Below are 72,089 nucleotides of genomic sequence, written 5' to 3'. Positions count from 1 at the left end.
CATCTACAGATCAAATAAAAAAGAGTTGACTTTTTATTTCTCTCATCACCCGATAAATGCCCAAGAAGTTCTTTAAAAATTTATCGATGGGGGTCATAAAGCCCCGCAAATTATGAGTGTATTAAAGATAGATCTGAGCCATGCACTTCTATATACTCTTAGTATATCAATAGAGAAATCAGCGACACTAGTTTAGGAGATTGTTGCACTAGCACCAACTTCATCATATATGCTCACTCAAGTTAACTGTTGATTCAACATATTGGTGATGTGAATCTGTAGATAGATGAGGTTTATGAGACAGGGGTATTTTTTAGGCCAGTAATGATTGGAGATGAGGATGATTTTTTCTAGAGGTTCACTAAGATGAAGTCTATGTGGTTCTATACTACTAAGTCTAAGGATACTTACGAATTCAATAACACGTTAGCTTAACTATTTATTATTCATATCTTAATACATAATCTTAATATTGAGATGTAAATTTAAAGAATTTATTGCACATGTTATCATTAGATATGCATTAAGATTTAGACATCTTAAAATCTTAAAAGCACAAATGAAGTCTTAGACTAGTTAGATAACTTTATCTTTCTTCCATAAGAGAACTAACATTAAAAAAGTTATTCCAAAATGCATCAAAAGATTTATCTAAATGTCTTAAAAGGAACAAAATTAAGCACTTTAAAATATTTATGCTAAACAATGAAGGAAAGTTTAAAAGTTTACCTATAAAACATCAGGTTGAGGTGCAATACAAGATATCAAAACTGCCATTATTGCTTCTCAACAATATACATTGTTTTTCTTATCCATATTCTAGTAGAAAATATAAACACATAGTAATTCAATGTTTGTTCAACTTTCAACAATATTATAATGCTAATTTAATATCTACTAATCTAAGGTTTTCATCTCGTATAAAAGGCTCAGAACACTTTCATATATTATGAATCTAAACAGAGAAACGGGTATGAGATTTTTTATTACTTGATTTTTTAGCAAGGAGATATCATAGTAATGTTTCCAATCCTAGATAATTCAGATATGAAACAAAATATTTGTGTTAAGACTTTAGAAAGTTCATTCTTTTCCGTTAAATATATAACAATAAATTATATCATATTGAAGAAATTTATCTTGAATGACCTACTAGTTTTTTTAATATGAATGTAAATTTTCACTCTTTTATAAATCTATCTATATGTCTTTCTTTCATAACACAATTAATATAAAAAAAATAGTTCAAGTATCCATACAAAACATATTGTACATGGCCTATACGAAATAAAACTAAAATTAGAGGAATTTCTCAAAATTAAAGTTTACCTTGAAATCATCAACCTTTGATATTTGAGGTGTGATAAAAGATATGGGCACATCCAGTAATATTGCATCTTCATCACCATAAAATTAGTGATGGTTATCCATATTCTAGTAGAAAATAAGAAATACTTGGTTAAATATTTTGAAAGATGAAAATATTTTTTGAAGAAATAGAGAAGGTGTTCAACAAAATGACAAAAGCTACTAGCTCACTAGTTATTATTATTATTTATGTGTGCAAGAACATCTTAATAACTTAATCAAAGTGTTAGAAATTAGAATACCAAAATAAAAAGTCAAAGTTAAAGATCTTTCACCATCAATCTTATGCATTATGTAACAAGATTAATTGTTGGTTTGTTCATGCATCTCAGGCAATTCACTAAATTCATTGGATTAGTGATAAAAGTTTTAGCCTTATCACAAATAATATTAAATATTCACCCATTGCCACAATTATTTGTCTTTTATGGTTAGACATAAGATGATCAATCTCCTTTATTAGAACTTGCATTCATAAAGTATAAAAAACAAAATGGTTAGACAAAGAGAAAATAAATAAAACCTTAGATTCATAAATAAAATGGCGTGTTTCGATCTGTGATCATGCATCTCTGAAGATTCATTGGATTAGTACATCAACGAAAAAATAAACAACCATCAACTGCCCAAAAATATCAATTCCCAAATGATTCCCCGTTGACAATCTTCTTAATCATAGTCATCTATTATGGGATAACACCCATCATTCATGATAAGATCAACATTGACCAAGTAAATCAATTCTCAACCTAAATTACAACTACCAACAAATTCCAACATTTAGACTCTGTGTCTGAAGGCCTATACATACAATCTCCTGACCAACTACACGATATTATATTAATAAAGACAAGTCTAACTACTCAGTTATGATGAAAACCTAGCCAATCTTGACTCCAAACAACTATCGAAGAACTCTGGATATGAACTTCTAACCGTGATGCATATAGATCAAGAATTCATGAGTTTTAACCTTCTTTTCGTTGAAGTTCCTCCCCTTCATTGCTCCTGAACTTAGAGTGGCTTAGGAGAATTTTTGGAGTAACCCTTTTCTATTTTTTCAATGAAAAGTGGAAGAATGATAAAATATGTTGCATTTTTTAGGGCCTGATTTTTTCAACGTAGCAATAGCAGTCATCTAGGCGCTATTGTAATGCTGCCATAGCAGGAGACTTTCCATTAGGGTTGACTGTTATTAGCCTGGATCCATTCAAATTCTTGAATTTTTTTTGTCTAACCCAATTTTTAAATTTGCACTGTATTTCAAGAATTTTTGGGAATCCACACAAGGTGCCTTTTGAATAACGATGGATCAAATGGTTACAGAGCAAAGATTGATAAAAAAATTCATACACAAATAATGAATGAAACAAAGAAATGTGATTAAGAGGGGATGTGTTTTTTTTCCTTATGGTATATAAACAAGAAATCAAAGAGAAGATGTAGCACATCAACTTTTTTTCAAATGTAAATAATATTTTCCTTTCATTTATAAAGTGAAAAAAATTATGTATTGATTATCACTTTCAAATAGTATGAAAGCAATAATCATCATAGTCTAAATTAGATAAATATTATGTGAAATTTATGACCTATCAAAATCTTTATTTAGCTTAAAAAAAACAAGGACTATGTGATTATTTTTCACGTTGTGTTTCGTATGAATTTATTACAAGTTAGAACAATTAAAAAAAATTCATCTTAATTTTTTTATTTATTTATTTGACATGAATTATACAGACTACATATTGTAGAAATACAAAAATAAGGAATAAAAACATTATCTTCTTAACAAAAAAATACCCTTTATAATTTTAGAATCAAAATCTATTCCACTGTAAATTAATTGTGTCCTTGTCTATCTATATGTGCTTGGTTACAAGCTCCAACAAATTATTTAAGTTAGCAAACATTTAGTTTCTATTTCAGTTTATATAACACAAACCATTCAATTGAAATTAAATAATTATTATATGCACATTGATTTTGAACAATGAAAACTCGACTTCCCTTTTATATTTTCATGAAATTAATTTCTTGGATGACCATCTAATTAGTAAAGCAAATTTTATTTGTTTTTGAAGTATTTCAATTGGTAAATATTAGCTTAGAACACTTACAAGACTATTTTTTGCGAAAGTGAATCTATAACTATCAGGATTTGCATTGTTGATCGTTGAAAACCCGCACAAAGCGGATGAATTACCTTTATCCAGATTCCAATGTCCTCAGAAGATTTAGAACATTCGTTTATGTTTTGAATAGATAACCCTAGTCGTTTAATGTGGTGGAAAGAAACCCTTTTTTTCTAAACCTATAATTGTGTATTTATACACCTAGGGTTAGGGTTGAGGATCACTAATGGGCTAATGGGCTAATAAACATATTGGTGGACATGCCCCAATAATTATTTAAAAATCGACACAACCAGGAAAACATAAGCCTTATATTTACTCCTTTAAATCCTACATTATAATAATTACCTAACAAAGCTACCATATCATCTTAATAGCAAATTTACATGATTATACCCAATTCTCTATTTCACACATAATTAAAAATTATATTTTTGACTAAAGAATTGAGTCAACTATATTATAGATGTTTCTCTTTCACGCCATTACTCTACCAATTTAGAACGATTTAATTTTTATTTCTTCCAGTTTAAATTATTGATTTCCCTAAATTCATGCTTTTTGTGATTATTCATATTAGGTAAATATTTTTAGCGGTAAATGTATCAATTTATTTCTGTTTCCAATAATAGAATTGTTGTTGAAGGATAATCATCTAAACATAAAGTATCATGATACATCTTATAGAGGAAAAGTATCATGGTAAGTCATGTATTGGAAATGTATCATTATGTAATGTATAAAAAAGGCATCATGAAACATCATGTATTGAAAAGGTATGATTATGCGATTTATCATAAAGGTATCATGAAACATAATATCATAAAGTTATCATGATGTCATCAACCACACAATCTAGGTGACTGTTCTTAACACTTCCAATCCTAAAAATGCCATATCAGACATAAACGGTTCATATAGTTGATACACCACAATAATTAGCTTACTTTTATACTATAATTCACAACCCCCAATTAAAAGAAAAAGAAAATAAGCTTATGTATAAATAAAAATCTTCTTTTTAAAAAAATATTTTTGGGATAGATTATTACTAGTATATTTGTCATGACCCAAATCCTTGAGTCATGATGACACCTACTATAACCCTCCAATAAGTAAGCCAACCTGTAACCCAGAACAACAAGTAATAGATATATGGGTAGAAATAAATCAAAAGTAATAATTCAATAATAGAAATGGTAACAAATGGAAGCAAACAAAAATTATATATATACAAAAGATCCCTCCTAGAACCTGGATATCACAAGGACAGAGTTGTCTAAACAGAAGAGTTTAATTCCCAAAAATGGACCCAAAATACAAAGCTTGTCTCAAAATGCAAATGAATAACTATCAAAATAAAGGTAGAGGTCAGTAGGTACATGATGCCATGTACTCACCCTTATTACAAACTGCAGCTATAAGGGGCTTGAATGATCAATGTTGATAGCGGGTGCTCACACTTACGTCACATAATATATGCAGAGTGTAGCATGAGTACCAAAACAACATATACATAATACGTATCATACGCTGAGTAATCATGAAAAGAAAAAGTAATATGAAATGATAGAATATAGACATAGTATAGGTCAAAGCGAAATTTAGAAGAAATTCACATGAGTGTACTAATAAAAGAAAAACAACTAAATTCAACTAACTAAACCTAACTAATCCCCATAAGCCCCAAAGGTACACGCATGCACAAGTTTAAGTGAAAAACAAAATAGACCCCATTAGTCCGACAGGTTCAGATAATAACTATATATACTAAGAAGAAGTCACGGTGAGTCAAGAGATAGATAAGGCGTAGCCCATACTTCGAACTGTAGATATCCTCCAAGTAACCAATAAGATCATCCCAAAGCTGTATAGAGCCCGAACCTCAAACCGCAGATGGTCTCTAAAGGGGAAATGGGCTAAAACTAGAGTGTATCATTACCTTAGAGGATAAAGGGAAGCATGAATAGACCTTGAATCATCGACTATAATGGGTTCCAAAGGACCTCATATCAAGTTATCATCAAAGAACCACCATGGAACAACATCTACTATTAGATAATCAACACAATACTCCCAGCTCGAGCAACTCAAGTGCCTAATCACCCAGTGCAGCCTAAAAAACTGGCTACTTATAGCTATGGTTATGATGTTTTTATATATGAATAAGGCATGGTAGCATCATAGATCCAATTGTTGCGTTGTCTTATGTGAGGGAGATTAAGGACACATTTGTAGACCAAGTAGAAAAGTATGACATGTTCCTTGAAGTTATGAAAGACTTAGAGGCTCGAAGGTTTGCAACTAAATTTTACCTATTGTCATGATCATTATTAAAATATATTCTTATTTTATGATTTATGCGTGACTATGTCTTTAAATAATCCTTACATAATTGATCTTGTTGGTGTCACAGAAAGAGTGAGAGAATTGCTTAAAGGGTATCCTTGTTTGCTCCTTGTATTTAATGCTTATGTGCCCAATGGCTGTGAAATAATGCTCAATGATGAAGACAAGGCTTCTTCGAAGAAAACAACTAACAATGAAGAAGAATGCAATTTAGTGAAAAATATAAAGGTTACATTTTTTGTATCTTATGATTTTACTAATAAAAGTAGGACTTCTTCTTGTTCAAAAAATTTAGTCCTAATTACGGACTTGAAATTTCTTGCAGAAATGTTTTGGAAATGACCATGAGTACAAATCATTCATAGATATTATGATGATGTAAAAGAAAGATAGCAAGGTCATCAACGAAGTGTATCATGAGGTGATAATTTTTTTTAAAAAAAATTGGATACATAGATATCATTGACAATCTTTATGTTCTTGTTTCTTATATTTTATTATATGTGTAGGTTGCGGTACTTTTCAATTATTATCCTGATTTGCTATATGAGTTCACTGAATTCTTGAAAGATTTAGTTACTCCCAATCAATTATCTAGTTTACTCCTTGTATTAAATCCCCTCTTGCCTTGTGGGTATGATATCATCCCAAATGATGAAGTCAAGCCTCCTTTGAAGAAATCAATTCACTTTGAACAAGTATTCAACTTTGTGAACAAAATAAAGGTTACATTTCTATTACCTCATAATTTTACTAATTAAAGTGTTCGTTTTTCTTCTCCAAAACACTTTAGTAATACCTTATTAACTCATACCTTCTTGCAGAAACATTTAGTAATTAACCATGAGTACAAATCCTTCCTAGATATTACAAACAAGTGTAGGAAGGAGCACAAGGATGTCAAAGAGGTGTACCATGAGGTGAACATTTTTTTATATAATTTGAGTACATAGATATTATAGAAAATATTTATGTTCTTGTTTGTTACTACTATTTTCTTATATTTTCTAGATGAGTTCTCTAGATTCTTGCCAAATTCTGTTACTACTAATCTGTTGTATAATTTGGACAGCGATAAAAATTGATGACGTGACATATATCACTTTTGTTGTGCTATTCGGGTCAAATTTACAGTTAATCTATGGATTTAATGGAATTACATAATTTAAATTGTTTAATTTATAACTTAGATTGCTGTACTTAATTATTCATCAAATTTTTTCATCTAATCATGCATCATTTAATTGATATTTAACTTTTACTATATGTGAGGTGTATTTTTTTCATTTTTATCACTTTGGTAAATAATTCATTAGAAATAAAAAATATTTATATTACTTGTGAGTAAGGTTTCTAACATTGTCAAATGTCTACAACCTAATGATCTGGAGGAGTGTGTTACTTTAGATGAATAAAAATTGTTAACTAACCACTTAACCAGAAAATATATATAAAAATTAGTTTTGTTTGGTGAAAATCATTGAAATGAACTTCCTAATTTGTTATCAAAATCAATTCTCTATAATAGTAAGTATATATAATCTAATTTGTCACAATAATGGAAGAAATATTTCAAAATTTTAATTCCAACACAATTTTATAATTTTGTTGCATACTACATAAACTATTCATGTACATGATGTTGTTGAGAAAAATATGATCACATAATTAATTTTTTCCTTCTGAGATAAACTACACTAATTACAAATTTATTAATCTACTCAAAATACTATAAAAATAACTAACTTCACTTCGAGAATTCTTATAATTTTAATGATTATATTACTTAGAGTGATGTAGTACATAATATTCATGAGAAGAGATCTGAAACATGTGACATTTCTTAGCAATTGAGATGAATTGTATTGACTACAATTTTATTACATTATTATTAACATACCTACTGTAATTTATGGGTCGGGTTTGGATCATGTTCGATTTATCACCTCTCTGTAATATTTTTTCAGTCTATATCTACCTCTTCTAATATCCATCTTAGTCAAACCTCACACATCTTAAAAGGAAAACATATGCATATCCTCTTCATGTGTCTAAACCATCTTAGTATAACCTCCCTCATTGTTATCACCGAGGAGGTCACTCCAATCTTGTCTCGAATATTTCTGCTCCTCATCCTGTATCACTTAATATGTTTTACCATTCATCTTATCGTCCTCATTTCTTCTACTCTTTTTATGAACGTGAAAGTTTTTGACCGGTCAACACTTCACTTCAATGTTGATCTAAGAACTTTATTTTTAATCTACATGATACATCCTTGTTGCACTAGACACTACATACGAGCCTCCATTTCATTCATCATGAAAAAGCTACAAGAAGAAACTATTTATCCGTTGTGAAATGTTAGTAAGTCTCAGAATTGTTCTCTAACATTACCTAGAGTAATGCAACATTGTCTAATTTTTAGTCACGAATATTGAGGGGTATATTTTCAAAATTCAAATATCTAGTATCATCATATGTTTTTGTCAATATTACTCCATTACATCTCAAATTATAAAATCAACCAACTCCTGATTTTTTTGAAGTAATAATTTTTTTTAAGATAAACAATACTTAGACCACAAGAGTACAAGGTGTGATTTAAAATAAAGGAAATTGTGAGTTGATTAAGACACTGGTGAAAATATGTTTAACTTGAAGTTGATACACATGAACTCTTGCATCATTCAGTTTCACCTTCCTAAAAAAACACTACGCTACAATTATTCCTCCAAAACTGTTCTAAATTTGCTACTTACTATAAATTACAAGAGAGCTCAGAAAATATTCAGACATAATTATGGCAATGATACAATAGGGCAGCCAACAAGGATTCTCTTTTTCAAGTCCCTTCCGGTGGTTGCAACTAAATGGGGGTTTCCTGGAAATGTTAAGCCCTGAAGCAGGTGAGACAAATACGCTTTGGCTCAGGTCCCTATGGTTTTTCATATGAGATGCATTTTTTTCAATATTTTAATTTTCAAAAAACAAAAATATAGACAAAATATTGCAACTTCTGTAATATCTTATTTTAATACAGTGTGCGTTACAATTTTTAAGAATCCTTTAAAATTCGTATTCTAACATAACATTAATGGTTTGTGATGAATGTGATTATAACATCTAAAAACCTAACTAAGACGGAACAACAGAAAAAGGGGAAACCACAGAGGGGTTCACAGGCAGTGAATAGAACCAGGACCCGTCACTCTCGTCATAGTTCATACCCAGCCAACCATGGAGGAACATGGAGCCCTCCACGGGCTGTGAGACATAACACGGGACGTCATGTGGCATGTGGAAAGTACCCTAGAAACCCCCAAGGCACTATGAAGATCAACGATGGCCTTCACGGCTTATGGTGCTTCACACGGTCTGTGAAGTAGACTGTGAATGGGGCAGTTCAACCTGTAAGTATTGAGTAAACTTCAAACGGTCATATCTTTAACACAAAATGAATTAGGTGGCCCATCACCTATCAAATTAAAGATAACTGAGTTTTCTAAAATTCAATCTCGGAGTTAAAAGTTATGCTTGTTTCAGTAGAGACTTGTTGTTCAGGGCGATAACCACGACCCAGTTGACGGACTGTAGTCCCATTGACGGTCCGTCAGTCCGATCATGAAGGCCCTTCGTCAGTTTTAAATCAAGGTCATTTTTGTCCTTCCCCTATGCATTGGGCACTTATACTATGTCTTTGATGCCTATATACATCGTTTTACTTTACCTAAGCCTAATAATCAAGTAAGAACCTACCCAGAACCCTTATTCACAAGAGAATCATCGAAATTAGAACAAAAAGAAGAGTAAGAGTCACATTTTTCTTCCAAGAACAAGCAGAGGCGTACTTCAAAGTTCAGCTCCGTAATCCAAAGGAGTATTCAATAGATTTCAACAACAGTGATGTGGGATTTCACTAGTGGGTTCCTTTTACCCATTAGGTCCCTAGAATTTAGTTAGTTCTTCAGAAGCTCATATACTGTTCCGATCTAAGGTTTCTAGATTTCAAGATTTATTGTGCTTATGTTTCCTTTGATTTAAATAACTTGTATCTTGATAATTTATTATAATTCTATGCATAGTACTCTGAACCCTGGTTGTGTAGATTTATCCTAGTTTAAGAATGTTGGAAATAACTAAGTAAAACATATACTAAGCGGAAGCTAAAAAGAATGGATATCTGCAATGGGGAAAACACAACTAGTCTGAATATGTAAAACATAAAGAGTTTAGTGATGACGAAAACAACATGTCACAAGTCTAGTTGAATCTACTACTATGTTTTAAAAGTCTCTACTGAATTGAGTTGCTAGAACATGCCCCCAACTAACTCTAACAAAACTAAAAATTGGAAATAAAGACTAAAATAGAAAGTATGTCTATTGTCCTCGAAATATGAGGACTCACCACTGAAGTTGCAGAAGTTGAATCGAGCATCGATCTAAGTGTGATCTGGAGAACCTATATCATGAAATTATGTAGTGCAAAGTATGTGTCAATACTTGGAATGTTCTGAGCATGCAAGGTATATATATGCTAAGTTGAACAAAATATATAAGATGAACAGTGCATAACTAAGAAATGATATAATCTAAACAAGGATATAGGTATGTACTAAAGTATAACTGAAATCTTAACTCAATGCATTGACAAAGTACTAATCATGAAGGTAACATGTTTAACTGTATACTAATGTAAATACTCAAAACGTGGTCAATGAACTAAGAGTGTGACTGTGGGAGCTACTATTAACCGACATAAACCACGTTAACTAAATGTGGAGTCTGATGTATACGCCCCATCGAGAGGACCCAATATACCTTGCCAGGGGTATAGAGGCATGATTGTTTGATGTATACACCCCATCAAGAGGACCCAATATACATTGCCACGAGTATAAAGGTATGACTATGGCGTGATCACTAAAATTGAAGCCTAACAGAGGGGACTTCTGAACCTACATTAGCATGTAGTTCTGGGACTTTAAGGGTATGCTGAACCATAGTCCAACTCGATGCTAAGTCTACTCCCAACTGAATATTCATGAAGCTAAAATGCATTAAATATTGAATTGCTTAAAATACTGACATGCTAGCTGATAATTCAACATTTATGGACAGAGAATATGGCATTCCAAATCTGGAGCATAATTTTCTATCTGATTGGACTTGGAAGTATAATTCATGAACTAGGATAAATTTACACAAGTTAGGGTTCTGAGTTCTATGGATGGAGTTATATTAATTATCAAGAAATAATTTATTTAGATCAAAAGAACTTTAATCACAATAAATTTTGAAAATCTAAAAACCTTAGGTCTGTACAGTTTATGAGAATCTGAAGAACTAATTGAATTCTAGTGACCTAATGGATGAAAGGAACCCACTAGTGAAAACCCATATACCTGGTGACAAAATCTACGGAGAAATCCTTTGAATTTTAGGGCTAAACTTTGAAGAACAATTCAGCTTGTTCTTGAGAGGGCTAGTTGAATATTTCCTCTTCTTTTCGCTCTAAGTTGGGTGTTTTTTTGAGAATGAGGGTTTTGGGTAGGTTTTGACCAGATTATTAGGCTTAGATTAGGTAAAGCGACGTAGCTTAGGCATCAAACGACGTATTTTAAGTGTCCAATGCATAGGGGAAAGGCCAAAATGACCGTGACATAAAAGCTGATGAAGGTCCTTCACACTGGGACTAATAGGACTTTATTTGAACCACTGCCCATCAACTAGGTCGTGGTTTGCGTCCCTGACCAATAGGGCTCTACTAAAATGAGCGTAAAGTTTTACTACGAGCTTGCATTTTAGAAAACTCGGTGGCATTGGAAAGATGACTCTATTATCTTTAATTTGCTAGATTATGGGCCGCTTAATTCATTTTGTGATAAAATATATGACCATTTCAAGTTGACCCAAAAAGCTCCTTCTTTCCAAATAACTATGGACCCTCACCAATGGCCAGTCCTAATGTCCTTAGGTTCAACCACGAACCAAACTAGTGTGCTGTGGGTGGGATCACAAACCCCTAAATCCTGGACCCGAACGAAGGGACCTTACCTACGGACCGTGGGTCCATCGACGGACCGTGGACCACGACCATAGGTCCCATCTCTTTCAACCCGAGGTGTTGCAGAGGGTGAATGTTCCCAAGGGGGAGATATTATAACACCTCAGATTATATTTTTTTTAACGTTGTCTAGAATCTAGTGCTTGTACCGATGGAACCACCGATAGTCTGCAGGTTGAACCATGGAACGTAGGTGGGAACCGAAGGTGGGAAGCTCAAATGATTTAGAATGTCAAGTCCCAGTACTCTTTAACGGTTCACCAAGATGATCTGCCTCTCAATGTACGAGTCTTAGGTAGGTCTCGTAGGTAAGTCCCAAAGAAATTTTGAGGATCAAAGTTGGGACCTACGGTTGGTATGTATGGTCCATAAATTGAACCACAGACCATACATGGGGTCCCGTCATTGGGGGTCCAAAAGTGTAGTCTTTGAACCCCATCAACAGTGGACCAGAACGGTCCGTAGTTAAACTTACGGACCGTAGGTCTAACCGTCGATAGGGTCTGACAGTTTTTATAAAAGAGTTTTAGGGTATTTTCCTAATTGATTTTACCCAATACGATGTCATTTTACCCTCTACAATAGGCCCTATATAAACATTTTTAGCCCATATCACCCAATTTAATTAACTCTCTTAAATTCCCTAAAGTTGATCAAGTTCATCCTTTCAAATATTTCTCTTTCTAAGGAAAAAAAAGAAGTCTCTAGTTTCAAGATCAAGTCTCCAATTCACCATTTTCTTGAGGCGTTTTTACATCAAGATATTATAGTATTCACCTATAGAGTTCTTCCCTCCATAGGGTTCCTAAAATGCCCAATTTTGTAAAGTTAGATTCCCTAATCAAGTTAGGGTTTTAATTCAATTTTCGTAGGTTCCTTTCAATGTTTATCGAAATTGATTGTTTTATTTATTCTTATGTATGAATTGAAGTAATTGCATGCTTGAGGGCTTTTTACATCAAGATATTATAGTATTCACCTATAGAGTTCTTCCCTCCATAGGGTTCCTAAAATCCCCAATTTTGTAAAGTTAGATTCCCTAATCAAATTAGAGTTTTAATTCAATTCTCATAGGTTCCTTTCAATGTTTATCGAAATTGATTGTTTTATTTCTTCTTATGCATGAATTGAAGTAATTGCATGCTTTTAAGTTTAATTCCCATTAACCCATGCATAACCCAGGTTTTCTAGACTATGATGACAAAATGTGGGTTTTGAATTATGAAAGATGAATTTATGAAGATATGTATGTTCTTTATGAAATTAATGTAAAAGATTTAAGTTGATTTGAGAGTAAAGAAGCAATGTAGTTGTGAAATGATTTATCACATACTACTCAATACGTGAATGTGCATGGGTTTTCTCACATAAAGTATTCTTAGAGTTGAACGGTTTTCTCAACTAAACTTTGAATCGAGGAGCTATTTAATGAAATAAAGCTTGGATTGGATGATAAGAAAAGTTAAGACTAATGACGTTTATGTGGGATTTATGCTTAGCACCGAATGGACAAGAAGTGATTACCCATTTCCGATAAACTATGTGCCACCATAGGTGTTCTTAGATAGACATTAGCTAGTGGATTTACTTAAGCTAGAAGTTTATGGTTCTTACCTTTGCAAGTAAGGACATCTATTTTTGATGTGGGATAGACACCAGATTCCATGTTATAGCTCACATGGTCTATATGTCGGTTAAAGGCTACTTCCCACAATAATGGACTAAGGTTACTTCAAGTAGTATCTCACCTGTGTTTTAAATATGATTTTTACTTGCATTGACCATGATCACGATTATGTTTTCTAACCTTTTTCCTTATGCTTTAAATTGGTCATTGCATGTCATGAAGAGTCATTTTTGCATGATGCTATAATTCTTATGCATTGCTATCATACTTTATACATTCTATGTACTAATGCATACTCTTGCTTACATTGTTTCACTAATGCGGGGTTTGTTCCACGACCCGAGTCTACACCCTGGATGTGGCCGATTTTCGAGAACAATTATTGGTCCCCAAGTGAACCCTCATCCTGGCTGGCTATAATCGGAATACTTACTTAAGAATACATAAGCTTAAAACTGAATTAAATTCAGTGAACTTTAAGAAAGTCTGAACAATACTCAAAAGAAAGTAAACTCGGAAAAATCTTCAATTCTGTCTATCTATGAAGCCTCTACTATTATAAAAGACCCATGACATCTAAAAACTACCAACTGTAATGTAAAGGTAAAGTCGGCTCACCATATCTGAATGGAATATCACATGACCTCAACGAAATGCATGTTGATGATCTTAAATACCTGTAGTTGCATCAGGTAAAAGAATGTAAAGGGAATTCTAAAGTACAAACATAAGCTTGAACTTGATAAAAAGGAAACATACTAACCTCTTCTCAAGTCACTCAACTAAACTCAACTCAAGAATAAGATATGATACTCAACTCAAAGGTACTCAACTTAAGATACTCAAGGATAAAACAACAATAAAATATGCAATATATGGAATACTTTTAAAATAGTAGATCATAACTCAATTGTATTGAAGAATACAATAATAACTCAATTTGCATATAAAAATACAATATAACTCTGTAGGAGATTTTCTAACCGATAACCATCACTATGAGTTATGTGATGATACATCGTCTAACCCACACTGCCAGAACTATCCTATACTTTGTCGGGGTGTAAAACCTACTACTAAGTGGATCTACTAGCTTATTCTAAAAAGCAATAACGAATCAACTAAAAAGTATGGCCCTTTCTACACATGTCAGCTACATGGTTTGTTGAGGCTGTGAGTTGTATGAACTCTCCCCCATAATGGTGCTCAATACTAGTCCTAAAATATACTAGCTCATATGTTTTAAAACATAATTCTTTCTATGGTTTGAGATTATTACTCAAAAATCTTTCTCTTAAAAGAGATGGTACTAAAATTTCTCATGAAAACTCTTTTGGAAATTGGTGCTTCCTCTCATCTTAAATGTAAAACATTCACTCTTGGGAAGACTTAGTTCCCATATACTCGTACTTGAAAACTCTTTCTCAAACACATTTCAAAGTCATATTATAATATGATCATTGATGCTTCAGGAAGTCATACTGTATAAACATTTATGGTATATCTAGATACCATACTGCTTAAACATTGATGGCATAACTAGGTACCATACTGCTTCAACATTGATGACAAAACTAGATACCATACTGCTTAAACATTGATCTCATACTCGATTGTCATACTAATCATGTTTTAGAAACACCTTTCTCAAAACTCATCTTTACTTTCTCAAAAACTCAGTTTAAGGACTCAAGTGTTGGCTTTAAAAAAAGCTTTCCAAAATTTATAACTCCAAATAGGGTTCATGCTGAAATATAGACATGAACAAATCAACTCAAGGATCTCAATAACAATATAGAAACTCAGTAATTAGGAATAGAATTTTTAAAAGAAACATGAACTCAAGAACTCAAAATCAACTTATCTCAAAAATACTCAAAGCTAGGGAAAGAATCCTAAATTACTTTTTTAATGATCCGAAAGTAGAGGTAGGGAGTGAGGATGAACTAGTCCAACACTATGATAGCCTTACATACCTGGAAGAACAAGTTTCTTGAAGAATCTTGATTAGAAGTCTTGAAACTCAAGCTTGAAGGTAAACAATCAAGATAACCTTTCTTGAGATTCTTGAATTAATTTCTTGAAATCTCTACGACCAAGAATTATGATTTTCATTAGTGATTCATAATTGTATGGAGGAATTTGAGTTGAAAAGAATGGAATTCTTGGATAAAGATTTACTATGAAGAAGAATCTTGAAAAAGATTGAAAGAATCTTGAATGGAGTCTTCTACTTTGATTTTTCCTTAGGGTTTTGCCCTAGGGTTTGAGATAGAAGAGAATGGTGTATTAAAAGATTAAAATATGAATATATTTTAGCCTTTTATTAGTCATGAAATTCGTTTAGGGTTTTGTTGGAGGTAAAAAGATAAAAAGGACCCTTTTTAATGTTTTCTTGTCGGCTAATTCATAACAGCATTATACGAGGTTACTAAAATAGTCATAATTTCTTACTCAAATATTGTATTGACTCGAAATTGGTGGAGTTGGAAATTAGATTCAAATACCTTTAATTTGATAGGTTATGGGCCACATAACTCTTTATATTTTAAGAGTATGAACGTTTCAAGTTTACCCAAGTAGAATCTTACATCAAAACTTAATCGATATGGAAACTTCAAGAACACTTATCAAGAACTCATCAAGAAATTAGATTGCTCAATATTTATGGATAGATTCACAAAATAAACTCATGATTTGTGTGTGGGTGAACAACCCAATACTATAGAAGCTTACATACCTCAAAGAACTAGGTTCTTGGCGAAATCTTGAATTTTTTGAATGAACGCTTGAAAATTTGAATTTTTTCTCCACTTGAGTCTTCACTCTAAAACCCTAAATGCTTTTGGGGATGGATTAAAACTAACACAAATGAGATTTTTCCCCAAAATATTACTAAAATTTGTTTTAAGCTGATTGGGTTAGGAAAAGGCGAAAATACCCTTTATATTTTTCGGTAACTTTCCTTAATTGGACAGCCCGACTTCAAACAGTCATATATCCCTCATAAAAGATCAAATATTAGCATACTTGGCGACGTTAGAAAGAGGATTTCAAGGCCTTACATGTGATATACTATGGGTTTCTTAACTCATCTTGTGCTAAAAGTTATGGTCGTTTGAAGTTGACTCAAAACTTAGAAAAACTTAGGAATGACTTGAATGAACTCTCTTTAGTTCATTTTGGAATTCAAGTTGCTACATCTAGTGATCTTAATAATTAAGAAAATTTTAAATTCCTTCATAAATCCTACTCACAACGAAGGATGGTTCGAGTCTTAGCTCAAAAAATTTCTGGGATGTTACAGTTCGACGCTCCTATTCCGCATCCCCATGGTTAGAGATCACCTTAGTAGCTTTTGAAGATTAGCGAGTCCTCATGTTCCAAGGATCGAACCCTTTATTGCTTATGGTCTTTACATTCCATATTGTATGCCATGTATGGGTTACGTACCAATTACTCTTTAATGTAATAGATGTCTTAAAGACTATATTAGAGTTCCACTACTTTTTGACAAACTCTTTGATATAAAACTATCTTTTGAACTCTCTTTAAATTTTATTATCTTGTATGATGCAAACTAAGTGTCGTGTGTAAGGCCTCTCGGGGTCCTATACGCCATGTCACGTTTAGGGTGTACTTTGGGTTGTGACAAAAAGCACATGATGACATCCCAATTACACGCATGAAAAACTAAGCACGAGTCATCACTACAAGTGAGAGAATGGAATGAAGCGACAATAAGACCTGACCAAGGACTCACGGTGAGGAGTCAAGGAGTGAATGTTTTTCGTAAAAGTCACCATAGCATCTCAAAAATTAGTAACAAACGTCTCCACACTAATCCTCGAGACTATATTACACTCTTTTGTACGTAGGTGAGACATGAAACCTGGCTTTGATACCATTTGTCATGACCCAAACTTGAGTGTGATGGCACCTGTCTTATCCCACCAAGACATGTCAGCCTAAATCCCAAAGAAATAGAATAGAAATAAAGAAGTAAAACCCAATGAAAGTTTAGCATAAATAAATCTACAGAAATCATAACATAACTCAAAAAGCCCCTAAGAACTAGTGTCTCGTGTAAACCCTACAATTATTACATTAGAATCAATAGAAATACAGGTCTAAAATGTCTTAGTTTTTAGAACAGAACAAGAACATAACAAAATAGTAAGAGGTTTCCATCGAGATGACAAGCACCTACCTCACAAACTCCTCACAACAAGCCTCAGACGATGATGATAAGAGATAATCAAGACAATCTGGGCTCATAACCTATACAAGTGTAGATGCAAGGAGTTAATATTCAACAACATTGGTACACAACAAGTAAACTTAAGTCGTTCTAAGTAAAGCAATGTTGAATACAAGTACTCCAACAACACTATATGAACCTCCACAACTATAACGTGCATAGAGTAAATCACCCAAATCTAACACTTCACACTCAATAAAGACATAGCATGTATAGAACATCGAAACTTATGCCTCAATACATATAGTCACATCACCATATTCTTTCACAATTAAATAACCACAATAACATATCATCATTCACAAATGAAAATAAACAACATGAAAGGTAATACAATGTAGTGCAATGACACATAAAGTGATGTATGTCTGTCCTAATGATACAAACCCATTGTCTCTTAGTTTGGGACCCAAATCTACAATACATCTAGACCAAAAACCACCTTCCAGAGTAATGGAACTGTCGAAATTCCATTCCGAGCATGTTACCACCACATATTAACTTTGATCAACTATCTTATGTTTTCAACTCTCAAAACACAAAAAACTTCCAAAACTCATTTAAATACCTTAAGACTTGAGTCAATTGTCCTACTAGCCCAAAAGTTATGATCTAGAGCGGATGGACTTGATCGAATTCCATTATAAAACTTAGTACTTAAAATATTGACTCAAGTCAAGTGTTTCAACTTAAAAGCCTCCAAAACTTCAAAAAATCTACAATTTCTTATCCGGTTTCCCATCTAACCTCAGAAACTGATCCAACACGACTCAGGGAATCTATTATGTGGGAAAAATGGTAATTTTCCAGAAAATTCAAATAATGACCTTCAGGGTCAATACATTTTGGGTTATGATAGTTTGTATTAGGGCCTAGGTTATTAGTCAGACAAGTATACAAGTAATGTAAAGTATAGTCTTATGGATTGATGTGTTGTTGTCCACAACAAATCCTTCAGAGTCTCCGAGTCATCTAGAAAATTCTCCTTTTATTTTCTCCTATCCTTTTGTAAAAATATGTTTATATTTTAAGTTATTCGAATGAATTATCGATTAAAAGGTGTCCTATTGGTATCTGCAAATCATAATTAATATCTAGAATCGATTCAAGTGTTACACACGGTTGTTATAATTTAGTTATTAGAGGTCATTAATTGATGAGTATACCATAAGAGATCAGTAGGCCTTCATATTCTCTTGAATGTATGAGGTATTTAGTTTGTGGTGGCTAGACAAAGAAATTGTGCATGTAAATTTTGGGGCATTACGTTATTATTTGTCATTCTCGATAAAGAAGCAATTTTTGCCACAACGAGCTTCAGTAAACTCAGGGTAATCTCTGTATTGAAATAAGATGAGTCACTTAGGATCACCATAACAAAGTAACTTTTGCCATAGTGAGCTTTTCTACAACAAAGATAGTTATGTCACTTTTGTTCGCCATGACGAGATCTAGTTTACCATATCAACGTTTTCTATAGCGACTGAGTACTATAACGAAAGAGCAGAGCAAATAGGTATAATTTGAAATACATTTTTTATACTTTTGTTGTTCAGTTAATACTTATTCAAATCGTTGGAAATCAAAAGCATTTTAGTATAAAGCGGGTAAAAAAAGAGGCCAATATTTGTAGTAGTGGGTTTAACGGACAGGTACCCGAACTATGAAGAGGTCCACTACATCTTCGCCTACCGTAAACCAGGCCCCTTTCTTCACGGAGGCCTAAACAATCTGAAAAAAAGGTAATGGGTCCATTTACCCAGCCATGGCGATCAACTGGAAATCATAAATTCCCCCTCCTATTATGGATCCCCTTCACAAACTGCGAAGGCATAAGCGATCCATGAATTCCTCTATACAGGGTCCCACCAACTTTATAATCAGGGCTATTTTAGTCTTTTTTATGTGTCTAGTACCTAAGCTATGTCGTTTTGACCCCCCTATTCTAAGACCTATATAAGTATTTTTATGTCCTAAACCCATTCGGAAATCATTCTCCTAAATCCCAAATCCCCTCCAACTTCTTCCTTAGAGTTCTCTCTAAACCTAAGGAAGAAGAATCTAGGGTATCACTTCAAGATCTCCAATTCACCATAGCTCTTAGGCCTTGATCACTAAGGTATGTTAGTATTCACCAATGCAGTCCTTTACTCCGTCTGGTTCTGAAGATCTTCCAATTTTACAAGTTCAATTCTCAAATTAAAGTTAGGGTTTTATTCAATCTTCATGGGTTCATCTCAATTATGATATAATTGGTTATTTCCTATCTTATATTGCATGGAATGAAGTAATTACATGTTTTCAAGTTGAATTCGAACGAATGTTTGTGATCCATGATTTTGCCTATGAACATAAAATGAAGCTTATGTACTATGAACAATGAACAATGAACTAAAGATTTATAAAGATATGCATAGTTTTATGAAATTGATGTAAATGGCATGAGGATGCTTTTAGATAAAAGTATCAATGGGAATGTGAAAGTTTTTCTCACATGCTACTATGATCATGATTATCAAAGGTTTTCTCACATAATAATTCATAAGGTCGAAAGGTTTTCTCACCTAAGACGAATCAATATTTATAGAGATTCTAAATGAATTTAGCTTGTATTGATAACTTAATTGTGTCTTTCCATGTATGATGAAATGAAAATGACTATTTTGTGTGATCTTACATAACACCAAGAAGATGTTGAGATGGAGGCGCTCTCGTTAGTAGAAGTTGGGTCTCTAGTAGCAATCTCCTTGTCCTGAAGGATGTGCCCATGTAGGAAGTCTTATCTTGTGGATCCACATAATCTAGAAGTTTATGGTAATTACCTTGGCAAGTAGGACATCTCTTTTTGATGCGGGATAGACACATGATTCCAGGTTTAGCTCACATAGTCTATGTTGGTGAATGGTAAACATCCCACAATAATGAACTAGGTTACTTTCAAATTATCTCCCAAAGTGTTTTAAGTATGTTAAGCTTGCATTGACCATGATTATGTATTGTGTTATCTCACCTCTTCTCTTATGCTCTAGCTTGGTCATTGCATGTCATGTAAAGTGCTTTTAGCATGATTTTATATCATTTATGTATTGCTAACATACTTAGTACATTCCATGTACTAATGCATACTTGTGCATACATTGTTTCACTAACGTACAGTCTGACGCTCCTACCTTGCATACTTGTGGCTAGTTGATCTCTCTCTTCTGATTTGAAGATTGGTGAGTCCTCATGTTCTGAGGACCGAGACACTTTATAGTTTTCTTTATTTCAATTTTTAGACATTATTTGTGGTGTATGGGTTAAGTCCTAATCATTTATTTTAATGTATTAGACAAAATTTTGAGACTACATGTAACGACTTATTTCCGTCGTTGGGGAAAATCCTTTAGCGAAAGAATTGGGGCTAGAAAACTTTTGAGTACTAACATGAAAGTTAGAGCCTAGTCCAGATTTGGAGGAAATCTGAGTCATACGAGATTTAGGGAAATCCGGTAATGAATGAGAGATTCAATAATGAATTTGGTTACATTAGTGGATAGCCAAGATGTTAGGGAGCCTATACGGCTTTACGAAATCGAATACGGGTGAGTAGAACTCCTGAAAATGACCTTAGAATAAAGGGGTAGTTTTTGAACGTCAAGGGTTGATGGTGTGTTGTAAAATGGGGGTTTGAAACTCTAATTCTGATGTTCTCTCTGCATTCAAGCCGCTTGGGCATAATTTATTCAACCAGGGAAGGGCAGCTGTGGCGGGATAGGGTCCGCCGTAGAAGCCCAGTTGCGAATTAAGTTAGGATTAAACCTCAAAAATGTTCTTATTCTTCAATTTTCGTTCTTGAGAGCTAAGAAATGACCCAGGGAGTGTTCTTGACATTTTCCACCTCTTCTAGCGCGAAAGGTAAGGTTTTTACTCCCCTAATCTATTTATCAATCCGTAGAACTTTGATTCTTCGGTGATTATCATTGAGAGAGGGTTTTGACGTGAAACAAATGGTGGAAAAACCCCTACGTTGGGTAATGGGATCCTGGGTTTGGCCTAGGGTTCATAATGTTGATTATAATCCAGGTAATAAGGCCTCGTTTATTTGTCCTTGCATTGATTTGTTGTTTTTAGACCACGAACAAGCGGAAAGAATCTGGAAAGGGAAGATTCAAGTGCCTTAGGTGGATTCAAGCTTGGTTTTGAGGTAGGTTATCGTTTAATTTCATGTTTGGGTGATGTATGTTTTGTAATTGCTTCATTGTAATACATGTATGTATGTGAATGAAACACTGTTGATCAAACCTAATGAAATGAGTATGAATTAACAAATGTATGCCATGATTCAAAACTTGATTGTATGATTATGATTATGTACATTATGAGTGTTAATGTGTTTATGGTTGGGTTGATTAGATCGAGTGTCACATTTCGACACATACATTAGATCGGGTGTCACGTTCCGACACATATATTGGATCGAGTGTCACGTTCCGGCATACTACTTGGGATTGGGTGTTACGTTCCGACACACTAGAAGATTGGGTATGGTTCCATGAGAGGATAATTTACATGTCATATCTACATGTTATTAAGAATGTGGAAATGTTCATTGCTCCTGAAATGATAAATGATGTACATATATTATGTACATATCATGTTTAGTATGTTGTGACTGCCTATATATGTTTCACTTACTAAAATAGCCGCATGATCCTACCAGTACACTGTGGTTATTCTTTGTTGAGTACAAAGCATCTTAAGGTGACTATTGATAGACCTCATCTGGGAGATCAGTGATCAAGACCAAATTTCAAAGGTGAGCTAGTTCGTTTAGGCTGCTATGGATTCCTTCTTTTTGTTTAGTCCATTTCCTTCAACTTAGACTATTTAGATATTTCTTATGTTAGTTGGGGTTGTACCCCTTTTTCTTAGGCTATTGCACTTTAGATGATTTGGTACAATGATTTTCAGGTTCTAGGGTTTAAAATTATGCATTAGTTTGGTTAGTTATTTAGTTAAACCCTTGGAGTTTATGGGAACGCTATATAATTTTTGCATTTAAACCTACTTCCGTATCTTTAAATTCCTAATTTTTTGTTAAGTTGTTTAGTCGGGTTGTAGTAATGGTTCTCCCACCAGAGGGTTAGTGTGGGTGTCAATCACGATGGTCTGGGTCGTGACAAAGTTGGTATCAGAGCCCTAGGTTTGTTGATCTCATTGTACCAAAATGAGTCTATTAGAATCTTATAAAGTGTATGCAGACATTTGTACTTTTCTTCGAGAGGCTACAGGACTTTAGGAAATCTCTTTGTTTCTACTATTTTCCTGCTATGACTTGATTCCAATTTGTATCTGGCGATGCAAATTGGTATCAAGTCTTCTTCCTTCTTCTGTCCGCATATGGTTAACACTCGTTTCAATGGTGGCTAGCCTGTAGATTCCGTCAATGAGCTAGGTGAGGAATCCGCAGCAAGAGGCCACGATCGAGGAAATTGTAGAGGAAGAGGAAGGGGAAGAGGTCAAGAAAGGGAAGCACCAGCCAGGAATGGAGCCACCATTAAAAATGCTCCTGGGAAAGAGGTCCCTTCTGTACCTCAAGATGAGGTACAAGAGAACATGGAAATAGAAAATGAGGAGGTTATTGGACCAGATAAGGAGGTATATGCTGAGATTACAAGTATTCCTCCATTAGACCTAGTGTTAGCTCAACATATCATGACTTTTCTGAAGGGGTTGGTCGGGCCTTGAATCCTTCTAGTAGTGCAAGCTGCTCAACCTCCGATCAACCACCCCGTTACGGCTACTATTCCTAGGGTAGATGGATAATAAGGCCTTGGTGCCTTTTTGCGTCCTTTGTTGGGTCCAACGCCCGTTAGGAATGGAGCCACCAATGAAAATGCTCTTAGGGAAGAGGTCCCTCCTGCACCCCAAGAAGAGGTACAAAAGAACGTGGAAATAGAAAATGAGGAGGCTATTGGACCATTGGAGTAGGTACAGGCTGAGATTACATGTATTCCTCCCTTAGACCCAGTGTTAGCTCAACATATCATGTATTTTCTGAAAGGGTTGGTCGGCCCTGGAATCTTTCAAGTAGTGCAAGCTACTTAACCTCCGATCAACCGCCCCGTTACCTCTACTATTCCTAGGGTAGATGGATAATAAGGCCTTGGTGCCTTTTTCCGTCCTTTGTTGGGTCAGGTAATGACTGGTAATGAGCATGAGATGTTGGCTAAGTTTCTGAAGTTAAAGTCTCCTATGTTCCATGGTTCTGAGAGTGAGGACGCATATGATTTTATTTTGGATTGTTATGAGAGACTGCACAAGTTAGGTATTCTACACCAGCATGGGGTAGAGTTCGTGACCTTCCAGCTTCAGCGTGAGGCTAAGCAGTTGTGGAGGGTAGAATGTTGATCGTCAGTTTTACCCCCACTCACTTGGACACAGTTTCATGCTCTATTTTTTGAAAAATATGTCCCCAAAACTTTGAGAGATCGTAAGAAGGATGAATTCATCGCTTTGGAACATGATGGTATGTATGTAGCTTCTTATGAGGCTAAGTTATATGACTTGTCTAGGTATGCTACAAAATTGGAAACAACAGAGGAGGAGAGTATTCGTTTATTTTTCAATGGATTGAACCCAAAACTTCAGATATTGTTTGTTCATATAACTTTTGCAGGAAAAAGGTTTAATAAGGTGATTGACTTTGTGAAGAAAGTAGAGGGAGTTAGACGTGATGGGAAGGCTAAGGCTTTGGCTAAGAAAGCCAAGAGCTCAGGTAACTTTCAGGGTTTTTACTCAGAAGTTCAGGTAGGCCGATGCTTGCAGCCCGGCCGATTCAGTTTGCCATGCCCATTGCTACAGGTAGTTACTCGGGAACTCCACAACAGAATTTTATTCAGAGTGTCCAGGGAGCTGCGTCTTCGACTAGCGGCAGACCGTCGTTGGATAGTACTTGCTATAATTGTGGGGAACTTGGGCACATGAGAAGAGATTGTCCCCAACCACGCATGTCGGATCCCGTGCAGCAGTAGACTAGAGCAGTGGTACCTGCGGGCAACAATAATAATTGTAGAGGAAGTTCATAAGGTGGATGAGGAGGAACTCATTGATGCTGTGGAGGTCGAGGTAATGGTAATGGAGGCGGAGGAGTAGTGCAACCAGGAAATGAGGTTGTCCATCACGATGACATGGCTTAGTTTTATGCCTTTCAAGCAAGACTGAGGCGGAGACATCTCGTGCAGTGATCACATGTACTATTCTTGTTTGTGACCATATCGTTAATGTGTTGTTTGATTTGGGTTCTACTTCTTTGTACGTGTCAGTTCAGTTATCCTTGGAATTTGATACAGTTTGTGATGTACTTCATGCACCCATCCATGTTTCAACCTAGTTGGAGAGTCTTTAATAGTCACCCACGTTTATCATGATTGTCCTGTTATGTTTATGGGTTTTAAAACTTGGGCAGATTTGATTATTTTGGATATGACTTACTTTGATATATTCTTACGCATGACTTGGTTGTCCCCCTATTATTTCGTGTTAAATTGTAATACTAAGTCTATGACTCTAGAGATCTCGGGTAGGGAAGAGTTAGAGTAAGAAGGGGTGTACAAGCCTAAGACAGCTAAGGTCATATCTTTCATTCGGGCTAGGAAACTAGTGGGAAAGAGGTGTTTGGCATATTTGGCTCATATTCAGGATGTTAAGAATGAGTCTCCCTCTATTGAGTCTATTCATGTGGTGTCGGAATTTAGAGAAGTGCTTCCTACCAATTTGCCTGGTATGTCCCCGGATAGAGATATAGATTTCTGCATTGATTTGGAACCTGGTACCCACCCCATCTCCATTCCTTATTATCGCATGGCCCTGACAGAGTTGAGAGAGCTTAAAGCTCAAATCAGGAACTTCTTGATAAAGGTTTCATATGTCCTAGTTCTTCCGCGTATGGTGTTCCTATTTTTTTTGTTAAGAAAAAGAATGGTAGTATGAGGATTGCATAGACTATCGACAATTGAATATGGTCACAATTCAGAACAAGTATCCACTGTCTCAGATGGATGATCTTTTTTACCAGTTGCAAGGTGCATTAGTTTTCTCTAAGATTTATCTACGGCCTGGTTACCATCAGTTAAAGATTAGGCATGAGTATGTACCAAAGACGGCGTTTAGGACCCGCTATGGGCACTATGAGTTTCTATTGATGTCGTTTGGGTTAAAAAATACGCCTGCAACTTTCATCAGTTTGATGAATGGTGTGTTCAAACCATTTTTTGATTCATTTGTTATTATTTTCATTGATGACATTTTAGTCTATTGAAAGAATAAGGAAGAGCAAGCCAACCATCTTCGTATTATTCTGGGTGTTCTTGGGAGACAAAAGTTATATGCCAAATTTACCAAGTGTGAGTTTTGGTTGACTTTAGTTGCCTTTTTGGGGCATGTAGTTTCAATGGAAGGGGTAATGGTAGATCCCCAAAAGAGCGAAACAGTCAAGAATTGGGTCTGGCCTAGCTCTATAACTGAAGTTAGAAGCTTTGTGGGGCTCGCCACCTACTATCAACGGTATGTGAATAATTTTTCTTCTATCGCCACACATTTAACAAGGTTGACCGAAAAGGAAGCATCTTTCGAATGGACTGACAAGTGTGAAGAGAGATTTCAAAAGTTCAAGACTCTTCTGACGACAACACCTATTTTGACACTACTAGTGGAAGGTAATGGTTTTATTGTTTATTGTGATGCATCACATTCGGGTTTGGGTGCTGTGTTGATGTGGATAAGAGTGTCATAACTTATGCATCGCAGCAGTTGAAAGTGCATGAGCGGAATTACCCGACACATGATTTGTAGTTGGCTGCGATAGTGTTTGCTCTCAAGATTTGGCGGCATTACCTTTATGGTTTCAAGTGTAAGGTATTTACTCACCACCGCAGCCTACAACATGTATTCACTCAAAAGGACCTAAATCTGAGACAGCAAAGGTGGATGGAGTTACTCAAGGAATATGATGTGACCATTCAATATAATCCTGGTACGGCTAATGCTATGGCATACACAATATGCTGAAAGGGAGTGAGTATGGGTAGTCTAGCTTGCTTGAGTGTATCCAAGGGACCTATGGCTAAGGAAATTCAAATCTTGAAATCTAAGTTCATGCAGTTGGGCATCTCAGAAAAATGTGGAGTGTTAGCTAGCTTAGAGGTTAGGGCCACATTCATTGAGGAGATTGATGCTTATCATGACCAACGACACTGACCTATGGTATGAGTGTCTAGAATTGTCGATAATATAGTAACCCAACCAAGGGTTGGGATCGTGTCCCAAGGGAGAGGTTTTGAGGATTAATAGCCAATTAGAATTTCGTTCGAATTAGTCGTAGATAAACACATTTGCGATAAAATACATAGTAAATTAAAGGGGGTGACATGAAAGTGTCAACTATCAAATGGGTGTTTTGTAACATGTGATAAAACAACAAAATAAACAAGAAAAATCAAGTATGGGGAAAGGTTCTTGGGATGTGACCGCAATACAAGTTGAGATAAATTTCTCGGTACATGTTTTCAATAGGAAATTTGCAAGATAATAGTGACTAGGCTAAGCTTTAAATGGATATAAGTTCCCTCTCGGGCAACTTACCCTGTTTCAAATGCGTTCCTCTCGGACACCTATATGCCTCATGAAGACCAGCCTACACCTTACCCTACTCACTCTCTCGAGCTGATGGTTAGGATATGGGACTAGGGCTCACCCTCTCGGGCTGAACTTCATGTCGACCCACTCCTTAGGCCATCAGTCTAGTGGTTTTGGTTTCACGACCTGCCTCTCGGGCAAGCCGAAAACACATGGGTGGCTTGTATTTGCAACTACAAACCCTTTCGATTAAACCACAACCACTAGCTGAAATCACCATTTACATACATCTAACCTATTAGCAAGGAAGACATAACAAGAATATCAACCCATATTTGCTAAATAACACCCTAAGAATGGGAGTTTTAGCCACACATCAAGAAATAAGAAATTATACCTAATATGATAATGAAATCAACTGGGTATAAGATATTAAACCTTGAATTTAGCAAAGGGAAGTTAATAGAGAAGACCCACTTCCAACTTGGGGAAGAATAACTCATTTCTTCAAGTTTCCACGAAACCCTCTCCAAACTTGAGAGAAAATATTAGCTAGAATATGTTCCAAAGTGAAAATAATAATAATAATAACAATAATTGTTCCACACGCCAATCTCCTAAGACTAAAACTATAAATAGCATTTATAGTTTTCACAGATTGTGTAGAGGAGGATTGTTCGGCGACATTAGTAGAGATAACCAATGAACTCAGAGATCCGCCCTTTGGTCAGCTCATCCCCTTCAGTGTCTTGCCTTTAGCATCCTTGCATTTTGGATCATTGGGCGGTACGGTACTGCTTCGCGGGACTGATCAGTGACCTACCGACTACTCTATTCCTCGCCTTTTGATCCACTTCCTTCAAGGCTTTGCGTACTGGAATGAAGGGCGGCTTATGTCGTTTCGACCACTCACCAAATTAAACTCGGCGATCCGCAGGATTCCATTTCTTGTTCTTTTCAGCCCTATTTGCTCCGTATTGCGCCTAAGTGTCCATGCTTCCACTAAAACTTCAAATCCCTGAAACTTCTACATTTTAATCAAGTATTGAGGTAAAACAAGCATTCAAGGACACTATTTACATTAAAACAAAGCCCTAAATGAGTCCAATTTGTGGACTCATCAACGCCCCCAACTTAAGATTTTGCTTGCTATCAAGCAAACTCAAGTTCAGACGTTCAAAAAGGGTGCCTCAAATAGTGCTACACAAGACTAAATCATGAATGCACACAACAAGACTCAATTTACTTATGCAAGGATCAATTGTGTACTCAGAGATTCAAATTGTGACACACCATCACCAAATATTCTCATGCTCGCAATACCTGGTACTTTTGCAAGTTCTATCCCAATAAAAGTATCTAAATGCCCTCGCACAAAGAATGATTCCGTATTCACACACATATATGAGTCAATTTAAAATCAGGAATCAGATACAATTCTCACACTGAAAAAGAGGAACACAATGAATGTTTTTACCCATAGGTTTGCCCTTATTTTCCAATTGACTTTCGATCCTGCTTACTCAAGATCGAAAAGGTCTTTCTATGGCTTGTAGTGGGGCTGAGTGCAAAGGTATGGCCATTTAGGCTTAGTGACTTTTTCCTCGTGAGATGTGATGTTCTCAAGACATCCTCATCCCTTCCTTCCTCAATTCTTCTTCTAGTGCTCATAAGTCATCCTATTATTCATTCTCCATGTGTTGCTTGGAGACCCAGTTTCTTTTGCAGTTTTATTCTACAACCTTCTTTAAATTTTTCTTTCGTTTTCTTTTTTTTTTTAAATCGAGGGTTTCCATTTTGTTTTACAATACAATAGGTTCAGGAGGCTTTCTTGCACTTCTTGACTTTTCCTTTTCCCTTTCACCACACCCCCAACTTAGACTTTTGGCATCAGTTGGCTATTCACTTAACATATCTGAAGAGAAATATAGTTAGTGGATGAAAAAAATCTAGGGTTTATCAAGGTTCTTCCAAAGAAAGGTAAGGTTCAAAGGTGTTCAAAAGAGTTTCACACGCTCATAGGTAGGTCACAAAAATAGGTATATGTCAAATTGGCTCACACTCTTTAAAATAGCCTAAGATCATCTCAAGAGTACACCTTTCTAAATCTATTAGACTAACGGGGCAAATTCTAGGTTTATTCATGCATGGTTCAAAGTAAGCTAATCACACAAGGCATCGATACTTCAGTCAAACAAGACTAGACACACTCGCTAGTGTGCAACGGTCATCACAAGAGAATCAATTTGTTAAATGGCTAATCACAATGAGATACAAAGAGTTCACCTATTTTCTATGCAACTTCATTTGGCCTCATCGTAGTCGTACATTCATGTTTATTCAATTGGGAGCACTATTCAAGTCATCAGTATTGATCGAAATCGAGATTCAAATTGTTTTTACAAAAGAACAGCCACTTTCAACACAAAAGGTGACGATTTTTTTTGAAAGGATCAAAATTATTTTACAAGTGAAACAACAGGAGCCATGAGCTCAAACATCAACATAAAAACAGTAATTTAAAATAATAATTAAGAACAGACAACCCAAATATCCAAATAACAGACAAAGGTGGGCCTCACCCCACCATAAAATAAAACATTTGTCCTCAAATAGAAATAACAAAGAATCTAAAAGGTAGAGTAACGAAAGACAGAGCGGCAGATAAAGAGGTAATCCTGGCTCGGCGCATTTGTCTGGGTTTCAAAGCTGAGGGTAAACTCCAGAAGGACTTGCTCCACTAAATTCCGCAGCCGGAGCTTTGGCGAAGGAAGCCTGCACAACATCATCTATCATGATTTCCTCAGTTTTTGCTATATCGTTTGTTGTAGCTCCCTCGAACTTTAATTCATCATTCTCTGATGTCCCTCCCGAATCATTTGTATGCTCTACTCTATCCTCATATCCAGTAGTAGTCTGAGGCCTCTCAGGAATTGCTGGAATTTCCACTGTCCTAAAGACCATGGACACATCAATGGCCTTCAACTGATTCACATCTTCTCGCAGCTCAGCAATGACAACTTTTAAAAATCTTATCTTAGTAGTAGACCATTTTTTGTGCTCACAAACCGCTATCCTGGCAGCTAAGGATTCAATGGTAGTGTTCAGGGGTGTCACAACATCAGTTAGGGCCGTTTGGATCATGCCTTGAACATCTTCTTCTAAACAAGAAGCCCGACGATCAGCAGAAAAGGCTATTTGTCCCATCCGAAGTAGGGAAGCGTGGGTGAGTGGGGGCCTGGAAATAGCAGCAGGGGAATCTGGAGTGTCAGTGGCAGTAGCAGTGGTAATGGATATACCTAAAGGTCCAAGAGCTGGAGTGAGCAGAAGTGCTTCTGTAGGTGTAGATCTATTGGTCGCCACTTCAGTCTACTTCTTTTTAGCTTGATCCTTAAGATATTCGACTTCGATCTTTCAGATATTGGTCAAGGTTGTGGGCATCACTTCTACATCCTTCTCGGCATCCAGAGGTACTCGGGCATTTCTGCACAATGCGGTAATTCATATCAAAAAAGGTAGAGATGTCTGGCTTTTCTTGGCGCGCATATGGATTTCGAACGCAATAATTATTCCCAGATTTATCCTTGTTTTCTCTATGATGCAACCCAAGACATGCTGCTTTAGCGAGGTGAAGAATTGATTCATTTTGTGATGGCATAATGGAGCTGCTGATAAATCTGAACCAATATCTTGCAGCTACTTTCATATCTTTCTTTTAGATTGAGATTCCTTCTGCTAGCCATTTCGGAGCTTTATTATCTGAGATTAGTGGGACCAACCATTGTTTCATCGCATCCAGCTGCTTCGTTCTGATCAAGTGGTGACAGTGATCATTAATCTTAGTGGACATACCCGAGGCTATGTTGATAGCTTCAATGTCACAAGCTATTTTCCTTCCTCTGTCCACTACATAGTCAACTGATTTGAAAGACACGACTAGTCTTTTCCGCTGAGGTACCAATGCACTGTATGCACTATAAAACTCTATGATCCAACTTGGCATATAAGAACCACGTGATTTTGTGAAAACTTGATATTTGTGAATTTTTGGCACTCCATTATCTCAAGATACCTATTGATCACCCCATCTATGGACAATCATTTTTTTTCAATGATTGTCTTAGTCCATCAGACTTAAATCTATTCGATGATCTAGGCGGGGGGGGGGGGGATTGTATTGGAGGTGCCAGTATTATTGCCTATTCTGGAGCTGAAGGAGTCTGAGCAGTGGATCGAGGATTTTTGATCCGTGATGGGTCATTAAATTGTTTGGATCATAGCTCATTCCTCAGTGCCTCTATCAGTTTGTCTTCATCTGAACTCATACTCTCAATATCGAAAGTTGTTGGGTCATTGGTGTAAAAACCCATGCTATCAGAACTTGCATCTGATAGCTTAACGATTTTTTCCTTGCCCTTGCCTCTTTTGCTCGGACTGGAAGATTGCACAACATTGCTTTTGGATGCAGCTACATCATCGTTGATTGCTATACCTTTTTTCTTTCTTTGAGTTGGCTTGTTTCTTCTTGTAACTTTGGGTCTGGCCATATCTGCAGTCAATAAGAAGTATGTTAGAAATAAGTAAATCAGTGGTGCAGACCTTTAGTGGCAGAAAAATGCACTGAACTTCTCGGCGATGGGAAAGTGTGAATCACCGATTACTATCGGCGATAAAAGGTTCGTTAGCTGAAAGTTATAGTTCAATGAAGATTCAGGAATGCAGACAGAGTGCGATCGAAGTCACTTTAGGCGAGCCGCGTAGTTAATTGACAAACCCGACCCAGTTCGCTAAACAACCTAACTTGCCTCCCTTAAATTCGAATTCGACCTCGTAAATTCCCAAAATATAATTTAACAGTTACAAAAGTGAAATTAAATTAAGACCCATGACATTCATTCACCCAAAGGTCAAATCATTTCATGCACAGGCAAAGAGGGATTTCAAGATTCTAGATCAAGTAGGCATGATTCTCAGATGGAAACTGGCATTTAGACAAGATAGGTTTATCAGAGAGAGACCTAGCACATGTCAATCGAACCAATTTTAAATTAATAAGAGAACAAACTTTTAGTAGTTTCGGGAATTGGGAGAAACCAACCTTTTATGTTGCTTGAACTATGTTGAAATGCTAGGAAGCAATGTAATCCATGATTTGGCACTAATCGACAACTAAAATACTAGGAGTGTAGAGATAATGAAAATTACTTACTAGGTGCGGTTTTTTTGACAATGGAAATTGAGTGGAAAATGAACATTTTTCCATTTCTTTGAGACTATTGGTCTTTAAAAACAGTCCAGTTGTTGCTCATTCGGCGATATTAGTTTGTACCGCTGAATGATTCAGTTTTATGCCAAGCGATTTGCGCTCGCCACTGACTGTTATAGATTGTAGCTTGAATTTTGAGTCTGCCGACGATCTATATCGAAGTCACCGAATAGTTCGGCTACTTCGCCGAATGGGACTATCATTTACCAATCAACATTTTTCATTCATTTTCCACGTTTTCTCCTGCGAAATTAATACACCATTATTTCTAGAATAAAACTAAAAATCGTAAAGGTTTTGGGTTGCCTCCCAAACAACGCCTTAGTTAACATCCTAGCACGATGCATGTCGATGCTCAAATCGGCTTTTTGGTGTTACACCAAGTGTAGCTAGGTGATCCCGCTTTCTCATACGGATGAAGATGAGGTATGCAAGATTCAAGAGAGTTTCGATTAGCTGAATAGACCTAGAATGAGAGCCACTCATCTGATTCAGCATTTCGACATTTTCTCTAATTTCCTCTAGTACTTTGTCTTGCTCATTCAGCTTTTGGAGGATGGTTAACAACGTATCGTTGATACGTCTATTTTCAATGTCCATGCATCTTCCCTAATCCGTAGGTGATGGGCTCTTGCTCTTTTCTTTGGACATCAACTCCAGTTCTTCGATCTTTTGGGTCAAGCTATTCATTTGACCCAACAAAATGGTCAATTGCTGGTCCTTCTCTCCATCCTTGTTGGTTTTAGCTGCAAGGTCTTGGAATTCGGCTGTGGTCTCATAGCGGTATTTATCACGTCCACTTGGCATGAGTTGGTTCATTATTTCTCTGTTTTCGAAACTTAGACTCCTATAGAAGCATTCCAGTAGGTTAAATCGGTCATTTCATGAGTTGGGCAGTGTATCAATAGTGTTTTAAATTGCATCCACGACTCATGAAAGGGTTCTCCTTCGAGATGCTTGAAATTTAGGATGTGATCCCTGATCCTCGTCACCTCTACTGGAAGTGGCTCCATTGGTCCACCTTCTCCATCATGTATACTCATTGTCCTGCCTCAACACGCAACCAACTAAACAAAACTAAAAATTAGGTGAGTACACTACTGCTAACAAGAAAAACAATTCTATTAGACTAAGAAAACTCAAATAACACCACTCCCTGGCAGCGGCGCCATTTTGATGCTAATCGTGACCAATGACACTGACCTACGGTATGAGTGTCTACGATTGTTGATAATATAGTAACCCAACCAAGGGTTAGGATCGTGTCCCAATGGAGCGGTTTTGACGATTAATAGCCAATTAGAATTTCGGTGGAAGTAGTCGTAGCTAAACACATTTGCGATAAAATACATAGTAAATTAAAGGGGGTGACACGAAAGTGTCAAATATCAAATGGGGGTTTTGCAACAAGTGATAAAACAACAAAATAAACAAGAAAATCAAGTATGAGGAAAGGTTCTTGGAATGTGACTGCAATACAAGTTGACATAAATTATTGGGTACATGCTTTCAATAAGAAATATGCAAGATAATAGTGACTAGGTTAAACTTTAAATGGAAATAAGTTCCCTCTCTGGCAACTTACCCCTTTTCAGTTGTGTTCCTCTCGGACACCCATTTGCCGCATGAAAACCAGCCTACCCCTTACCCCACTAACTCTCTCGAGCTGAGTTTTAGGATATGAGACTAGGGCTCACCCTCTCGAACTGAACCTCATGTTGACCCACTCGTTAGGACATCAATCTAGTAGTTTTGGTTTCGCGACCTCTCTCTCGGGCAAGCTGAAAACACATAGGTGGCTTTGTATTTGAAACTACAAACTCTTTAGATTAAACCACAACCACTAGGTGAAATCACCATTTACATACAGCTAACCTATCAGCAAGCAAGACTTAACAATAATTTCAACCCATATTTGCTAAATCACACCCCAAGAATGGAGGTTTTTAGCAACACATCAAGAAATAAGAAATTATACCTAGCTAATATGATAATGAAATCAAATGGGTATAAGAGATTAAACCTTTAATTAAGCAAAGGGAAGTGAATAGAGAAGACCCACTTCCATCTTGGGGAAGAAGAACTCCTTTCTTCAAGTCTCCACAAAACTCTCTCCAAACTTGAGAGAAAATATTAGCTAGAATATGTTCTAAAGTGAAAATAAAAATAATAATTGTTCCACACTCCAATCTCCTAACACTACAACTTTTAATAGTATTTATAGTTTTCACAGATTATGTTGCGGAGGTTTGTTCGGAGACATTAGCCGAGATCGCCGATGAACTCGGCGATCTGCCCTTTGGAAAGTTCATCACCTTTACTGTATTGCCGTTAGCATCCTTGCATTCTGGATCATTGGGGCAGTACGGTATTGCTTCGCGAAACTGATCGGCGACACGCCGACTGCTCTGTTCCTCACCTTTTGATCCACTTCCTTCAAGGCTTTACGTACTGGAACAAAAGGCGGCTTATATCATTTTAGCGACTCGCCACGTTAAACTCGGCAATCCACAGGATTCCATTTCTTGTTCTTTTCAGCCCTATTTGCTCCGTTTTGTGCCTAGGTTTCAGGCTTACACTAAAACTTCAAATACCTGAAACTTTAGCATTTTAATCAAGTTTTGAGGTAAAACAAGCATTCAAGGACACTATTTCCATTAAAACAATGCCCTAAATGAGTCCAATTTGTGGACTCATCAGAGATCAAGGCTAAATAGTTTAAGGATGATAGTTTGAATGAGCTCATAAAGAAGACAGTGTCTGGTAAGGCACAAGATGCGACTCTTGATGTGTGCAGTGTGCTCAGTTTTAAAGGAAGGATTTATGTTCCTCTACGAGATGACTTGATTTAGAAATTGTTGACATAATCTCATGGTTCGCGGTATTCCATTCTTCCGTGTGTGACCAAGATATACCAAGACTTGAAATGATTTTTTTGGTGGCCTGGCATGAAGAAAGACATAGTTGAGTTTGTGGCTAAGTACCAAAACTATGAGCAGGTAATGTATCAGTATCAAAGGCCTGCATGTTTGCTTCAGAGAATGCCAATTCAGAAATGGAAGTGGGAAAGGATAGCTACGGACTTTGTGGTGGTCTCCCCAATACCTTGGGAAAATTTGATTCAATTTGGGTAGTGGTTGATAGATTGACTAAGTCAGCCTATTTCATTCCAGTTAGAATAGATTATAATGCTTAACAGTTGGCTAAGGCTTTTGTGAAAGAGATAGTGAGGTTACACGGAGTGCCCCTTTCTATCATCTCAGACTGTGGTACTATCGTGAACCGTGTCTATACCCTGGACATGGCCGGCACTCGGGAACCATTGTTTGTCCTCAAACGAACCCTCATCATGGCTGACTACATGTAGAAGACTAACTTAAGCATGCAAAACAATAAAAATTGAATGCTTAACTCTGAATAAAAGTAGAATATTCAACTAGTCAACAATAGGCAACTCATGTCTTTAATACATTTAATAAGATAAATGAAACAGACTTCTCAAACTCTACTATCTATCTATGAAGCCTCTAAATGACAAAGATGGAAGTTAGGACAAGACCCACGACATCTTGACAAAACTGAAATGTAAATGAAATCCTCCGGAAGCAAGGAGGATCAACATAGCTAACTCGAACTCCATGTGGTATCAACGAAGCTCCTGTTGATGATCCTGAATACCTCTATTTGTATCATTAAATGATGAAGGCAAAATGGCTTAGTACAAGGAATGTACGACCATGTAAGGGTAATTCTAAAGCATAACATAAGCTTGAACTTGATAAAAAAAAAGGAAACATACTTACCACTTCTCGACCCACTCAACTCAATTCAAAGAAACACAGTTCAACTCAACTCAAGGAATATTCAAGGACACTAAAAACAACTCAAACTTACTCAACTCAGAAGTACTCAAGGATAAGACACTCAACTTAGAATTAAGGTTCTCCACTCAGTGAAATAAGGCTCAACTCAACAATAAGGCACTCGACTCAATGACACAGTTCAACTCAAGATACTTAAGAACAAAGCGTCAATAAAAGATGCAATATCTGGAAAGCTTTTAAAATAGTAGATAGCAACTCATTGTATTAAAGAACACAATAACAACTCAATTTGTATATAATAAAATATAATATAACTCGGCGGGAGTTTCTCTAACCGAAAAGCATCACTATGAGCTATGTGATGATACAACGTCTCGCCTGCACTGCCAGAACTATCCTATAACATGTCGGGATATAGAACGCCTTAATTAAGTGGATCCACTAGTCTATGCTAAAAAGCATTACGGAATCATCTAAAAAGTATGACCTTTCTACCCACGTTGGCTACATGATATATGGAGACTTGAGTTATTATGAACGCGTCCCCATATCGGTGCTTAATACTACTCCAAAAATATACTCAGCTCATATGTTTAAAAACATAGCTCTTTCTGTGGTTTAAGATAATTACTCAAAAACTTGCCCAAAGGCTCTCTTGGAAAACGATGTTCCCTCTCCTGTTTAAATGTGAAAATATTTACTCTTTGGGAACACTTAGTTCCCATATAATCTTTTGAAGAAAATAAACTTCACCTTTACTCTTACTCAACTTAATGCTCCAGTCTTAAAAAAAAGTTTAAAGCACTTGTAAAATAATTCTTAAAATATGATTCATGCCGAATTTTGGACGTGAACAACTCAATGAAAGGTTTTCAATAACCATAGATAGAACTCAATACTTGGAACTCGAGAAATTCAATAGTACTAATAATTTCAAGAATGCTCAACTCAGAGGGTTCGTGCGGAATTATGAGCATGAACTACTCAACTCAAGGACTAAAAGATACTTCTCAACCTATAGGGTTCATACAGAATTATGGGCATGAACAACTCAATTCAAGGACTTCATGAGTAATATTTAATAGTCCCATGATTAGGAAAAATTATCTCAAATGGGTTAGGAACTCAATACTCATGACTTAGAACCTGAAGATGCTACTCCTCTCAAAGATACTAAAATTATGGAGTTCACGCGGAATTTATGGTCATGAACGACTTGACTCGAGAGTCTCCATAACAATATGGGACTCATGTGTATACAAATCTTCTTATTTTTATTCTTAATTTCTCTAAACTTAGCTCAAATCTATAGTTCATCTCAAAGGATTAACAATTGAGCTCAAAAGCTTTCTTGAACTCTACTCCTAACTCTCTCTTGAATGTGAATTATGAATTCAAGAGTTATGATTCATGATATGAAGGATCCTGTAATCATAAATTAGACTCATGAGTACTTCTCTTTAGGCTCATACTCACTTGCTCGAGTCTTCAAACAAGTTATTTGAATTTGAAGAAGATGCTTGAAAATAACTTAAAGGTCTTCCTAAAAACATTCGAAAGAACTCTCAATACCTAACTCTTAACTCTACCTTGATGTTGAATTATGAATTCAAGGTTACGATTCATGATATGAAAGATTTCTGGGTGTTTAGAAGTAATTTAGAGTGTTTAGAATCAAAAGGGGTGAATATACACTTTGATGTTTGCATCATGAAGACACAACTTCCGATGTAAGTGTCTAAAATCGTACAATAGTTTAGTAACCCAACCAAGGGTTGGGATCGTTCCCAAGAGAGTGGTTTTGAGAATTAGTAGAAAAATAAAATTTAGTTCTAACTAATCGTAGCTAAACACATTAACGATTAGAAACATTGTAAATTAAAGGGGGACACAAGAGTGTCAATTAACAATGGAGTTTTGTCACTAGTAAGTAAAAAAAAACAAAATAAACAAGGATTTCTAAGTAATGAGAGGGGATCCTTGGGATGTGATGGGAATACGGGCTAAGCTACATTATTGGGTACATGCTTTTCGATGGAAGATTTATAGAATAACTGTGACTAGGCTAAAATTTAAGGGGGATAAGCTCTCACTCGAGTAAATTACCCCATTTCAAATGCATTCCTCTCATACACCCACTTGCCACATGAAGACCAGCCTACACCTTAACCCACTCACTCTCTCGAGCTGAGTGTATGGACATGGGACTAGGGTTCGCTCTTTCGAGTTGAACCTCATGTCGACCCACTCATGTTGTCCATTAATGTAGTGGTCTTAGTTTTACGACCTCTCTCTCTCGCGAGCCGAAAACACATAAATAAACCTGTATTTGCAACTACAAATTAATTAAATTCATCCACAACCACTAAACGAAATCAAATTCAAACTACAAATAGACTATTAGCAACCAAGACCCAACAATTATATTAACCCATATTCGCTAAATCACAAACCCGGAATTGGGGTTTTTAGCCATACATGTATAAGAGATAGAATTTTATACGAAATTGAGCTCGCATTCAACTGGGTATGAAGATTTAAGTCCTGATACAGGCCAAAATTGAGGAATCCAAGAGTCCTTTATCCAAATCTTGAAGTTGAAACCCTTTGGAACTTCAAGTCTTCAAAACCCTCACAAACATAGAGCAAAACTATTAAAAAGTATTATTCTATATGAAAATTATAATATTTGTTCGACTCTTAAAACTACAACTCTAAGTAGTATTTATAGTTTTCATAGATTTGTGCTACATTGGATCATTCGACATCATTAGATGGAATCGTTGATCAACTCGGAAATTCGCCTTTTGGTATACTTCATCACTGTCTTGCAACATCCTTCAGCATCGTCATGCTCTGGTCATTGGGTGACCTGGTACTGTTCCACGGAACTGCTTGACGATGCGCCGACTGCTCCCTTTTTCATGGTTTAGCACACTGGAACAAAAGGCAAAGCAAGACCCTTTGGCGACTCGCCAAGTGGACTCGGTGATCTTTAGGCCTTCATTTTTTCGTTCTTTTATGCCTTTTCGTTCCTTTTTGCGACATAGTGTCCATGCTTTCCTTCAAACATCAAATACCTGAAACTTAAGGGTTTTCATAAGATATTGAGATAAAATAAGAAATTGAGGACACAATTTCTATTAAAATATAGCCCTAAATGAGTCCAACTTGTGGACTCATCAACACCCCCAACTTAAACTTTCGCTTTTCCTCAAGCAAATTCAAGTTCAGCCGTTCAAAAAAGGGTGTCTCGAATAGTGCTACACAAGACTCAATCATGACTGCACACAAAAAGTCTCAATTTACTTAAGCAAGGATCAATTGTGTACTCAAAGATTCAAGTTATGACACATCCTTACCAAAGATTCTCAAGCTCGCAATACTTGCTTCAAATGCAAGTTCAAGCTTAACAAAAGCCTTAGAATGCCCTCACACAAATGATGATTCTATTTTCACACACAAAGGTATAATCAATTTAAAGTTCAGGAATCAGATACAACATTTACATTCACAAAGAGGAACACAATGCATAGTTTCACCTATGGGTTTACCTGTATTTTCTAATCAACATTTGTTTCGACTTTCTCAAGATCACAAAGGTCTTAAGAAGGCTTGTAACGGGGCTGAGTGTAAAGGTATGGTCATTTAGGCTCAGTGACTTTCATCCTCATGAAATGTGGTGCTCACAACACTTCCTTTCCTTTTCTTTCTTCATTCTCTTTAGTGCTCATAAGTCATCCTATTATTCACTTTACATGGATTGTTTGGGAACCCCATCTCTTATGTACTTTATTCCACAACTTTCTGTTTCATTCTTCTTCTTTTTCTTTCTCTTTTCTCTCTTTATTTTTTTTATATGGAGGGGTTCCATTTTTCTTAAAACCATGGGTAAGAGGAGACTTTCCTTGCACTTTTTGACTTGCCCTTATCTTTTCACCACACCCATAACTTAGGATTTTGGCCTAAGTTGGCTATTCAACTACCATAATTCAAGAGAATTATAGGTAATGGATTAAGAAAGGTCTAGTTTTCATCAAGTTTCTTCCAAAGAAGGGTAAGGCTCAAAGGGTGTTCAAGAGAGAATCCCACGCTCACAAGGTTGGTCACAAAAGAGGTATATGTCAAATTGGTTCACACTCTTCGAAGTTGCCTAAGATCATATCAAGAGAAAGTCTTACTTAGTCAACTGAACCAACACGACAAATTCTAGGTGTTGTCATGCATGGTTCCAGGTAAGCTTATCACACAAGGCATCGCCACTTAAGTCAAACAAGACTCCGCTCTTTTGCTACTGTACAATGGTCATCACAAGAGAATCAATTTGATAAATGGATAATCACAACAAGATTGAAAGAGTTCACATATTTTCTATGCAGGTTCATTTGGCCTCATTGTAGCCGTACATTCATGTTCGTTCGATTGTAAAAACTATTCAAGTCGTCAGTATTGATCAAAACCAAGACTCAAATTGTCCAAGGAACAGCCACATTCACGAGCATATAAAGGGTGGAAAAAATGTGCGAACAATTAAAAAAATGGAAGGGGCAAAATCATTTGGCAATTTAAAATTAAAAAAAAAAAGAGACATACATCCACAAAAAAGTAGTATTAACAAAACAATAGCTCACAACCCAAATACTCAAACAAAACACGATTTACGAGTAGCACATAAAGGTGTGGGCCTCACCCCACCACAAACAAAAAACATTGTCCTCAAATGCAAATAAAAGTATCCAGAATGTAAATTAAAGGGAGACAGAGAGGGAGGTAAAGAGGGGATCTTGTCTAAGTTGTCGCTCCATCCGTCAGGGCATCAGTGCCCGATGTGTCACTCTAGTCCTGGGTCTCAGTACCCGATGTCACCTAAGAAGAAACAACAGTACAAGACCCACTAGGAGCTACCAAGGATGTATCCGCCAGAAAGGCCTCCACACCTGCATAGAATTCCCAGGCCCATGAAGGAACATGAGGATCTCTGATAGTGGTCTTCCTCTCGGATGTGGGCTTCTTGCCCTTGCCTTTATTTCCAAGTGGAGGTTTTTGTCTTCCCTTCTTAGGAGGATTTGACCCCCCCTCCTTTTATTTATTGTGATATAACGTGCTCTTTAACGGGGTGGCGTGACAATACTGGTCTTTACCATATCTCGGGATACGCAGACTTCTCCCTGCTACACTCAACAATATCCAAGCACAACCCCACAAGATTTAACAAATTTTAAGGCACAAAAATACGAGATTTTAACAATATAAACACTACATGCAAGATTTTCACAGGCATAAGCAAAAGCAATTAAGATAAGAGAGGCCCAACACACATCACTAGGATAAGATCATTGCAAATGAGTACAAAATTAGTAACAATTAATTCGGGGTTCGGAAAACCAACCCTAGATGCCGATTAAAATACTTTTGAAATGCTAGGCAGCGATGTAATCCACTATGAATACAAATCGATGACTAAAATACTTTTAAATTGCAAAAAATATAGAAACTAAGGTGCGGGGTGTGAGTTTGTGAGGATTGAATGTGAGGAAAAGTGAAGAGTTTGAAAGTTTAATCCTTTGCCCATTTTAGAAACCGTCCAGTTCTCGCCCATTCCATGACATTAGTCGCGCTCATTGACCCACTCGGCGACACGCCGAGTGGTCACATACCTCACTGAGTTTTACAAAATCCTCAATTGATGTGGGGGTCCAAATGACAGATAAGATCGTGATCGCCGACCTTATCAGCAATTCACAATAATTTCATGAGTTTGCCGACTTTTACAGACTCCAATGTAAATTGGTCTTGAATAGAAAGGTGGTCTGGTTCGTGGTCGCCAAACCCTTCGGAGATTCGCGGACTGGACCTTTGGCTCGCCAATTTGCACTTTTCACTCACTTTCCATACTTCGACCTACACAAACACCACACCATTATTTCATCAAGCAAAAATAAAGCGGTAAAACCTTGGGTTGCCTCCTAAGAAGTGCCTTATATAACGTCGTGGCACGACGCAACTCCTCACTCAAGTTCCATTAGTGAGGTTTGCCTCATTTTCATGAGGCCACCCCTCCTTTAGCTCTGATAAAGAGAAGATAGCACTTGGTCCATTTGGGACCTTTGTTATCATTCACAGTCATTTTTCCTGTTTCAACACACAAACAAGCAAAACAAAACTAAAAATTAAGTTAGTAAAACTACAACTATTGAAAACAGAAATTCTACTTAAATTAGAATTCCCAAATAACACTACTCCCCAGCAGAGGTCCCATTTTGATGTTCGCGTAAGCAAGACACAACTTTTGATGCAAGTGTCTATGATCATACAATAGTTTAGTAACCCAACCAAGGTTTGGGATCATTCCCAAGAGAGTGGTTATGAGAATTAATAGAAAAATAAAATTTAGTTCCAACTAATTGTAGCTAAAGACATTAACGATTAACAATATTGTAAATTAAAGGGGGACACAAGAGTGTCATTTAACAATAGGGTTTTGTCACTAGTAAGTAAAAACAACAAAATAAACAAGGATTTCTAAGTAATGATAGGGGATCCTTGGGATGTGACGGGAATACGGGCTAAGCTAGATTATTGGGTATATGCTTTTGATAGAAGATTCATAAAATAATTGTAACTAGGCTAAGCTTTAAAAGGGATAAGCTCTCTCTCAGCAACTTACCGCGTTTCGAATGCGTTCCTCTCGGACATTTACTTGCCGCATTAAGACCAGTCTACGCCTTAACCCACTCACTCTCTCGATCTGAGTGTGTGGACTTGGTACTAGGGTTCACTCTCTCGAGCTGAACCTCATGTCGACCCACTGACACTATCCATCAATCTGGTGGTCTTAGTTTTATAACCTCTCTCTCTCGCAAGCCAAAAACACATAAATAAACTTGTATTTGCAACTACAAATTCATTAAATTCATCCACAACCACTAAACTAAATCATATTTAAACTACCAATAGACTATCAACAAGCAAGACCCAACAATTATCTTAACCCATATTCACTAAATCATTCCCCGAAAATTGGGGTTTTTAGCCACACATGTATAAGCGATAAAATTTTATACCAAATTGAGCTCGCATTCAACTGGGTATGAAGATTTAAGTCTAGATACAGGCCATATTTGAGGAATCTAAGAGACCCAAATGCAAATCTTGAAGATGAAACCCTTTGGAACTTCAAGTCTTCAAAACCCTGTCAAACTTAGAGCACAAATATCAAAAAGTACTATTCTATATGAAAATTAGAATAATTGTTTGACTCTTAAAACTACAACTCTAACTAGTATTTGTAGTTTTCACAGATTTGTGCTGCAGCGGATCATTCGGCGTCGTTAGTTGGAATCGCCTTTTGGTGTAGTTCATTGCTGTCTTGCACCGTCCTTCAACTTCATCGTGCTCTGGATCTGGATCTTGAGGACACAATTTCTACTAAAATATAACCCTAAATGAGTCTAATTTGTGCACTCATCACACTTCAAACGAGCTCAAACGAGACAACCAACAGAAAATGAGTGGGGGCAGGCGACCCTGGTACGTTTCGGGAATGGAGCACCAGCCCCAAACTTCAGAACCTTATTATGGGTGCAGTGTTGGGGCACACTACCCCAGCCTCTCCCCAGGCCATTTCGACGAATTTCGTCTATCATTTTTCTGATCATAAATTGCTTTTAATTGATTTCCTTTCTCAAGTTTTCCTTAGGTTCAATTACCCAACCTAAGTACACACTAATTAACTCAAAACAATCACTTTAATCTCAAGAAATCATCAATACCCCAACAAAACAAGATTTAGAATGAACTTCAAGAACACCTATCAAGAACTTAAATCCTTCAACTTTTGAGAATGAAATAATGCTGAAAATAACATGTTTGGCGTGTGGGTGAACAAACCCAAAACTATGGAAGATTGCATACCTTTTAGGGATCAATCCCATGGCGAAACTCCACGACTAAACTCAAGGACTTCGACGAATGCCTTGATCCTCTTCTCTTTTCTCCTCTTCTTTTCTATTCACTCAAAACCCTAACTTATTTTTATTAAGCATAAACTGAATCCAATCAGTTTTGTCCACAACTTAATGACCAAAAACTAATTTAATTATTTGGGTAGTGAAAAGACCATAATAGCCTTCTAAAATCCAGGTTTGACTTTCCTTATCTAGGCATCCCAACTTCGAATAGACATCTCTCTCATACGAACTTGAAACTCAGCAAACTCGATGGTATTGGAAAGATAATTTAAAGATCTTTCATACGATATCTGGTAGCACACCTAAATCAACCAGAGCTAGGAGTTATGGTCGTTTGAAGTCAACCCAGAACTCATAATCACCTTAACTTTGTCAAACTTTTCAAATTAGATTGTTTCCAAAAACAGTTTCTTTCCAAATTGCAAGTCTGTCTAGTTTGTTCAAAAAGCGAGGTGTTACAATATCTCCCCCATGGGATCATTCGTCCTCGAATAACAACTGGACTGGGTAAGAGACGGGTTTACTCTTATCATCTCTTCTATACTAACTAGAATTGTCCGCTTTACTATTCGAAACCAACTAAGGGCTCCCATTTAACTATTTCTCATAGAAAACCCTATCTTTTTTTTCCTCCTCATTAATAGCCTTAGATGGAATAAACACACCATCATAATATCATTAAGCTTCTCTTTTTAACATCACTCCACTACTAAAAGGACCTCTAAAAAGATATCCCCCAAACTGTTTGGAACTCATTACCATGTTACTCTCAAACACTTGACTTGATTTCTCATCTTTTCATCTCCCCCTTAGGTCTAGAGCTAACACTTGAAAGCTATGGACCTATTCCATCAGGTCTAAACTAGTCTACATCTTCTTTTACTCTAACACTTAGGAGAAGTTTATTTCATGACTACCGAACTCTCAATAGGTAGGTACTAAGGCCTCTTTCTAAGGTGTTTCTCTTAACCTTTTTTTATTATGCACCCTCCTAGTTCCCCTCTTAATGATTCTTGTTAATCTTATGACTTAGCCACACTTCACTGCCTTTATCTAAAGGTTCGGGTCTCTCACTTGTACCTCTCATATTTATTGCAGCTTATCACCTCAATTCCTCACCTACTCTATGTCAAGTCTTCTAGATCAAACCACAAGACTAACATCATCACCCTCAAGTTGTCATTCTTTTGATCATGACAGTCATCTCAAATTCAAGCTTAATATTTATTACTAAACTCGAATATCAGTATGATTGCTTGCCTACCATACTATACCTCATTACTTGATCAGTTCTATAACATTCTGAACATCATGACCTTCTCAAACAAATCATAAGCCTAAATTTGATCTATCACTTCATAAATACTCTTCTCTCTTATTCAAAACAAGAATTAAGTCTCCTCTAATGCGATGGAACATTTTCATCAACTATATTTTTGTTAACAAATATATTCTCTATCTCATTTTGACTAACAACTCTAACTCTACCCATAAGGGAAAACTCATGTTCAATAACTTACTGGGTGCATGACTATAGTAATATAACTCTCCAAAACACTATCTCCCTTTCTTAAATTACTAAACCTCTACATTCTTTGCTCTAACTCTTGGCTCTTTCACTACTACTGCTCATGATCTCATAACTCATGCTACCTTTTGGGGTGGAAATACTACCCAAGCTCTAAACATACCTCCTCATAAGGATCTCAGCTGAAACAAGGCTTAAAGAAAAGAGTAAATTTTAGCTCAAATTCATGATTCATAGAATTATGGGTGCATTCCTATGAAACTGAACACTTAACTTACTCTTAGGCTTCTCTTATGCCCCTCTGAAGTCACATGAATTTCTCAAGAATCTTGCTAAGAATAACTCATCCATAAGGATCTTTACACTTTACTTTTCAACAACCTCCATGATGTGTAGTCGAATGAATTTGAGTATGAAAGATGGGACTTTTCTAAAATGTGTTTAGTCCCTCGTTTATAGAAGTGGGGCCCTCATAACCATACACAAGACCCTAATGACACGGCTTCATAGAAAACCTAGGAGACTTGAACTCTGTGCTCTAATACCAAGTTTGTCACGACCCGAGTCTACAACCTCGATGTGGCCGCCACTGAAGAACCATTGTTGCTCCCCAAGTGAACCCTAATTCTGGCTGACTACAAGCAGAACACTAACTTAAGCATGCAAAAGTTTAAAAACTAAATGATTAACTCTGAATAAAAGTGGAATATTCAACTAGCCAACAATAGGCAACTCAAGTCTTTAGTACATTTAATAAGATAAATAAAACAAACCTCTCAAATTCTACTATCTATCTATGAAGCCTTTAAATGACTATGATGGAAGTCGGGACAAAACCCACGACATCCAAAAAAAACTCAACAATAAATGAAATCCTCCTGAAACAAGAAGCCTCACCATAGTTAACTCAAACTCCATGTAGTATCAACGAAGCTCCTGTTGATGATCTCGAATGCCTATATCAGCATAATTAAATTATGCAGGCGAAATGGCTCAGTACATGAAATGTACAAGCATGTAAGGGGAATTCTATCGAATAACATAAGATTGAACTTGATAAAAAAAAGGAAACATACTTATCTCTTTTTAACTCACTCAACTCAACTCAAATAAACTTAGTTCAACTCAACTCAAGGAATACTCAAGGACACTCAAAACTACTCAAACTTACTCTACTCAGAAGTACTCTAGAATAAGAAACTCAACTCAGAATTAAGGTTCTCAACTTGGTGAAATAAGGCTCAACTAAACAATAAAGTAGTCGACTCAAAGAAACACAATTCAACTCAAGATACTCAAAAACAAAGAAACAATAAAAGATGCAATAAATGGAAAGCTTTTAAAATAGCAGATAGCAACTCAATGTATTGAAGAACACAGTAACAACTCAATTTGTATAAAATAAAATACAATATAAATCTGTGGGAGTTTCTCTAACTGACAACCATCACTATGATCTATGTGATAGTACAACGTCTCGCCTACGCTGCCAAAACTGTCCTATAACTTGCCAAATTATAGAACGTCTCAACTAAGTGGATCCACTAGTCTATGATAAGAAGCATTAAGGAATCATCTAAAAAGTATGTCACTTTCTTCCCACGTTGGTTACATGGTTTATGGAGACTTGAGTTATTATAAACTCATCCCCATATCGGTGCTCAATTCTACTCCCAAAATATACACAACTCATATATTTAAAAACATAAATCTTTTTTTGGTTTAAGATAATTACTCAAAAACAATCTCAAAGGCTCTCTTGCAAAATCGGTCTGTCCTCTCTTGTTTAAATGTGAAAACATATTCTCTTTGGGAATACTTAGTTCCCATATAATCTTTTGAAGAAAATGAACTTCACCTTTAATCTTACTCAACTCAATGCTCAAGTATTAAAATTTTTTTAAAGCATCTGTAAATGACTTCTTAAAATATGGATCATGTAGAATTATAGACGTGAACGACTTAATGAAAGGTTTTCAATAACAATAGATAGATCTTAATACTTGGAACTCAGGAAATTCGATGATACTACTCATTTCATGAATGTTCAACTCGAAGGGTTCCTGTGGAATTATGAGCATGAACTACTCAACTCAAGGACTCAAAATACTTCGCATCTCAAGACTGCTCGACTTATAGGTTTCATGCGGAATTATAGGCATGAACAACTCAACTATAGGAGTTCATGCAAAATTTATGGGCAAGAACGACTAGACTCGAGGGTCTCCATAACAATATGGGACTCATGTATATGACTCTTCTCATTCTCATACTTACTTCCTCAAAACTTAGCTCAAATCGATAGTTGATGTCAAAGGTTCACAATTGAACTCAGAAGCATTCTTGAACTCTATTCTTAACTCTCTCTTGAATGTGAATTAAGAATTCAAGAGTTATGGTACATGATATGAAGGATCTTGTAATGATAAAGTAGACTAATGAGTACATTCTCTTCACTCTCATATTCTCTTGCTCGAGTCTTGAAACAATATATTTTAATTTATAGAAGATTCCTCAAAAAGACTTAAAAGGGCTTCCTCAAGGTGTTCGAAAGAACTCTCAAGACTTAACTCTTAACTCCACCTTGAAGTTGAATTATGAATTCAAGGTTATGAAATTTTTGGGTGTTTAGAAGTGGTTTAGGGTATTTAGAATCAAAAGGGGTGAAGATGCACTTCAAAGGAGCTCAAGCTGGAGTCACTAGCACGTTCCGGGAACCGAGCGCTAGCCCCAAACTTCAGAACATCATTATGGGCGCACTGCTAGGGCGTATCCCCAACCTCTCTCCAGGCCAAGTTTGACGAATTTCGTCTACCGTTTTCTGATCTTAAATCGCTTTTCATTGATTTCTTTTCTCAAGTATTCCTTAGATTCAATTACCCAACCTAAGTACACACTAATCCACCAAAAACAGTAACTTTCATCTCAAGAAATCATCAAAACCCAAACAAAACAAGATTTAGAATGAACTTCAATAACACCTATCAAAAACATAAATCCTTCAAGTTTTGAGAATGAAATTACGCTTAAAATAACATGTTTGGAGTGTGGATGAACAAACCCTACACTATCGAAGCTTACATACTTCTTAGGGATCAAACCGATGGCGAAAATCAACGACAAAACTCAAGAACTTCGACAAACTCCTTGATCCTCTCCTCTTCTTTTTTCTTCTCTCAAAACCCTAACTTATTTTTTGAAGCGTAAACTGAATCCAATCAGTTTTGTCCCTAAATTATTTACCAAAAACGAATTTGATTGATTGGGTAGTGAAAAGACCATAATACCCTTCTAAAATCCGGTTTTGATATTCCTTATCTAGGCAGCCCAAATTCGAATGGACATATCTCCCTCATACAAACTCGGAACTGAGCAAAATTGGTGGCGTGGGATAGATAATTTAAATATGTTTCCAAAAGTATCTAGTAGGACACCTAAATCATCTTGATCTAGGATTTATGGTCGTTTGAAGTCGACCCAGAACTCATACTTAGCTTAACTTTGTCAAACTTTCCAAATTAGATTATTTCCAAAAATGGTTTCTTTCCAAATTCTAAGTCTTCCAAGCTCTTTAAAAAGTGAGGTGTTGCAATATCTCCCCCTTGGGATGATTCGTCATTGATTGACGGCTGGACTGGGTATGAGACGGTGTTACTCTTATCATCTCTACCATACTAACTAGAATTGTCCGCATTACTATTCTAAACAAACTAAGGGCTCCCATTTAAATAATTCGCATAGAAAACCTCATATTTTTCTTACTCCTCATTAATAACCTTAGACGGAATAAACAGATCATCACTATCACGATAAGCTCATGAACCTTCTCTTTTTAACAATCTTCCAGTACTAAAAGGACCTCTAAAAAGATATCCCCCAAACTCTTTGGGCTCATTACTCTCTTAGTCTCAAACACTTGACTTAAATTTTCATCTTGTCATTTCCCCCTTAGGTCCAATGCTGACACTTGAAAGCTATGGACTTATTCCATCAACTCTAAACTGTCTACATCTTCTTTTACTCTATCACTCGGGAGAAGTTTATTTCATGACTACCAAACTCTCAATAGGTAGGTACTAAGACATCTTTCTTAGGTGAATTTCATAACCTCTTTTGATTATGGATCATCTCAATACAACTCTTAATGCTTCTTATTACTCTTGTGACTTAGCCACACTTCACTTCCCTTAGCTAAAGGTTGGGGTCTGTCACTTGTACCACTCATATTTATTGTACCTTATCACCTCAATTCTTTACCTACTCTATGTCAAGTCTTCTAGATAAAAGTTCAAGACTAACATAATCACCCTAATGTTGCCATTCTTTTGATCATGAAACTCATCTCAAATTCAAGCTTAATATTTATTACTGAACCCGAATATCAGTATGATTGCTCGCGTACCATACTATACCTCATTACTTGATCAGTTCTATAACCTTGTGAACATCATGACCCTCTCAAACAAATCATAAACCTAGCTTAGATCTATCACTTCATAAATACTCTGCTCTTTTATTCAACACATGAATTTAGTCTCCTTTAATACGATGGCACATTGACATCAACTCTATTCTGGTTAACAAATATATAATCTATCTCATATTAACTAGCAACTCTTACTCTACCCATAAGGGAAAAATCCTCATCAATAACTTAATGGGTGCATGACCATAGTAAAACAGCTCTTCAAAACACTATCTCCCTTTCTTAAATCATTAAACCTCTACATACTTTCCTCTAACTCTATGGTCTTTCACTACTATTGCTCATGATCTCGTAACTGATGCTACCTTTTGTGGTGGAAATATTACCAAAGATCTAAACATACCTCCTCATAAAGATCTCAACTGAAATAGGCCTTTAGGAAAATAGTACAACTAACTTTTAGCTCAAATGTACGATTCATAAAATTATGGGTGCATTCCTCTGAAATAGAACACTTAACTTACTCTTAGGCTTCTCTCACGCCCCTCTAAAGTCTCATGACTTTCTAAAGACTCTTGCTAAAAACAACTCTTCCATAAGGATCTTTATGCTTTATTTTTCAACCACCTCTAGTATGATGGGTAGTCCAATGAATATGAGAAACGCATTAGTATGAATAAATCTCAATGACTTAGCTCTATTCCACAATTATATAAGATTATGAAAGATGGGAAACTTTTCTTAAATGTCTGTACTGCCTCGTTTATAGAAGTGGGGCCCTCACAACCATAAACATGACCCTACTGACACGTGTTCATAGACACCCTAGGACACTTGAACTCTGTGCTTTGATACCAAGTTTGTCATGACCCGAGTCTACACCCTGGATGTGGCCGGCACTCGAGAACCATTGTGGTCCCCAAGAGAACCCTCATCCTGGACTACAAGCGGAAAACTAACTTAAGCATGCAAAAGTTTAAAAACTGAATGATTAACTCTGAATAAAAGTAGAATATTCAACTAGCCAACAATAGGTAACTCAAGTCTTTAATACATTTAATAAGATAAATGAAACAGACATCTCAAACTCTATTATTTGTCTATGAGGCCTCTAAATAACAAAGATTGATGTCTGGACAACACCTATGACATCCTAATAAAACTGAAAAGTAAATGAAATCCTCCGGAAGCAAGGAGGCTCACCATAGCTAACTTAAACTCCATGTGGTATCAAACGAAGCTCCTGTTGATGATCTCGAATACTTGTATCTGCATAATTAAATGATGCAGGCCAAATAGCTCAGTACATGGAGTGTACGGCCATGTAAGGGGAATTCTAAAGCATAACATAAGCTTGAACATGATAAAAAAATGAAGCATATGTACCTCTTTCTAACTAATTCAACTCAAAGAATCATAGTTCAACTCAACTCAAGGAATACTCAAGGACACTCAAAACTACGCAAACTTACTTAACTCAGATGTACTCAAGGATAAAAAAAACTCAACTTAGAATTAAGGTTCTCAACTAAGTGAAATAAGGCTCAACTCAACAATAAGGTGCTCAACTCAATGAAACACAATTCAACTCAAGATACTCAAGAACAAAGCAACAATAAAAGATGCAATATGTGGAAAACTTTTAAAACAGTAGATAGCAACTCAATGTATTGAAGAATATATTAACAACTGAATTTGTATATAAGTAAATATAATATAACTATGTGGTACTTTCTCTAATAGACGACCATCACTATGAGCTATGTGATGATATAACGTCTCGCCCACGTTGCCAGAACTGACCTATAACTTGTCGGGATATAGAATGCCTCAACTAAGTGGATCCACTAGTCTATGCTAAAAAGCATTAAGGAATCATCTAAAAAGTATGACCCTATCTACCCACGTTGGCTATATGGTTTTTGGAGACTTTAGTTATTATGAACTTGTCCCCATATCGGTGCTCCATACTACTCCCAAAATATAAAACTCATATGTTTTGAAAAAAAATCTTTTTGTGGTTTGAGATAATTAATCAACAACTAGCTCAAAGTCTCTCTTGGAAATTGGTGTTTCTTCTCTTGTTTAAATGTGAAAACGTTTACTCTTTGGGAATACTTACTTCACATATAATATTTTGAAGAAAATAAACTTCACCATTACTCTTACTCAACTCAATGCTTAACTCTTAAAACAAGTTTAAAGCATTTGTAAAAGACTTCTTAAAATATGGTTCATGCCGATTTATGGACGTGAACGACTCTATGCAAGGTTTTCAATAACTGTAGATAGAACTCAATACTTGGAACACAAGAAATTCAATGATACAACTGATTTCAGGGATACTCAACTCAGAGGGTTCGTGCGGAATTATGATCATGAACTACTCAGTTTAGGGACTCAAAGATACTTCTCTTCTCAAGACTGCTCGACTTATAGGTTTCATTCGAAATTATGGGCATGAACAACTAAACTCAAGGACTTCATGGGTAACATGTTATAGTCCCATGATTAGGAAATTTAATCTCAAATGGGTTAGGAACTTAATACTCAAGACTTAGAAGTTGAAGATACTACTCCTCTCAAAGATACTAAAATGATGGAGTTCATGCGGAATTTATGGGCATGAACGAGTAGACTCGAGGGTCTCCATAATAATATGGGATTCATGTATATCACTCTTCTCATTCTCATACTTACTTCCTCAAAACATAGCTCAATTCGATAGTTGATCTCAAATGATTCACAATTAAACTCAAAAGCTTTCTTGGACTCTACTCTTAATTTTCTTTTGAATGTGAATTATGAATTCAAGAGTTATGGTTCATGATATGAAGGATCTTGTAATGATAAATTAGACTCATGAATACATTCTCTTCACTCTCATATTAACTTTCTCGAGTCTTGAAAAAAATTATTTGAATTTGTAAAAGACTCCTCAAAAAGACTTAAAAGGGCTTCCTCAAAACGTTCGAAAGAACTCTCAAGACTTATCTCTTAATTCTACCTTGAAGTTGAATTATGAATTCAAGGTTATGATTGATGTTATGAATGATTTATAGGTGTTTAGAAGTAGTTTAGAGTATTTAGAATCAAAAGGGGTGAAGATACACTTCTAAGGAGCTCAAACGGGACAATCGACGAAAAAGGAGTGCGGGCATGAGACCCTGGCGCATTTCGGGCGCGGGGAGCTAGCCCCTAATTTCAGAACCTCAATATAGGCGCAATGCTGGGTCGCCGCCCCAGCCTCTCCCCTCGCCAAGTTTGACGAATATTGTCTCTCGTTTTCTGATCCTTAATCGTTTTTAATAAAATTATTTTCTTACGTTTTTCTTAGATTCAATTATCCAACCTATTTACAAACTAATCCACTCAAAACAATCACTTTTATCTCAAGAAATCATCAAAACCCCAACAAAACAAGATATAGAATGAACTTCAACAACTTAAATCCTTCAACTTTTGAGAATGAAATAACGCTTAAAATAACATGTTCGGCATGTGGGTGAAGAAACCCTACACTACGAAAGCTTGTATAACTCTTAGAGATCAAACACATGGTGAAACTCCGCAAGAAAACTCGAAAACCTCGACGAACGCCTTGATCCACTCCTCTTTTCTCCTATTTTTTTCTCTTTTCTAAAAACCCTAACCTATTTTTATGAAGCGTGAACTGAATCCAATCATTTTTGTCCCCAAATTATTCACGGAAAATGAATTTAACTTATTTTGTAGTGAAAAGACCATAATACCCTTCTAAAATATGGTTTTGACTTTCTTAATCTAGACAGCCCAACTTCGGATGAACATATCTCCCTTATACGAACTTGCAACTGAGCAAACCTAGTGGCCTTGGAAAGATAATTTAAATATCTTTCCTACTGCATCCGGTAGCACACCTAACTCATTCTGATCTACGAGTTATGGTCATTTGAAGTCGACCCAAAACTCATACTTAGCTTAACTTTGTCAAACTTTTCAAATTAGATTATTTCCAAAAATGGTTTCTTTCCAAATTCTAAGTCTTTCAAGTTCTTTAAAAAAGTGAGGTGTTACAATATCTCCCCCTTGGGATGATTCGTCATTGATTGACGGCTAGACTGGGTATGAGACGGTGTTACTCTTATCATCTCTGCCATACTAACTAGAATTATCCGCATTACTATTCAAAACCAACTAAGGGCTCCCATTTAACTATTTCTCATAGAAAACCTCATCTTTTTCTTGCTCCTCATTAATAACATTAGGCTGAATAAACACACCATCACTATCACGATAAGATCATGAACCTTCTCTTTTTAACATAACTGCACTACTAAAAGGACCTCTAAAAAGATATCCCCCAAACTCTTTGAACTCATTACTATCATACTTTCAAACACTTGACTTGATTTCTCATCTTGTTATCTCCCCCTTAGGTCAAAAGCTGACATTTGAAACCTATGGACCTATTCCATCATCTATAAACTGGTATATACCTTATTTTACTCTAACACTAAGGAGAGGTTTATTTCATGACTACCGAACTCTCAATAGGCAGGTACTACGACCTCTTACTGAGGTGTTACTCTTAACCTATTTTGAATACGCACGCTCTCAGTACACCTCTTAATGCTTCTTGTTACTCTTGTGACTTAGCTAAACTTCACTTCCCTTATGTAAAGGTTAGGGTCTCTCACTTATACCGCTCATATTTATTGCAGCTTGTCACCTCAATTCCTCACCTACTCTATGTCAAGTCTTCTAGATCAAACCTCAAGACTAACATCTTCACCCTCATGTTGTCATTCTTTTGATCACGACACTCATCTCAAATTCAAGCCTAATGTTTATTACTGAACTCGAATGTCAATATAATTGCTCGCCTACCATAATAAGCCTCATTACTTGATCATTTATATAACCTTCTGAACATCATGACCCTTTCAAATAAATCATAAGCCTAGCTTAGATGTATCGCTTCATAAATACTTTGCTCTCTTATTCAACACATGAATTTAGTCTCCTCTAATACGATTGCAGATTGACATCAACTCTATTTTGGTTAACAAATATATAATTTATGTCATATTGACTAGCAACTCTTACTCTACCCATAAGGGAAAACTCCTCATCAATAACTGAGTGGGTGCATTACCATAGTAATATAACTCATCAAAACACTATCTCCCTTTCTTAAATCACTAAACCTCTGCATAATTTCCTCGAACTCTAGGTTCTTTAACTATTACTTCTCATGATCTTGTAACTCGTGCTACCTTTTAGGGTTGAAATATTACCCAAGATCTAAAAATACCTCCTCATAAGGATCTCAGCTAAAACAAGGCTTTAGGAAAGAGTACAACTCGCTTTTAGCTTAAATGCATGATTCATATAATTATGGGCTCATTCCTTTGAACCTGAACACTTAACTTACTCTTGGGCTTCTCTCAAGCCCTTCTGAAGTCTCATGACTTTCTCAAGACTCTTGCTAAGAACAACTCATCCTTAAGTATCTATACGCTTTACTTTTCAACCACCTCTAGTATGATGGGTAGTTGAATGAATCTGAAAAAGGTACGAGTATGAATAAATATCTATGATTTAGCTCTATTACACGATTAAGAGTATGAAAGATGGGAAACTTTTCTGAAATGTATGTAGTCCCTCGTTTATTGAAATGGGGCCCTCACAACCATAAACAAGACCCTGCTGACACAGCTTCATAGACATCCTAGGACACTTGAACTTTGTGCTTAGATACCAAGTTTGTCACGACCATAGTCAACACCCTGGACGTTGCCGGTAGTCGAGAACCATTGTTGGTCCCCAAGCGAACCCTCATCCTTACTGACTACTAGCGGATGACTAACTTAAGCATGCAAAAGCTTTAAAACTGAATGATTAACTCTGAATAAAAGTTGAATATTCAACTAGCCAACAATAGGAAACTCAATTTTTTAATACATTTAATAAGATAAACGAAACAGACTTCTAAAACTATATTATCTATCTATGAAGCCTCTAAATAAAAAAGATGGAAGTAGAAACAAGACCCACAACATTGTGACATAATTGAAAAGTAAATGAAATCCTCTGGAAACAAGGAGGTTCACCATAGCTAACTCAAACTTTATGTGGTATCAAAGAAGCTCCTATTGATGATCCTGAATACCTCTATCTGCATAATTAAATGATGCAAGCCAAATGGCTCAGTACATGGAATGTACAAGCATGTAAGGGAATTCTAAAGCATAACATAAGATTGAACTTGATAAAAAAAATAGGAAATATACTTAACTCTTCTCAACTCACTCAACTCATGGAATACTTAAGGACACTCAAAACTACTCCCACTTACACAAATCAGAAGTACGCAAGGATAAGAAACTCAACTCATAATTAAGGTTCTCAACTTAGTGAAATAAGGATCAACTCAACAATAAGGTAGTCGACTCAATGAAACAAAGCTCAACTCAAGATACTCAAGAATAAAGCAACAATAAAAGATGCAATATGTGGAAAGCTTTTAAAATAGTAGATAGCAACTCAATGTATTAAAGAACATAATAACAACTCAATTTTTATATAATAAAATATAATATAACTTTGTGGAAGTTTCTCTAATCGACAACCTTCACTATGAGCTTTGTAATGCTACAGGGTCTCGCCTACGTTGCCAGAACTGTCCTATAACTTGTCGGGATATAGAATGCCTCAACTATGTGGATCCGCTAGTCTATGCTAAAAAGCATTAAGGAACTATCTAAAAGTATGACCCTTACTATTGGCTACATTGTTATGGATACTTGAGTAATTATGACCTCGTCCCCATATCAGTGCTCAATACTACTACCAAAATATACTCAACTCATATGCTTAAAAAAATAACTCTTTTTGTGGTTTGAGATAATTACTCAAAAACTAGCTCAAAGTCTCTCTTGGAAATCAGTGTTTCCTCTCTTGTTTAAATATGAAAACATTTATTCTTTGAGAATACTTACTTCCCATATAATCTTTTGAAGAAACTTAACTTCACCTTTACTCTTAGTCAACTCAATGCTCAAGTCTTAAAACAAGTTTAAAGCATTTGTAAAAGACTTCTTAAAATATGGTTCATGCCGAATTATGGACGTGAACAACTCAATGCAAGATTTTAAATAACCATATATAGAACTCAATACCCCAAATTCAAGAGCTACAATGACACTAATCATTTCAAGAATGCTCAACTCAGAGGTTTCGTGCACAATTATGAGCACGAACTACACAACTCAAGGACTCAAAGATACTTCTCATCTCAAGATTGCTCGACTTATAGGGCTCATGTGAAATTATGGGCATGAACAACTCAACTCAAGGATTTCATGGGTAACATATAATAGTCCCATGATTAGGAAATATAATCTCAAATGGGTTAGGAACTCAATACTCAAGACTTAGAACTTGAAGATACTACTACTATCAAAGATACTAAAATTATGGAGTTCATGTGGAATTTATGGGCATGAACGACTTGACTTGAGGGTCTCTCTAACAGTATGGGACTCCTGTATACAACTCTTCTCATTCTGGTACTCACTTTCTCAAAACTTAGCTCAAATCGATAGTTCATCTCAAAGGATTCACAATTGAACTCAAAAGCTTTCTTTAACTCCACTTTTAACTCTCTATTGAATGTGAATTATGAATTCAAGAAGTATGGTTCATGATATGAATGATTTCTGGGTGTTAGAAGTAGTTTAGAGTGTTTAGAATCAAAAAGGGTGAAGAAACACTTCAAAGGAGCTCAAATGGGACAACCGACGGAAAAGGAGTGGGGACTGGCGACCCTGGCAGGTTCTGGGCGCGGAGCACCAGCTCTAAACTTCAGAACCTCATTATGGGCGCACTGCGGGTGCGCCGCCCCAGCCTCTCCCCAGGCCAAGTTCGACGAATTTCATTTGTTGTTTTCCGATCCTAAATCACTTTTATTCGATTTATTTTCTCAATTTTTCCATAGATTCAAATACCCAACCTAAGTACAAACTAATACACTAGAAACAACAATCAAAACAATCACTTTCATCTCAAGAAATCATCAAAATCCCACCAAAACAAGATTTCGAATGAACTTCAAGAACACCTATCAAGAACTTAAATCCTTCTACTTTTAAGAACCAAATTACGCTAAAAATAATATGTTTGGCATGTGGGTGAACAAACCCAACACTATGGAATGTTACATACCTCTTAGGGATCAAACCCATAGCAAAAATCCACGAAAAAACTCAAGAACCTCGACGAACGCCTTCGTCCTCTCCTCTTTTCTCCTCTTCTTTTCGTTTCTTTTCTCTCAAAACCCTAACTTATTTGTATGAAGTGTAAACTGAATCCAATCAGCTTTGTCCCCAACATAATTACCAATAAGGAATTTAATTTATCCAGTAGTGAAAATACTATAATACCCTTCTAAAATCCAGTTTTGACTTTCCTTATCTAGACAACCCAACTTCGAATGGAGATATCTCTCTTACAAATTCGAAACTGAGCAAACTTGGTGGAGTTGAAAATATAATTCAAAGATCTTTCCGACGGTATCTAGTAGCACACCTAATTCATCCTGAGCTAGGAGTTATGGTCGTTTTAAGTCGACCCAAAACTCATACTTAGCTTAACTTTGTCAAACTTAAAAAATTTGAATATTTCCAAAATTGGTTTCTTTCCAAATTCTAAGCCTTCCTAGTTCTTTTAAAAAGCGATGTGTTACAGGTACGCAGTTCACATCCATGTTTTGGGGAAAACTGCATGATGAGTTGGGCACTCAACTCACTTTTAGTACCAATTTCCTTCCACAGATGGATGGCCAGTCAGAGAGAACTATTCAAGTGTTAGAGGACATGTTGACGTTATGTGTTATTAACTTTGGAAGTCATTGGGATAAGTACTTACCATTCTGTGAGTTCTTATATAACAACAGTTACCACTCCAGCATTCACATGGCACCATTCGAGGAACATTATGGGAGAGGATGTAGATCATCCATAGGGTGGTTTGAGGCTTGAGAAGTGAAACCTTTGGGAGTTGATTTGGTCAAGGATGCTCAGGATAAGGTAAGAAGCATCCAAGCTAATCCCCTAGCAGCCCAAAGTCGGCTAAAAAAGTATGCAGACCATAAGGTAAGATACAAAAAGTACTTCCTAAAGTGTCACCCATGATTAGGGTGATGAGATTCGGCAAGAAGGGAAAACTTATTCCTCGATACATTGGACCATTCGAAATACTTAACTCTGTAGGGCCAGTAGCTTATAGGTTTGCTTTACCTCCTAGCTTATCGGGATTTCATTCGGTATTTCATGTGTCCATGTTGAAAAACTATCATGGGCATGGGGATAACATCATAAAATGGAACTCAATTATGTTAGACAAAGACCTTCTGTATGAGGAGGAACCGGTTGCAATTCTTGATCGCAATAACCGGAAGCTAAGGACCAAGGAGATAAAGTCTGTGAAAGTTCAATGGAAGCATCGTCCAGTTGAGAAAACTACTTGCGAAACAAAGAAGGACAAGCAAGATAAGTATCCCCAGTTGTTCAACGATTCAGGTACTACTCTACCCTTACTTTATCTAGTCTTTCCTAGTTGATCACTTGGGGATGTGTGATGCATAAATTGGTATCTATTGTACGGACCTATTTCCGTTATTAGGGAAAAGCCATTGGGGAAAGAATTGGAAACTTTTGATTAGTGACTTGAAAATTCCTAGCCTAGTCCAAATTTGGACTAAATCTAAGTCATGCGAGATCTAGGGAAATCTGTAAATGAATGAGAGATTCAGTAATGAATTTGGTTACATCAGTGGATACCCGAGACGTAAGGGAGCCCGTACGGCTTTACATAATCTAATTAAAGTGAGTAGAATAACCAAACTTACCTTAGCATGACGGGTAGTTTTTAAACGTCAAGGGTTGAAGGTGTGTTGTGAAATTGAGGTTTGAAACTCTAATTTCAACGTTATGTCTCTGTGCAAGCCGTCAGGGTGGAATTTATTCTGCCAGGGCAGGACCGCTATGGCGGTATGGGGTCCGCCGTAGCAGCCCAATAGCGCATTAAGTCAGAATGAAACCCCCAAAACATTATTATTCTATAATATTCTTTCTTCAGAGCTAAGAAACGACCCATGGAAAGTTCTTGATAATTTTCTACTTCCTTTAGCGCGAAATGTAAGGTTTTTATCATTGGGGGAGGGTTTTCACCTGAAACTAATGGTGGAAAAAGCCCTTAGTTGGGTATTGGGCTAATAGGTTTGGCCTAGGGTTGATAATTTCGATTGTAATTCAGGTAATTAGGCCTCGTTTACTGATCATTGCATTAATTTGTTATTTTTAGACCACAAACAAGAGGAAAGAATCAGGAAAGGAAAGATTCAAGTGCCTTAGAGGGATTCAAGCTTTATTTTGAGGTACGTGATGATTTGATTTCATGTTTGTGTGATTTATGTTGGTAATTTCTTCATTGTAATGCATACATGTATGTGAATGAAGCACTGTTAATCAAACCTAATGAATGAGTATGAATGAACAAACGTATGCCATGATTAAACACTTGATTGTATGATTAGGACTATGTACATTATGAGTGTGAATGTGTTTGTAGTTGTGTTTATTGGATCGGGTGTCACACTCTAATACATACATTGGATCTGGTGTAACATTCCGACACGTATGTTGGAACGGGTATCACGTTCCGGCACACTAATAGTTTAGGTATGGGTTCCATCAGAGGACCATTGAATTGTCATATCTACTTGTTATTGAGAATGCGGAATTGTACATTGCTCCTTAAATGATAATCGATGTGTATATATTTTGTACATGTTATGTTTAGTATGTTGTGACTGCCTATATATGTTTGACTTACTAGAATAGCCGCGTGATCCTACCAGTACAATGTAGTTGTGTACTGATACTGTACTTGCTCGTTCTTTGTTGAGTACACGACATCTTCAGATGGCTATTGATAGACCTCAGCTAGGAGATGAGTGATCAAGATTGGATTCAAAGGGTGAGCTAGTTCTTTGAGGCTGCCATGGAGTCCTTCCTATTGTTTAGTCCATTTCCTTCAGTCTTAGACTATTTAGATATTTCTTATGTTAGTTGGGGTTGTACCCCTTTTTCTTTGATATGTTGCACTTTAGATGTTTTGGTACAATGACTTTCAGGTTCTAGGGGTTAAACTTCCGCGTTAGTTTGGTTAGTTATTTATTTAAACCTTTGGATTTTATGGGAACTCTATATAATTTTTTCATTTAAACCTGCTTCTGTATCTTTAAATTTCTAGTTTCTTGGTAAGGTGTTTGGTCGGGTTGTAGTAATGATTCTCCCACCAGAAGGGTAGTGTGGGTGCCAATAATGACGGTCTGGGTCGTGACACTATGTTAGACTTCCGCTTTTTCAAACTCTTTTATGATATAAAATTACTTTTCTGAATTCTATTTATTTCTATTACCTTGTATGATGCCTGCTAAGTGGCATGTGTAGGCCCTTTCAGAGTTCTATACGCCATGTTATTCCTAGGGTATACTTTAAGTTGTAAAAATATAGAATTATCATTATTTATACAAGGCCTAAGCAGGCCAAAGCCCACCCAATATCAAAAGCTAAAAGGGAGGGGAGGGAGATATACTTGTTACCGCCTAAGAATTTGTCTCATTGTTTATTGTTCCTTACCCGCTGGATTCTCATTTTCTTCTTTTCTAAAGAATGATAAATCCTGAACATCCCTCATAGTTTCCCTTGGAGATCTCAAACACAGCGCCAAGGTTCTCCAAAGTGATTTCATCCCCATTAGTATTCTTACTAGCAGCTTTTCACAAAAACGCCTTCTTTTTCTTCTTAGCATCCAAACTAGCTAAGAGTTTCACGTGGGCTAAGACAAGGGACTCAAACGCTCCCTACCAGGCCTCTCTACGAGCAACAACACTAGAAGTGGCCGGCTCTCTTGGAGGTACGCGAAAGTCCCTCAGTAGGGTTCTCATCGAGTTCATCTCAATATAAACTCTCTCAAATAGGCCCACAAGCCATGGATATTTCAAGGGTTTTTTTAAATTTTCAAGAAAATAAAGAAGTTAGACCATATATTATTAAAAGAAATAGTATTAGATACAAATCCCAAAAAGGATGCAACTTGTTAGGGGTGAAAAATGTAAATAACTATATATGTTGAGTAGTATAACTTAGAAATTCAAATATCTAGGATCATCTAATTATCTTATTTATATAACCTCATAACATCTAAGTTTGAAAATAAATTAATTTTTTTTAAGTACTATAAAATCACAATCAATTGTCGATGGAAAAACTTTACCATTATTATCTAGATGTCTTAGAAGTAATTTGGTTTCAAAGATGAAAATATTTACTTGTTTGTAACAAGTTTACAATGAGGATAATAACTTGAAATTACACGTTCAACAATTTTATTATTCTATCGCAAATTAGATAATTTGATGCAAATCTGTATATTGGTAAAACGGATTTGACCACGATTTATTTTTCATTTTGAGATGGATTACAACGACAACAAATTTATAACTTAACCAAAAAGTCAATTGTTCTTTATTGGAATATTAGTAAGTCTTATAATTGAAGTCAAATGTAACATAGAGTGATATAGTATGATCTAAAATAGTATAATTTTTAGCATGAAAATTGATAAGTATAATTTATAATTTAAAATATTAAAGATTATGCTAGTTTCTAGTCATCATGACTCCAGTTCATCTCATGTTTGAAAATTAATGTAAAAGAAAATATCTTTTAGATATGATAAAAGAACAATCAGTCATAGTACAGGTGGTGATTTTTGATTAATATTTTTTGATCAAATTAATATAGTTTTAAGATGAAAACTTATTTATTTGCAATAAACTTACTTCCTTAATTTACATTCAATTTGGGGAAATTGACTGATAAATTAAATTGGAGAATAAAAAAAATTGGTTCATTCATGAACTTCAATAAGTGTCCCATGTCACTAATTTTGAGTCCATTCAAAATTAAAACCTTTGTGCACACCTGTCACTAAGTTGCATTGGAAGTAAATATTTAATCCATACTAAGTTCCATTAAATAAGATAGGGCAAAAGGACAAATATATCCCCAAATTATCGTAAATGGTATGTAAATGCCTTCCGTTATACTTTTAGGATGTTGATGCCCTTACCGTCCAAATTTTGGGGCATATATACCCTTTCTACTAACGGCGGGACACGTGTCACAATCTAAAATATTTACCTAATTTTTATTAAATTTTTATCCATAATCAAAAGATCCACCCATTTTAATTTAAAACCCACCCAAATAACATAATACCAAGCCCAAATATAACCCAAAACCCTCAAATTCTTCGTGTATCCTCATTGCTAGTCTCGTCTCTGTAGATGCATCTCCTTGAGCTTTGACAGACCCATCTGCTGAATTTCCTTTAGGTAGAACCCCTGTTGATTTGACATCTGCCAATGGACACAAGGAAATATCTGGATTTCTTGCTGAATCTTCTTTGACTACTCACCTTTCTAAGCTTACTGTGATTGATGCAAAGGAAGAACTTGCTGCAGAAGTTTGTGAAGCAAAAGTTGGAGAAACAGTTACAGAGCGTGTAAATTCCATGATAGGTCTAGTGATTTCGATCTAGTAGAAAGGGTAACAGTTATTTGATTAGTGATTGTAAGAAGTACTATCACAAAATTCGTAAGCAAAGCCTCTGAACAACTGTATTGGTGGTCGTCTTCATGGGGGAAACTAACTTTAGCTTTCTTTCTCCTGATTTTATATGAGCTTCCATGTCATAGAATCTCACATGTTCTTCAATAGTGTTGGAAGTACCTAATCAAATCCTAATTCCTTTTCTTAGATCACAAATTTTCGCTGCCCATTTACTCCATGGCTGGTGTCGGATTTCCCTAAAAGATTCTTCCTTTGCCTCGTCTTCGTCTTGTGGATCTGCTCACTACCTGTTTGTAGAAAAGCCTAGCTTAAAAGTAGCTCAAAGAAAATGCATTAGTGCAAATCTAATTAATTTATTACAACATGGAGGGTTGACCTCGTTTGGGATTTGGAGAAATATTTTCCGTGAACAACTGCTTGAAAAATGAAAAACATGGCCAAAATTCAGAGGATGAGAAACAGAGAAGATGGAGAAGTGTTTTAAGGGTTTCGGGTTTGGGATGGATATTATGTTATTTGGGTGGGTTTTAAATTAATACGGGTGGATATTTTGATTATGGGTAAAAATTTAATAAAAATTGGGTAAATATTTTAGATTGTGACACGTGTCCCGCCGTTAGTAGAAAGGGTATATAAGCCCAAAAATTTGGACGGTAAGGGCATCAACATCCTAAAAGTATAATGAAGGGCATTTACATACCATTTACGATAGTTTGGGGGTATATTTGTCCTTTTTCTGAATAAGATATACATCAATAAAAAAAAATTCCTCAATTCATTTTATTGCCTCACCTATTTGTTTCTCAAACGTAAGTGTGTGTTGTAGTTTATTTATCGAGGGCAAAGGGAGGGAAAGAGAAGAAGGGAAAGGAAAAGGTAGCAAAAAATGAATTAAAAGAAGATTTTTTTTGCAAATCTAACCCATCGATTAACTCTCTTTTTTTGTTGATAGATCTTCTTGGACTTTTGATTTTTCTTTCCCAGAGAGCCTCAAAAGGTGAGCTCTTTTATAGAATGAAAATTGTCTTCTCTTTCTTTCTTCTTTTTTTTCTTCCTCAATTTTCAGTTTTTATAGTAAAAATTATTATTTTTTTGTTCTATACACCACCATTTAAGTGGCCAATTTGTTCTTCTAATGGAGAATCGTAAGTTCATGTATTTAAGTGGCCAATTTTTATAAACACGACTATCCCAAGTTTTTTTTATTACAAAAATTAAGCATTGGATTAAAGTGGATGAGAATGTAACTTAGCTACTACTTGTGTTTAAGAACATTACAAGTTGACCTAATACATTAAAACTCCCCTTAAATAATATATTATTTCGATACTCGAATTATAATGTGTTCAAATTATACTGAGCACATGAACAAATTATAAAATGTTTTTTATTAGACACTTTGAGTTTGAATTTCTGGAACATTTTGTATTGTTTACAAGTATCAATAACATAGATTTGTTAAACTCTTAAAATATGTTACCTCCTTTAATTATACACATTGACCTTAGTAAGACTTAAAACCTCAAGCATGTTCAAATAGGCATAGACATGCATAATTAAATGAGATAATTTATTTTATGTAGCTAACTTATGTAGCTCGCAATGTTTGAGAATGCGGATAATTTTTTTTTAAAATCAGAACATATGATCATGTGTTTCAATGCCCAGTTGGAACATATGGTATATCGAGTGTCTACATAAAATCTAATGACAAAATTATTGTTAAGCCTTCCATGTTTGTGTGTGCTAAAATATTTCATTTTCTATGTCCAAACTCTACATATGTACTTACTTTATCTTTCAAGATTTAGCTAGGTGTGAAGATATATTACCCGTCTTTACTAGAATTTGAGCTATAATCTTCTACATTTTCACTCACTTAACTTAATGTTAGAACACATCATGAATTTTGCTGCAATATATTTAACTGGCTACTTATGGCTATGGTTCTGATGTTTTTATTTTTTCTATCTCTTGGATGTATTAGGTGTGGTAGCAGCATAGATCCAGTTCCTGCGTTATCTTATGTGAGGGACATTAAGGACACATTTCTAGACCAAGTAGAAAAGTATGACATGTTCCTTGGTGTTATGCAAGACTTAAAGGCTCGAAGGTTTGCAACTAAATTTTACCTGTTGTCATGATCTTTATTAAAATATGTTCTAATTTGGTGATTTATGTGGGACTATGTCTTTACATATTCATTACAGAATTGATCATGTTGCTGTCATTGAAAGAGTGAGAGAATTGCTTAAATGGCATCCTAGTTTGCTCCTTGGATTTAATGCTTACCTACCCAATGACTATGAAATAATGCTCAATGATGAAGAGAAGGCTTCATCGAACAAAACAACTGACAATGAAGAAGAACACAATTTAGTTAAAAATATAAAGGTTACATTTTTGTTATCTTATGATTTTAATAGTAAAAGTAGGACTTGTTGTTTAAAAACTTTAGTTCTAATTTACTGACTTGTAACTTCTTGCAGAAATGTTTTGAAAATGACCATGAGTACAAATCTTTCGTAGATATTATGATGATGTATAAGAAAGAGAGCAAGGACATCAACGAAGTGTATCATGAGGTGATAATTTTTTTAAAAAATTGGATACATAGATAACATAGACAATCTTTATGTTCTTGTTTCTTACTATTTTATTATATGTGTAGGTTGCAGTACTTTTCAATGACCATCCTGATTTGCTAGATGAGTTCACTGAATTATTGAAAGATTCAGTTACTCTCAATCCATTATCTAGTTTACTCCTTGTATTAAATCCACTCTTGCCCTATGACTATGATATAATTCTTAACGATGAACTCAAGCCTCCTTTGAAGAAATCAATTCACTTTGAATTCAACTTTGTGAACAAAATAAAGGTTACATTTCTACTACCTCATGATTTTACTAGTTAAAGTCTTCCTTTTTCTTCTTCAAAACACTTTAGTAATATCTTATTAACTTTTACCTTCTTGTAGAAACATTTAGTAAATAACCATGAGTACAAATCCTTCTTAGATATTATGAACAAGTGTAGGAAGGAGCCCAAGGATGTCAGAGGTGTACCATCAGGTGACCATTTTTTTTAATAATATGAGTACATAGATATTATAGACAATCTTTATGTTCTTTTTCTTTACTACTTTTTTCTTGTATTTGCAGGTTGTCGTACTTCTCAATGACAGTTTAGATTTGCTAGATGAGTTCTCTGGATTCTTGCCATATTCATTTAGTACTAATCTGTTGTCTAATTTGGACAGTGATAAAAATTGATGACGTGACATAAATCACTTTTGTTGTGCTATTCGGGTCAAATTTACAGTTAATATGTGGATTTAATAGAATTACATAATATAAATTGTTTAATTTAAAATTTAGATTGTTGTACTTGATAATTCATTAATCGTTTTCATCTAATCCTGCATCTTTTAATTGATATTAAACTTTTACTATATGTGAGGTGTATTTTTTTTTCAATTTCATCATTTTTGTAAATAATTTACTAGAACTAAAAAATATTTATATTACTTGTGTGTAAGGGTTCTAACATTATCAAATGTCTAAAACCTAATGATCTTGAGAAGCGGGTTACTTTAGATGAATAAATATTGTTAGCTTACCACTTAACAAGAAAATATATATAAAAAAAATAGTTTTGTTTGTTGAAAATCATTGAAATGAACTTCCTAATTTGTTATCAAATTCAATTCTCTATAATAAGAAGTACATATAACCTAATTTTGTCACAATAATTGATGAAATATTTTAAAATTTTAATATCCAGCACAATATTATAGTTTTGTTGCATACTACATAAACTGTTCTTGTGCATGATGTTGTTGAGAAAAATATGATGAAATAATTAATTTTTTCCTTCTAAGGTAAAATACACTAATTACAAATTTATTAATCTACTAAAAATACTATAAAAATAACTAACTTCACTTCGCAGAATTCTTATAATTCTCATTATTATATTACTTAGATTGATGTAGTACATAATATTGATGAGAAGAGATCTGAAACTGTCACGACCCAGACCGTCGTAATTGGCACCCACACTAACTCTCCGGTGGGAGAACCACTACTACAACTCTACTAAGCAACTTATGAAACTAAATCATTTAAAGATACGGAAGCAGGTTTAAATGACGAATTAAATATGGAGTTCCCATAAACTCTAAAGGTTTAACAAAAACAACTAAGCATAACCCTCGCGGAAATTCAACTCCTATAACCCGAAAGTCATTGTACTAGAACTCTACTAATCAACCAGTCTAAGAAAAAGGGGGTGCAATCCGAAAACTAAACATACGTAAAATGTAGTCCGAAAAGAATGGACTAAAACTAATGATGATCCATGGAAGCCTAAAAAAACTGGCTCACTCTCGAATCCAGTCTCGGTCAATGATCTCCTAGCTGAGGTCTGTCAGTAGCCACCTAAAGATTCCTTGTACTCAACAAAGAAATAGCAAGTGCAATAACAGAACATGATACCATGGTGTACTTGTAGGATCATGCAGCTACATCTGTCAGCGAAATATAAGCAAGTAATTACAACACAACAAACACATATATATAGGATGACAAATTCAATTATCATTTCAGTAGGAAGATAAAATTTCCCAATATCAATGACAGGTAGACAAGAATGTAATAGTTACAAGTGGTCTTCTCATGGAACCCACAGTCAAACTGTTAGTGTGTCAGAACGTGACATCCGATCCAATATACATGTGTCAGAACATGTCACCCCATCCAATATATGTGTCAGAATGTAACACCCGGTCCAATATATGTGTCATAATATGACACTCGATCCAGTCACCACAACCACATTCAAAATCACACCCATAATGAACAGTGCACATAGTCGAACAGTCAAGTAATAGGTTCATGGCATGTAATTGTTCACACATAATCATTTCATTAGATTCGATTCATGTTTCCCTATTCACATACATGCATGCATACAATGGAGTAATTAGATATTCTTAAGTTAGAAAGCATAACCAGAGGTTGATATTCTATCACACTGGTCACCAGTCCAATCAGCTTTTGTATAACCTCTTATGAATAAATTAGATTCACTATAGCATAGAGAATGATATGCAGTTTCCTTTAGATATCATAATATTCTCTTTGTTACTTTCCAATGATCTCTCTCATGATTGGATTAATACTTGCTAACCAGACTTACGACATAGCAAATGTCTTGGTGAGTAGACAACATAACATTCATCAAACTCCCGATAACACTAGAATATGAAACTTGGGACATGCCTTCCTTTTCTTTTTTAGACTTTGGACACATTTCAAGGCTTAAAGTTTCACCACTTGCTACAGAAGTATCCATGAACTTGTAACTATTCATTCTAAAGTGTTCGAATATTTTATTCATATAAGTTTCTTGAGATAAAATCAAAATATTCTTGGAACAGTCTCTTTGGATCTTAATACCTAATATATAGTTTGATTTACCCATATCTTTCATATCAAATGATTTTGAAAGCCATGACTTTATAGGTTTCTGATAACGCTCAAATCACTCTCCAAAACCAATCAAAATAGTGAGTGATCGTAGTCAGTTAAAATCCAACAAAGAGTCTAGGTCAAATCCCACAGGGAATTTAATATTATGGAATTTATAAAATAATACTTAAAATATATTAGTCATTAAAACTAAAATACTATACTATATTACATACAAGAATACATAGTAACAAACATTAATAATGTAAAGAAAGATGATAATTATAACATCTTATCATTTATCATTCAATCAGTCATCTTTAATTTGATTTTATAATTTATCGTGTTGCTTCTAGAAAGTGTTACTATTTGATATTTTTGGGAAATCAAATAGAGATCAACCGGAGATATTAAATTTTCTAGTCATTAAATAATCGTTGGTAAAGTGATAAATAAATTTTAAAAGGCTGAAAAAAGTGAACAAATATTCTAATTCTAACGTGCAGAAAGTTCAGCCCTTCCTTTTGCTTCACATCTCTCATTTTAAAGTTCCCCATTTAAATGTGTCATAAGTAATTATTAAAATGAAAAAATAAAGGGAGAATGTATCATATTGGACAACAATTCAACTTATTATATATACTTGAAAGGAAAAAATATTACACAAAACCATTTAATTTGTTTGGGTGTTTTTTATAAATCAACATACCAGAGTGATGAAGTTCAATTTGAAACTACACTTCTATTCCAATCGTAGTGTAGAGAAAGACATCTATTATATCAAGAAAAGTATTTACAACTTGAAGTAATCTTGAGAATATGTCCATACTTCATATTGAATACGAGCAATTACTTTATTGTGTAGTTGTCTAAGTCTTTGGGATTGATAGAGGCTCCAGTCTAGTCATATTTCTCTATAGGTCATCCGGCACATTGTTGAACCCATGTCCAAAGTTTATTGCTTCTTGACTTCTTTTCCTGCTTCACTTTGCACTCCAATGTGCGATAAAGTTTTTAAGGTCTTTATGTCCTTACAGTGACATACCAAATTTGAATTTTGTCTTCAAGAAATGGTTGTATAGATCTTTCACGAATGTTTTTACTATACCTTCAACAATTTCAGTTGATAAAACTTGTGTGAATGCTCAATTAACGTGTGTTATTTAATATGTAATAACAAATAGTTATAACAATAACTTTGTAGAAACATAGACAACAAATTCTAAAACATGTACTCAAAAATATCAATTAATAACATAAGCATAAATTAATAACTATAAAATAATGTCCCCTTAAGGAAATTATTTCCCTCTAGTACTCGAGGTTTAAAAGAATAGATTCTCTCAAGATAGAATGATTCTATTCACCAGTGTATTGATACAAAAACTATGGTGTATTGAGCCACTCAACAGGAGAAAAGTACACAAATATTTAATTGTGCAGAAGAAGAAGAAGTACTTCAGAATCTTCGTTGTTTTAAAATGAGAGGAAATATCTCTAATTATAGACAAGAAAGGGTAGTGCAACCAAATGTTTATTGTGCATTATCAAAAAGGTCACAACTCTTTGGAAAGTTATAACCATTCGGAAAGGTCACAACCTTTCATAAAAATCATACCTTTTCATTAAAGTCACAACTTTTCAGATAATTTGCAACTCTTCATAAAAGTCGCAAATATTCATAAAAGTCACAACTGTTCATGAAAGGGGAAGACAAGTTTTTGGAAATAAATAGATTAAAAGGAAATCCTGATTTTCGGTGACACCATGTAGACGGGCCTAGGGTTCTCTTATATATATATATATATAAATATGATATTGGAAGGAGATCCTTGAAACAACATAAAATTATCTATGTGTGACATATATATCATTGATTTGAGCCATGAAAGAAGTTGCTAATGCTTGCACTAGGGTAGGCTATTTACACCACACGATCGGTTCAAGTGCCAACGATCGCGTGTAGTGATATAACCCAACCAAGGGTTGGGATTGTTCCCACAGGGAGTGGTTTCGAGAATTAATAGGAAAATAAAATCAAGTTCTAATTAGTCATAGCTATAAACATTATCCAATACAAACATACTAAATCTAAGGGGTGACGCAAGCGTCAATTATCAATGGGGGGTTTGTATTCTTAACAACTAAAAAGAGCAAAAATATAAGGAAACAAGATAGACAGTCCGAATTCTAGGGATGTGATAGGAATACGGGATAAACTAGATTATCGGGTACATGCTTTTGATACTAATTGTTGAGTATTTGTGACTAGGCTAGATTATAGTGGGGGTAAATTATCTCTCGAGCAACTTACCCCGAATCAACTCGGGTTCTCTCAAACACCGAGTTGCCGCATTAAGCACAACCTCCGCCTTAGCCCATTCACTCTCTCGAGCTGAATGTGTGGGAGAAGGACTAGGATTCACTCTCTCGAGCTCAACCCATGTCGACCCAATACCACCGGCCATCAATTTAGTAGTCTTAGTTTT

General features: G+C 35.6%; 1 pseudogene; it reads right to left on the bottom strand.

The window, feature by feature from the left end:
• Window positions 1-33,302: 33,302 nt before the first annotated feature.
• LOC125863838 (ethylene-responsive transcription factor RAP2-2-like) lies at window positions 33,303-66,128 on the bottom strand (annotated as a pseudogene).
• Window positions 66,129-72,089: the final 5,961 nt, after the last annotated feature.

Source organism: Solanum stenotomum, chromosome 5 (genome assembly GCF_019186545.1).
Source record: "Solanum stenotomum isolate F172 chromosome 5, ASM1918654v1, whole genome shotgun sequence".
Classification (NCBI taxonomy): domain Eukaryota; kingdom Viridiplantae; phylum Streptophyta; class Magnoliopsida; order Solanales; family Solanaceae; genus Solanum; species Solanum stenotomum.
The sequence above is the reverse complement of the archived record's forward strand: the minus strand, read 5'-3'. Positions and strand labels throughout refer to the sequence as shown.